Here is a 52,520-nt window from a genome sequence, read left to right on the forward strand (position 1 = left end):
ACTATCTCCCTCTATTGTGTAATAAGCTAAGGCGATTTATAAGGTAATAAAGGAGGTATAACGCCTCTATGCTATACGCTAGGTTAATAACGTACTAGAAATAAAAAATGGCCTAAATACCTTAACTGCGCTTAATCTGCTACTCTAGTCTAAAGTACGCGTATAGCGTAAAAGGGGAGGATAGTTAGGCCTATATTAACTTATTATAATTAATAGTTAAACTTATACTATTTAGATGCCTTACAGACCCACCCAATTCTATTTAACTATTATTAAGCCTTACTATAAAGATAATAATTCCGAGCCTTTATAGGATGCCCTAGAAGATGCCCTAAAAGAGAACTATAATTAATATGCTCTAAAAGGCGACTACGATCCCAATATAATTGTAGTAGATGCGCTATAACTATGACGCGGTAGAGGTCGCCTAAAGGGATTACAAAATCGCTAATACCTTATTAATTTTAAAGAACAATTTGTTGCCGCTATTAAGAATAAAGTTAAGTTATTAATAGCCTTTATAACAGCTAAAGAAAAGGCTGACTTTAAGCTCGCAAAACAGCTCCAAAAGAAAGGTCATATTATAACCCCAGGAGCTCCTTTCTAAGCATCCAATAAGTAGGAGATTAACGGTCTTATTGTAAGAGGAGTCTTTAAATTTAAGAAATATAACCCTACTAAGTTTAATGGAGTTCGCATCTTTAAGTTAAGAATGGTTAATAAGATTAAGGGTAAAGCTACTAACGCCCCATTTAAGAAATTAAGGCTTATTATTTAAGGTTATAACAATAATAGTAAAGAGATAATTCTTAAACAATCTCCTATAATTTAATAAGCTAGTTAGCAAGTTATTGTTGCATTAGCTTCCTCCTTAATAAAGAATAGAATAGTAGTTTATTTGCGAGATATCACTTAAGCCTATACCTAATTAGAGACGCACCTTTAGCGCTTAATATTAGCATACCTTCCGGAGCAAATTCGCCACTAGTATCCTAAAGACACGATTATAGTTATACTTAAACTATTATATAGAATTGTAGAGGCAGGAACTTACTAGTGGGCTACCTATAGCAAGCACTATAAAGAGAAGCTTTTAATAACTACTTTTATATTTAATTCCTACTTCCTTATTACAACTACGGGAACCCTATTTAAAATCGTTGGTATATAAACTAATAATATAATTATCTTAGGAGACGACTAATTTTTAGCTCTTAAAGAGGATAAGCTAGTAAAGGTAAATCTTATAGCAAAGCTAAAGGAAAAGCTTAACTTAATAACACTATTACTCTTTAATAGATGCATCCTCTCCCTAAATAAGGATTTTATTGCTTTACGCCAGAAGGGTTAAGGTAAGAAGATTGACGTTATTAATATTAATTCTCTAAAGCAAGGATATATGGAGCAACGTGCTCGCGGAGCTTATATTGCTTCTATCTATTAACCTAAGGTTTTATTTAATCTCTCTATTGCGGCTTAATACTAGGAACTAATTAAGAATAATATTCTTGCTCTAAATAAGCGTCTTTTCTGGTAAATAAACTATCTTAATTAGGGACTACTTTACGTACCTATTAATCTCCCTACCGCCAAGCTCTTTATATTTATTAATAAATCGTTTATAAATAATAAAGATTTTAGCTCCTAGTTGGGATATAAGATTATTATCGCAAACAAATTTACTAGAGAGAATAACTTTATAATCTATGGCAATCTTATTTATTAGAGCTTAACTAAGAGTAAGCGCGTTACCTAAAGTGTTTTAGCGTTAGAGATATATGGAATGGTTAGTGGAGTTAATATAGCAATTGCAATTGGAACTACCCTAAAGATAATTATAGATTAACTTAAACTTTCTATTATCCCTATAATTGTATATACTAATTTATTTTCCCTCTATAAGTGTTTAGTTAAGCTTGGTACCACAAAGGAGAAGCGCCTTATAATTAATATTATAGCACTTTAGCAATCCTATAAGCGTTAAGAACTCTTTAAGATTTAATAGATTAATAGCTAAGATAACCCGGTAGATGTAATAATAAAGGCGAACCTAAATAAGGCACTAGAGACGTTTGTTAACACGAATACTCTACGTATACGAGTTAAAGGTTAGGTTAAAAGGGAGTCCCTAGAAATTTCTTAGTTACATAAGGTCTTAAGATATTTAGGAACTTTAACCGGCGGTTAAAGTTGTCTAATTGGTTAGATTCTGTAGACCCTAACTTAAACTAGCTAATTAGGATTTTCCATCCCCGGGATAGAAAATCGCTATTAGCTCGCTTACCGCTAGCGCCTTGGCGGCCTTACTAATAAGATACCTACCTATAACTTATAAGTAAGAAAGCACTACGTGCTAAAAGGTAAATTTTAGGACAGCGAGACTTATATTGTAATGGCAATAGTAAGTAAAAAGTATTAATTTTTGTTCCGCTAGTTAAGCGGTATATATATAGATGGCAACTATAAAAGAAAAGTTGCCAGTGTTGGGAATAAAGGCAAATGGTCACTATATAAGGTATATTGCCATTATATATAGCAAGTTGCCGTTATATGCGGCAAGTTACCATCACGTGCCGCCGCGGCACTAGCGTAGTGAGGAACCTTAAGTTTCTTACCCCTTTCTTTAAGAAGAATAGAGAACAATTATTATACTATCTACGAACCGTAGCTACGTAATATCCCCTTATGTAACCAACAGGACTAGTACTTAGTTAAATTTAGCCTTAGCTAAGGCATTATTTAAGTACTTCCTTAGTACCTTTAGCTCCTTAACTAAGAGGTTATAAAGTAGTCTATATAGGATCTCCTATCCCTTTTTTAAGTCAATAGTATAATGGCCTAAATAGTATTAGGGTAGCATCCCTACTTCCTTATATAAGAAAATATTACTAACTTCCTTTAACTAATGTATTTCACCACTTAGTGGCCCACCCCACTTAGTGGCCCACTCTATTTCTCACCAAAAATCGTAAAAATCATAGTATAATATCTCAACAACCACTTAATAATAATTTCTAAAATTTTATATTTAAGCTTGCATATATACTTTACTTCTTTCCTTTTAATTTTAAATAAATCTATAAAGCAGTTATAGAGATATTAGAGATATATAGTTTTAAACAGCAAATTCTACTTTAATTTTTATATATCTATAACTACTAAATAAATTACTTTAAAATTAAAAGAGGAAAAATAATATATATATATAAGCTTAAATATAAATTTTTAGAAATTATTATTAAGTAATTGTTGAGATATTATACTGTAATTTTTACGATTTTTGGTAAGAAATAGAGTGGCCACTAAGTGGGGTAGGCTATTAAGTGGTGAAACACGTTATAGGAGAAGGATTAGTAAGCTACTATTGTTTTACTTACTAGGCATTAATCTAGTAATTACTAAGGTAAAGACCTTAGATTTTATTTAGAGAAACTCTATAAAACCCTTAGGGGTTTATAGTAATAGAGACGAGCTATCTAGCTTTTATCGCCACGCCTTTGCTTTATAGTTAATAAGAAGTTAGGCCTTTTTTAACCCCAGTATACCTAGAGTAATAGTAGTAGATGCGTTAGCTATTTTATAGTAGATAAGGGTTACTTCTCTAATTCTACCCTAGCTATTTTTTATTCTTAATAGTACCTTATAGGCTTTATAGTAATATACCTAAGTTTTATTTAACTAGAAGTAGGTAAGCAATTCTATATCTAGTATCTTAAAGTTATGCTCTATAGCGAATCGCTAGTTAATTATATTTACTTTAGCGCCGAGATTAAGTATTATTAAGGCCTCCCTCCAGGTCTGCTTAGATAGGACTTTACTTAAGATAGTAATAGCTTCCTTATAATCTAGTAGTAGCTTATCCCTATAGGTATAAGGGGCTCTAAGGGCGCTTACCTTTTCCTAGTATAGAGATAGCGTTTACGCTATTAGACCTATTACTATTACTACTCTAAGCACTGTTACTACTAATATCCTAGCTTACTACAATTTTTATAGTTCTTATTAAACTGGGTTAAACCCCTAATAGTATTACTTCGCCCTACTGTTAAGTTGCTAGCAGTAGTTTTAAAATTTACTTTCCCTAAGTTACTCGATGGAGTAGTTTTTATATTTAAGTTCGCGGCGTGTCTATTGCTCCTAGCCTATAGGGCGCTTACGCTTTTTTAGTTTTTCTTTAATAGGGCAGCTAGGGAAACTAGCTGCTTTTAAGTTTATAGTAATTTCTAATAGTTTATAATAGTAAGCCGTAGCTTTAGCCGCAGCTTTATAAATAGATGTATTATTAAATGGTTCGCATTATAAAAAGGGTTAATTTACGCTTTTAAAAAGGTTAGGTAACTTATTTATAGGTTAATTAGTTTGCTATATTACCCTTATATAGGTTAGGGCTATATAGAGTTCTTAACTAATAGGACTCTTAATCTAATTAAGTAGGAATTCTATAAGATCCTCTTAGGTAAACTATATACCTAGATAGTTATCTTTATAATATAGCTAAAGGGTTTTATTAGTCCCCTTTATATTATATATAGTAAACGCAACTCTAGTATTCTTATTCGCGAAGGCGTTAGGCTTTAAGTAGAACGCTAGCTTTAACCTATTACAAAAGTTTTAGTGCTTTTAAATAGTTTTACTATTATGTAGAGAAATATTCTCTTATTTAATGGCCCATTTTAATAAAGCGACTATTATATTAGTAGCCTTTCACTTAAGATTTAAATATATTAAGCTACTATCTAAGTACTTTAATAGAATGCTCTAAGGTAGCAGATCTGGGTTAAAAATAGAAGTTAATATCGCCTTACCGCGTTAACGCCGTCTTAGTATTTCCACCTCTTCCCTAAGCTACTATAGTTTTCTTTACTTTAGTAGTTATAGCTTTTTATTCTCTAGCCGTTATATTTCTTCCTATATAGTGTCCTCGTCTATAGCTTTTAGTTTTGTTTAGGATATTGGTCTACCTACGTTATTATAGAGCCGATTTCTAGACTTAGTACTATATACTACGCTAGTATTACGCCCACGCCTTACTATTAGGTTAATAGGCTATAATATAGTTAATAAATATAGGTTGTCTTTTTAACAGAGGGCTGCTAATATATAGTCGTGGCCTTAGCAGACCGCTGTATTGCCGGGCCGCTACCCCTAAAAAAGGGAGAATTTAGAACTGTTAGGGTGCTAAAGGCCTTAGGGTTTATAGCGGTGTGATAATAGTAACAAAATGCAATAAGTATCTTGGTTCTTAATAAAGTAGAACTATAGAACTAAATTCTGCTATTCTCTGGTGTGGGGCTACTATAGCACCTCGCCTACGCTTCGCCTGCGCTAAGCCGGTTATGGTAAGTACGTCTTTATAGCCTAATACTAACCCCCCCTCCCCCCTTCTTTCTATATAGTATATAATTACACTATATAGTACCTATATAGTATAGCAACTAAATAAATAAACTATATACGCCCCGGGAAGTCTATAATAAGCCTCTTATTCCCTATTCTATCTAATAGCCTAGACTTACCTATAGTATTTCGTCTTCCTCTATATCTTTAGCTAGGGATATATATAGGGAACCTAGGTTAGGGGTCTAGGGTAAGGCACCTAGTCTTATAATAGTTTAAATTTGTCCTACTAATCCTTTAGAGTAGAAATTATACTATAAGTAGGAAGACTATAGGCATATTTTTTTTAAATTTATATCCGTTATATTATACTACGTACAATACTACGCATGCAGCCTCTAGGCTATAGCGCTATAGTCCTATATATATNAATCCNTTAGGNCAGCTTAANATNTACTAGTAACTATNTCCTAGTNGTTTATAAGCCCCTAAACTAGGGGTTTATAGTTCCTTAGTAAAATACTAAGTTATAAGCAACTACTAGATAATGAGAAAACGGTAGAAAACTATAAGAAATAAGAAATCCTAACACCTATCCCTATCCTTTTGTAATTTAATTCTATCCTTTTGCTTACTAATATCTCTTTACTAGGAGCCTAGTAGGAGTTACCTCCTTCTATAGATCCTGCTGTTGTTAGCCACTTTCTAGTAGCTATCCCTGTCCTACTTAGAAATAGGAAAAGCGCTTCTCTTCCTTTTTATGTACAAAATAGCTTTTCTAGAGAGAGAGAAGAGCTTAGTTTCTTTTACATTTCTCTTCTTTCTTCTCTATATAGGTTGTAGTCTAGGAGTAAGTGCCTAGGGGTTTATAGTACTTTACATTCCCTAAAGCATCTACCGTCTTTATCCTCCCCCCCTATTACTTTAGAGAAGGATTTAAAATAGCCTTTTCCTAGCTTTAGCTAGAAGAAAGCTAATTGTAGCCTTTTAGGATATTTATCCTTAGGGGCTTTAAGAGAAAAGGAATAGCTTCCTTTACAGATCCTAGTATAGTGTTTTCCCTTATTCTTATTCTGCTGCTAGTTGTTTTTCCACTATTCTAGTATCTTTTCTCTTACTGCTCTCCCTATATAGGCTAGGGAGGTATAAGAAGATTGTAGTTTTCTTCTAGAAGGGCCCTTTTTAGCTAGCTTATCTGCTATTTCGTTCCTATAGATTCCTAGATAGCTAGGGACCCAGTAGAAGAACTATAGGCATATATATATAGGGCAAGATAGGTAATTTAGAGATTAAATCTTAGTTTAGGAGACTGTCTCTAAGCGGTAACCTATAGTACTTCTTCCTCCCGTTAATGTAGTATAGGTACTACCTAAAGGAGTATATACTATATTGCTACTTACATCTCCCTTAGAGGTTTTTTTATATCTAACTTAATAGTATTTATCTATATAGACCCAGATAGGGACTGTATTAGACATTAATTAAGAACAAATAATTTAAAGCTTTTATTTGAGATCTAGTCTAAAATATCCTTAATTATTCTATTAAAGTTTTTAAAGTTTTACTAATTTTAACATTATATTTTAAAAAAATTATCTAGTTAATACGTTTTTAATAAGTTAATAATTATATTTAATTATATATATAAACGTTTTTATTAATTTTTACTTTAATTTTTAATTATAAATTAAATTAGAGTTTTTTTATTATAGATTATTATAGATAAGAATAAATTTTTACCGGTCCACTTAATAGGCGACTTAATATTTGCAATTGCCTATACCTTATAAACATATATATAGAAGTGCGTTTAGCGCTAAAATATTATAGGATATCTTTCCTACAATAAGGAATCTTATATACGTTATTCAATTTAATAATAGCCTTAACTTTTATATAAGTAGGGGTAGAGTTTTTGGTACTAGGAGTATAACTTAAGCTATTTTTAGGCGTAGTTGGGCGCTATATTGTGGTGGTAGGGGTGGTAATACAGGTGGTAGAGAAAAAGTCCATTTTTTTATGTGGGCACGATTTTTGGCTCCGTGTGGTGGGTTGATCTGCCAGTCGACGGTTGATCACTGACGCTATTGATCCACGAGATTACATGCATCCTGGATGTAATGCGGAAGGACAATAGCCATGCCTTGTCCAACAGTCCTTAGGATTTAGTTTCCTGAAAGCAAGCTCAACAGTTTTTCGCGAGGTGGGCTAGGGTCGGCCTTGCTGCACGATAAGCGCCAGTCAAAAAGGCGTAGCAGGCATACAGCAAGGCCACAAATGACATTTGAAGCTTCTACGCGCATCAGATGATTGCCCTGTCGCCTTTTCGACACCGGATTTCTGCAGGAGTCTGAATTAAGATAAACGTACTTGGGTTTTTGCCTTACGCCAGAGATGCAAGCGTATATTTTAGCTTTCAAGTATATGAAATCTTTCTAATTTTTTAACTATAATCGAGGGTCTACCCCGAAGCCTGGTGCACCAAAATGGCAAATTCAGCAATACCACTAGCTAATCTTGTCACGGGCTATCCAAAATTGGCGGGTCAGATGGGATTACTTCCGGAAACGGCAATCTTTCGTCGCTTTGGAGCTTTAAATGCGCAGAATCTTCTCTATTTTCAAGCCGAACTTGTAACGCTTGAAAAGCAACTCCGGGAGCTTGAATTGTCCGACAATAAAGACCCACACGGAATGAAATCCCAGTATGCTCTTGACTGGTACTGGCTGAGTCAATCCGCAGACGATGGAGGCGATGAGCAATGGAAACTTGCTAAGAAAATTAGAGTGGCACTAAGAGAATATAGTAAATGCTAAACTAATTATTAATTCATCTGTCACTGACAAAAAGCTAACTCTAGGCGTAGATGAAGCATTGATACAACAGTCCATCGTTCTCAGCCTCCCAGAGCCAAGCAAATGGGATTTGAATGATATCCAACACTACCTTGAGACCAAGGACATGGGCCCCTTAGCCTTTATTGGAGACGACGCAGCCATCTGGGGCTCTACACAACATCCTAAGTCCTATTGTCCAGACTTGGTTACACTTCGTTCTCGCCGCAGGGAAGACTCCTTCTCGAACTGGGTGACAGAGAAGGTGGTCTTGAAACTATTTAGCTATGGATGTGCTCGGCTGAAGAAAGCATCAAGGGTCTACGGTGTGGTTGGATATAAAGATAGCAAAGTCCTTTGGGTGACTTTCTGGATTACCACGGTGTTGGCATCTTTGCTACCCATTGCATCAATCGCCGTGCTTTACTGTGTGCAATCTACTCTAGCACGGCTAACTGTCATCGCTATTTTCAATCTCCTCGTGTCGCTCTGTTTGACAGCTTTCACTACGGCAAAGCGAACAGACATATTTTCCGTTGCTGCTGCGTATGTACAAGGCCGCGCGAAGAATCATTTGAACCTTCATACATTATATCTAACCATTTAACAGATTTTCTGCTGTACAAGTTGTCTTTATTGGAGCGAGCAATAATAATTCAATCAACACCATCTCTAGTTGATTTATTGACAGATCTAATGACAAGGAAAGCACGACGGGCTTAGAACATTTGAATGTTATTGATGTTTTTTTTCTCTTCAATTTAGGGGCATGGCTTATCTCTACTTGGTGTTGTTAGCCCCTACAGTTGAGTAAAATCTTCGTTTCCACTTATTATACTTACTTGAGGGGTCTATGCGAGGACAAGTACTCTGCAATATTATACTCACGGGTATATATGATTCATATCATATTTAAAATCGTACTTTTGCCTACTAACTATAACTTGCAGTGTCTTAATTCTTTATGGGGCTTCTACACAACTATATCTCTTTGGATTTGTACCCGCGAAAAAAATACACATGAGAGGCTACTTAACCTTACCGAGCCACCTATGCAGAAACTAAGTTGCTTTAGTGTGATAGGTGCCATACGTATTGTCCGGATTGCATGCTTTGGCTAGTTTGCTTCAAAATACTACCATGAGGGATGAAAAGCCTTAGCAAAATGCGAGCCAACACGGTCGCTTGGCAAGACGTTCAGAGCAGCATGAGTTTCATAAATTCTTAGATCACGAAACTCCCACTACAAAGTATTCAAAACCTCCGGGCAGTGAAGCCAGAAGGACTGACTGACGGCATCAGGCAAAGAAGAGAAACACGAGAGTGGTTGGTCAGAAACTTGAGGCAATTTAGGATGTTTGAGTCGTTAATCATCGTGGCGGGAATTAGGTGATCAGGATTAATAAACCAGTTTCGTTTAGCATCTCGGGCTAGACGATTGGTGCAAGAATATGAGTTGAATCAAGGAAAGGGACTGTGTAGAAGAAATGTGGCATATTAGATGAGGGCGATTAAGGGATACAGATAAGGAGTGCAATATGAGACCTACCTACCCTGCCTATTGTGACATTATCTACTGCTATGGGAGGTGGACGCATCACAGCTAGTAAGTGCCTAGAACCCATAATCCTGTCTAAGCTTCTTAATCTATGACTCATAGATTTTAATTTTAGCTTCGGTTGACGAATTATATTTGCTGCCATGAGTTTCGCTGACTAACCATGAGGCAAAGGTTACGCAGCCGCCTAATGGAGTGTATTATTATAGCGTGAGATCTGCTAGTACAGTACATTCTCAATCATGTCTTTATGCTCAGGAATCCCCCAAATCTATAAAACCGAGGTCCGGCTGGTAAAGGACTAGGTGAGATGCGAGACCGTCTCCGCTTGCAGGTCATTTTCGTCTACAGTCATCTTCGCTGGTCTAGTGACAAAGGCTATTGGTGTGTCTAGAAGCATTCGTATGAGATCCCGAAGGAGATTGCTGTCGCTACAGGATCAGCTGTTGCTGCTTCTGTGATTCGACCGCAGTTATGTAAACTAAGACAGACGCACCAATTGCAGCAACTCCGAGGATTCTCAACTGGACCCACGTATACACAGCTAAAAGGAAAACCACTGCGAACGTTTCCGAAGCCATACCTACATATATGCTTCAGGGTAGTAATTCCTTTGGCAGCGAAATTTCGAAAGTAGTCAGATTATCCTGCTTCCGACCATGAGATTCAGAGTCTTGATATCATATGACTACTATTTACTCCCTTCTTAACAACTACGAGCCGAAAGATAACAATGTACAGTAACGCCACTCTAAATACCGTAAGAGATAGGACGGCTACTGGAAAGAGTATCTCAACCCATACCAAATTATAGTTCCATGCTGATGGAGCGAAAGAGCGCTCATTTGATCTGGGTTGTCACCGAAAATATGAGATGGCACCCCGAATGTAAGGAGGTTAATCCCAACCATCAATAACGGAAATCTGCGCTCTTTTCGTTGCGGGGAGGAAGGATTCGTCCTTATAAAAGGAGCTACCGTTGCCGGGCCACGATGTTGTTTGTCAACTGTATGTTTACATTCCACTCGGTTACCGGCATAGAGCTAATCTTCACCGCACACCGCTGTCGGTCATCACCAATACAGGCACATTCTCACGAATAGATCTGAAATTTGCGGCGCACTGCCACACCCGCTTTGAATCTGTCGTGCGCGATTTCCTCTTCGCCCGTGTTAACGCCAACCTCTGCAGCCTCGAAACCGAAAATATATCACTTGTCCAACAGCTCCTATATCCCACAAATACTCTCGAAAACCGTCTTATGGGCCCGACGTTCCCGCTACAAAACCATTTCGCTGCAACAGGATAACTTCAGTCAACAAGGAATCTGGACTAGATGTGCCAACCGCCAAGTAAGGATTCATCGTGATTCCAGAGTGGTTCTACAGTGACTGCACTGTACCAGCGAGTAGTCGGTACTCTGAAGCGAAATAGTACAGGTGAATGATTCGCGGAGACGAGAAAAATCAAGAGAGAATGCGCTCGGGTTATCGTGGCGGGAACGGGCTTTGTTTCTAAAGACTTTTCCTCTCGTCCAGGCTGAAACCTCGCTATATACTAGCGCCTAGCTACCGTAGAGGTGTGGCTTCATGGTATTCTCAAGAAATAAACGCCTTCCAGAAGTAGGTCAGGCATCATCTTCGTCTCTCACGATGAGGAATATCTGATCTCGGTTTCGATTATCCAAGTATAATTGAAAATTAGTGTGGATCGCAGAGAGTTGGAACGCAGGCCAACCCGATAATGAAACACGGATAGTAATGAAATGAAATTGATGCCAAAAAGGAAGAGACAAATCACAGGATCATTTTTCTGGCGCTATGCTAGGACTGAAAATTGAGGATATCGAACTTTCCCTCGCCAGAACTTCTTTCATTTTGGCAATTACTCTCCTACGCGCCTCGAGGCCCGGGTTGGAATTCTTTTTTGCGCAGCCAGGGCAAGAGTGCCACCGAAAATTTGAAGATTCTTGAATGATACAGCTGAGTGTACAGAATTACGTCAGCAGGTCCGCTGCAGGCCGCTTACAACCTAATACACAATCGCTGGCTATGTTCCGGACTGGCCGTTGGATCCCGGAAACTCGGATTTCGGCTCCGATTTGGCCTGAGATTGCTTAGCCAGGAACTGGTGTGCAACAATGGAAGGGCGTTACCTTTTTTTGCATATGCGCTCTCTTTGCCTCTTCATTCTTGGCCCGACTATCGGCTTGCTTCTTGGCTGCGAGTTTCACATCCTCAGCTTGTTGACCTTGTTAGCTAAGCTTGACTGCAGACAGAACTTTCTCACGTTTCTCAGAAACAGGATTTCTCCGGAAGCCATCAAATTCCTCGAAACCAGTGAATGCCACCGGGCTATATGTCAACAATCGCTCATTTGCAATTGTACGGGACCCGATGATAATGTCAAAACGCTCGTGTGCTTCCGAGACGAAGAACTCACCATCTAGGAACTTTGGGTCGAATGAATGACAATGGCTGGATGTATGCTTTCCAGTCCACCGTCCAACAATGGTACCAATGGCAGTGAAGCTGTTTCCACTTGGCAATTCAAGTATCTTTTTTGGCCCCTCAAGAAAGAAGTCAATCGGTATCCCGATTTTCTCGACGAAGTTGCGCGAGATGATGTCGTAAGGGTTTCCCGTGTCGAGCTTCGCACGCGCAAGGCGGATTATCTCTTCACCCCCAACCACACATGCAAACTCTATAGTTGCAATGTAATTGGCGTCAATAACAACACGAGGCCGCTAGAGAATTGTAAGTATACAGAACAAATGCTCTTTGCAAACACAGATCCTACCTTTTGGCGAGTGAGCTTGCCCTTGAAGCGATGGAATCCTTTCCTCACTTTTGTCTTTACCCAAGTGACGAGCGACCAGTCCTTGTGCTTGCCGTCGGGCTTAGCATCCGTGGTGGCTGACTTCATTAACTTGCCTCTCATGGGAGGATTGTATGTTACGAAATCGTTCGAGCCACGCTTGAAATCCCCTTTCGAAAAAGCCTGCGGAGTTCCTCGAGTAACATCACTGCTGCTACTGTTATCTTCACAGGCGGAAATCCTGTCGGGATCCTGTCCGAATCCGGTGCCGTAAGCCAATGGGTTGGCCTGGTCTGCGATACATTTAGTGACTCCGTTGGTACAGTGCGCCGAGTCGCCTCTAGCTTTGCACAGGCTGTTGTGAATAGGGACGAAGCGCACTTACTGGGTATGTATAGCTTTACATCTTTTCCTCTTTCGCCTTTACTCCTTAGTTCTTTACTTTCTTTATAGTCCTGATTCTGGTTTGGGAGAGATTTGATGTGATCAGGCGGTTTCGTGTGTCGTAAAGGCTGTGGCCGTCGTGCGTTCTCGTGAGGAGCGGCTTGTAGAAGGTTACGAGATCCTACTCTCGCACGTGTTGTGTCTGCGTCCGTACTAGATCCCTGATAGTCAGTGAGCATGGTGTGTGGCTCGTTTAAGCCTGTGTCGTATGAACGTTGCATTTACGAGATAGAGATAGGTGTACGGCGGACAGGCGGGGTGGTGGATGGCGGGACAACGGACAAATGGGATGATAATCAGAAGGGATAGCGGACAGCAGAGTTAGTGGTCTAAAGAGGTGGTAAACGGAAGAGGTGGTAAACGGAAGAGGTGGTAAACGGAAGAGGTGGTAAACGGAAGAAGTGGTGAACGGAAGAGGCGGTGGTCAGAAGAGGCGTGGCGGTGATGGGTGGTGTGGTCTAAGTTGCCAACAAGAGACGCGCGAGCAGCCCTCAAGTGGGCAAGGGCGGTGCCGAGCGGAGAGTATGGGTAGCGTGGAAGAGAGTGAATGCTCTGTGTTGTGACAAAGCCGCCCGTTGTCTTGCTATAGTGTGGGGTCGTATGTGTAGTGTGTATGCGACGGAGGAGATTAATGTTAGGACCGAACGGCTTTCTTGGACAAGAAAACATCTAGCAGCTGCAGTTATGGGCGGAGGTAAAGGCGGCTTTTCTGTAGCTGTGTCAAGAGACGTGTAGAAAAGATCTTGGTGGGAGGGGGGGTTTGACACGCAAAATAATGTGAGAGTTTGCGGTCGGTATCGGCCTGTGCTCTAAAGCGAAGGGCTCCTCCAGTGAATCGTGTGGACCCACAGGGCGCAGCTCGAAGTCACAGACCGGCAGTTTTTGAAGCTAGATTAACCACTGCTTATTCAAGAATTGGAGTTCATTACACCGCTTTAGATATCAGGTACGAGAAATTATAGATACTTGCCCAGTGATCGACTCGGCACTTGCTAAGCACATGACGGCTTACCTGACGAACAACTATCACCATGGGTGCTCAAACTTTATGTAAGTATCTTTATCCATTTAGAGACTCTTGGTTCTACTCTGTACGTGGTTTCGCTTTAGAACGCAATGAGAAAGTCTCGCGGGAATTGCTAATCTATGAACCTCAGAGGATTACTAGATCCTACAGGCCTCACATGATGACGCGGAAAGCAAACAGACGAAAGAAGCCAGAAGGGTAAGTCCACTTAGTAACAGGTAAGGCAGATTCGCGCTTCCGTTGTTAGCGCAGAAGAGAATAATAAATGTCTAGGTTGGTGCAACATATAAGTTAGCGTCGCATTTGAGAGCAGATGGAGGAAACATTTTCCAAAACCTTTCCACAACTGATTGGGTGTCTGCTTGGATGATCTAGTATTATTCAAGATAGATTCTCTTGAAGATTTAGGAGACGCAATCCGTCTAAGCTACCCAAGCTTCTAAATAGCTTTTTGTGAGCCCACAATCTACGCCGAGCCGTTGGGGTTGCAGAAGAGAGACAACCCTTGTCTGGGTCGGTGGGAATAGCAGGCTGTACAAAATTCTCCATCTCTTCTTTTCTTTGGGTTCCGGAAGCAATGGCCGGATCTGAGAAATTTTTAACCCGGTCCTGCGGTCTGCTCATAACGAATGGCCCAAAGTTCTGAAAAGTGAGGCTTACCAGTGCCTTGGGCAGATTGCCGTCGGTAGCTGCTGCTTACGGCCACCTTGCCGACGCAGCCAATGTATTTACCACGAGGAAGACTTACATGAGAGAATCGTCCCATTGAAAATTGACATAGAATAAATAAGATAGTATGGATGGAATCTTTTCTTTATATGGTCTATTTTCACGTCGCTCGATCTCTCATGCCTGCCAAACTAGGATCAGTCTTGCCATGGTACTGCCCTAGACCACTCGGCAATGCTGAAGTCGAATACCTTCTCAGGCTGTTCGCCTTGTTGTAAACCTTACAGTACCTATTGACAAAACGCAGTGCTGGCACCGATACGAACGAATACGAAACCGATAAAATATCGGTTATCGGAAATAATCGGCAATATGATATTGCCAATATTGGTTCCTTTTTGGGACTAGTGGCTACCTCCTATAAGGTCGCTAAAGTTGTAGGGGCTCTGTCTATGCCCCTAGACCCACTAAATGCCAAAACCTCAGCAACCTTATGGGCACCCTATGGGGAGAAGACCGCTAGCTCCGCCCTCCGTACGCCTACCCCCCCTCTACCCACAGTATTAAAAATAAGAGATAATTTAAAATCTTTAATTTCTTAAATTCTGGAAGATCTATTATACAATATTATATAGATAGAAGATAACCTTTAGGTGTAGTATAAAATTTTAATGTGCCAAAAAATATTGCAATATTATCGGAATATCGGCAATATTGGCGCATCCTAATCATGCACGGCCTCCCCGCTCTGCCGTCTTCGATTCTTTCGCCTCCACAAACACCGGTTGGACAATTTCACCTTTGCGTAGGCTAGGAGATAGCACAGCCTTGTAAAAGATCTACTAGATGGAGTCTGAAGTGGACGAATGGTTTCTTTCTGCGGTCATTTTAAACTGCACCAACTGTGGCTGTGTCTAAGGTTGTGACCCACAGGTAGACGGGAGCTTGCGTTTAGTGCCAGGGCTTGGACCTTCGCAATTTGATCTCCGCACAAGATCCTCAGTCCTTCCATAACCATACTCATTCTATCAAAACAAAAAACTACAATTCTTCAAGAATTCTTGGGTATTGAATAATGTGCTAACTCTAGCCTCCTTTGGGATTCAACCCGGCTGCGGTTATGACGGAGTCGCATACAATCTCACTCCTTGGCCACCCTCCTCCAGGCCTGATTTACGAAGCGATACCGTTCATTTTGGGTTACACGCCGATTGCCTTAGCGATATTAGGCGCCTGAAACAATAGTAATTACAATAGACTGCATCAACCGCCAGGATCCCTTTAATACCTAGATCAGCCGCGAGCTCTTTGGGTGGATGCTATCTCTATAAAGTTTGCTGATCTGGCTAAGCGTAGCTAGCAGGTCGAAGAGAGGTATCTGCAGCCAAGCGCACAGTCTTGATCCGAGGGAGCAGATCTGGTCATAGGGTTAAGGATTTGATGAAGGCGAGGATGTAATAGCACGGAAAGGGCCCCGCAGGCTGAAAGAAGGCGTCTGCCAGTACACATCGAGCATCACACTGGGGACGTTGGCTTGTTATTAGTCATGAATATGAGAAGACTGAAGTGGGCACATCCACCTGCACTTTGACACGGAGCGCATCTAGTCTGTTAGAAAACTTTTCTCTATCCTGGGCCCTGCGGTTATCGATAAGAGGTAACCAATCAAATTAACAGAACCAAGGACTCGTACTTAAAGCTTTTGATATTACTTAATTATATTCTATATAGATATACGCGTTGTTTTGATTCTTGTGTTGTGCACGGACCATCTACCCGCAGAGTCTCAACGTTGTTAGGGATAAGGTGTGGGGTTAAATCGGCGTCCGATCCTCAACATTTTCAATTCCGAATTACGTTTGAAGTATATCGAGGGATTGAGCATGTCGGATGTCTTAGATCCTTAAGATAGTAGTAACGCCTGTAGGGCATCAGTAGTCCCACCCCGGAAACGGCTTATGAGGTGAGCGAAGACCGCCGATCTCTGAACGCCGCTGGCAAATCTAACTTGTTCAATTTCGCCACATTGGAGGTAGTGAGGCTGCGTATATGGCCGAGAAACATAAATCTTGCAATATCCGTTACTGTGAAATTGCCGGACAGGCTCACCGTTGTAATATTCGTAAGTGGAAACTCGTTCACGGAAGGACACTGGAGCTTATCCTCTCCACGTCTCTCAATAAGCGTTGCGTGACACCTCATCCTCGGGTGGTAGTCGGAGGGAAATCGCAATGGTCGGCCGGTGCTCAGTTGGTGGAGATTTGGGTACCGGCGGAGGTCCCTGGCATTATGGTCGACCAACAGACCCCCTTCTAGATGTATGTTAGGGCCTAATCGGACCAAGAGAAGCACAACGGGATGCACGTTAAAGCTACACTCTAGCAAGTCATACTTCAGCAATGGTGCGTCGCCTGGATGTCGGAAGATTCAGCGGGGCGTTAAAGAGTTGAAGCGACAGCACCGAAGCGCAAGGTTACAAAGAGTAGCTTTGTCGTACTCAAAGTAGGCAAATATCTCATCGAGGACATCGCCAGGCAGGTCATCAAGAGACAGCATAGTGGTGCAATATATCAGTTACTGTTGGCGCAGAGGGTGAGAAGTAGAGGTTAGTTCGGCCAGCAGCCTACAGCAGCCCGAGTGTCTGGTGATCACGAACAGTGCACAAGCGAGTTTTACCCATGCCAAAGATTTATTGTGGTAGCATATTATTCAGTTTTCTATTGATTCAGTTATTTGTTTCTTGGGTATATGGATGATTATACATCCAAGCGACGCGATTATGGCAGACGGTCAAGCGGTCGCAAAGTGCAGAGCTAAGATACATGGCAGGAGATTTTCATATCCAGCAAGAGCAAAAGTCCATCGCCAAACGCCGACCCCACAATACCCACAATATGAGAAATAAGGTTCACAAACCCAGATGCATGTTAGATAGCAAAAGTAGAGAAGAGGTATGGATCGGATCCGGAATTTTGAAAATATGAGGATGGTCAAAGCACGCGAAGCGGGCAGCAGGGACCAATCAAGAAGCAAGAGGGACTGCATAATTTCATCCCTTAAAGTTGCATGACATCGTCTTCCGCCATCACAATGTCTTTGTGACCAAGCATCTCGACGTCTTGCAGTGGAGTAGCGACAGGTTCGGTTGAAGGAGTACGTGGACGAGATTCGATTCGCTCTCCCTCAACGACAGGGCCTGGTCGTGCCATAAGATTCTCTACGGTCTTCTGAAGCGACCAACCAACGAGTTGGCACCAACGAAGGCTGTCACCGAAGAGCCAATATTTCTCGACGCCATACTGTTTTGCGCGCACTAAGTAGGCCGACAGCGCCTCGCTTTCCAACATGATGAGCGGATCGGTGAGATCAAAGTGATTCTCGATCACACGAGCGTAGGCACGTGCGGCGTCGCGAAGCGTAGGATTGGTCATGATGTTCTTCCAGCCAACACCAAGCGACTTGATTAGCACGTCGATAGTGTTGCCTTTATCGTCGATGATGCTTTCGGTTGGTCGCTGCATTGATAGAGCAGAAACATCGCTCTTCGAGTCGAGGCGTTGTGATTTACGTGACACTGCGACGGGTCGGACGGCTGGAGCTTGCTTCTCGGTAGTCTCATGCTTCTCTTCGCACCATGTGCCAGTTTGCGATTCGGCAGAGATGTTTAGACCAGGCTCGTCGGGATAGATCAAAGTCATACCAGGGCCATAGATGGGTTCAGGTTTGGGCTTGGGAGGCAATTGGCAGACGACCGAGCCATCTGGAGAGTGGTCGTCTGGGTCGACGTCGGCGATGGATCTTTTACGCCCTGCTGTAGCATTGGAAGCAGCGGCTAGATAGTTGAGCGATGGTGGTGTAGGATATTTTGGTCTGAAGTTGCCCGCGGCTGGCGGTGGTAATGGCTGGTGATGGGATGGATTGCAGTTGGCGAAATAGTGGGATGGTTGTTGCGGAGGCAGGACGACAGTGGGCGAGGAGGCATAGTAGTTGAGACCCATGGTAACTGTATGTTTAGTAGATCAATAAAGGGGAAGTGAGTATGTGGTACGAGTGCCTATACGGCGAATGGGAGACGGGAGTATGAGACGGCAATGGGAACGCTGTCAGGGAGACAGGAAGGTTGATGAAGGAGATGGATGAAGGATGGTAGGATGGAGGGATGGAATGGATAACAGGTAGGTTTATAAAAGGGTGAAAGAGTGGGTGGGTACTGAATTGAAGTAACAAGTTATAGGGGAGAAAGGCTGCGGCAGTGAGCTGAAGTGTGGGAGTGAAATGAAAGAGAGACGGTTCAGAGGAGCGAGAGGCTGCGGTCTTGTAAGCGGTAGGTCCGAAGATCACGGGCGATGGCTGGAAGCGTAGTCTTGGCGTTGCGGGTAAATCGGAATTACACAACCTCCGGGGGTAGCCCGATGGAAGTTAGTGAATACCTAGCTTGATATGGACTAGTGCTAATCTCGCTTAACGGTATGATAAATACGCATGTCGTGCTCTGTTAAACACATTTCGCTAAAAATTAGGTATCGCGACGAGGGACGCGCTCGGAATTTGATGGAGCAAAGGTCCAACCTCGACAAGGCACCAGATTGCCGTATTGCTCCTCAGTAAATAAAACGCACGAGCCCTACTTGGAAGCGCTTTCTTATCTTCAGTCACTATGCAAGCTCCAGTGGTGGTGATGAGTACGCCGGCTCCATCCTTGACGAATAACTGTAGCTAATATAAACCAGATACCCAGACGGGGGAGAGGCAGTTTGGCCGGAAAGCGCAGCTCTCAAATATCACAGCGGCGAAGACGTGAGCTTGATATTACCCTCTGTTTACTTGTTCAGAGGCTTATTCGAACCCAGAGTAGCGGACATCATCCGGTCATGTCTAGGGCCCAAAGCAATGCTGAAGATGTTACTTGACCCTATGGGCGGCATCGTTCTCACCAATGACGGCCATGCTATCCTTCGAGAAATCGAGGTTGCGCATCCAGCTGCAAAAAGCATGATTGAGCTGAGCCGAACACAAGATGAGGAAGTGGGGGATGGCACAACAACGGTCATAATATTAGGTTTGCAATCCGCAAATTGCACATATAATTTCTTTGGAAACATCCTAATAATAGTTATAGCCGGCGAAATACTAGCTCAGGCTCTCCCTCAACTCGAACGGAATATCCACCCAGTTATCATCATTTCCGCCTTCAAACGCGCACTTGCAGACGCTCTCGCCATCATCGACGAAATCTCGGTTCCTGTTGACATTAATAACGATAAAGCAATGTACTCCCTTATCTCCGCCTCGATTGGTACAAAATTCGTTTCGCGGTGGTCGGAATTAATGTGCAACCTTGCCCTCAAAGCTGTCCGCACCGTCTCCCTCGACGTTGGTGGTGGTAAAAAAGAGGTAGATATCAAGCGCTACGCACGTGTGGAGAAGATACCCGGCGGGGAGATTGAGGACAGTGAAGTATTGGACGGTGTTATGTTGAACAAGGATATCACACATCCTAAGATGAGGAGGAGGATAGAGAACCCAAGAGTTATGCTTCTGGACTGCCCGCTAGAGTATAAGAAGGGCGAGAGCCAGACAAACATCGAAATCAGCAAAGAGGAGGATTGGAATCGGATATTGCAGATCGAAGAGGAGCAGGTTAAGGCTATGTGTGACGCTATCATCGCACTGAAGCCGGACCTGGTAATCACCGAGAAGGGCGTCAGTGGTGAGTGACCCCACCTAATATTCACATAGTCTCTTGAGACACCATCTAACACCACCCCTAGATCTCGCCCAACACTTCCTCGTCAAAGCAAACATCACCGCCCTCCGCCGCGTCCGCAAAACCGACAACAACCGCATCGCCCGTGCCACCGGCGCCACAATCGTGAACTCTATCTTCTCCGCCACAAGCTCCGACATCGGGACGCACTGCGGGCTCTTCGAGATCTCCAAAATCGGCGACGAATACTTTACCTTCCTGACTAAATGCAAGGACCCGAAGGCCTGCACGATCCTACTGCGTGGCCCCAGCAAAGACGTCCTCAACGAGATCGAGCGGAACCTGCAGGACGCGATGGGCGTCGCGCGGAACGTTATCTGGAACCCGCGACTGTGTCCCGGCGGCGGCGCGACTGAGATGGCGGTCGCGGTGGGGCTGGAACGCCGTGCAAAGAGCGTTGAGGGCGTGGCACAGTGGCCGTACCGTGCTGTGGCGGAGGCGATGGAGGTCATCCCACGCACCCTGATTCAGAACTCCGGAAACAGCCCCATTAGAGTGCTCACACAACTCCGCGCCAAACATGCCGAGGGTGCCGACGGCAGTGGCAGCTCTTGGGGAATTGATGGCGATAACGGGAAGGTTGTAGATATGAAGGAGTATGGCGTCTGGGAACCATTGGCAGTTAAGGCACAGAGCGTCAAGACAGCAGTGGAGAGCGCGTGCTTGTTGTTGAGGGTTGACGATATTGTTGCTGCGAAGGCAGCGAAACAGGCTTCTGGGCCAATTGGAGGTGGAGGCGGTGAGGAGTGATTACAAAATGTGTATTGAAGGCTGGTTTGTGTCTAGTACAGTTGTCTAGATTTCTACTGGTTGCGAAAAGTATGTAACAGTAGATCGCGAAATCAATGCATAGAAGATTAAGAATATGTACTAAGTCACATCAGTCGTCCAATCGGGGTGTGGAGAGAATTTGCTGAATAGTCGCATGAGCCCACGGAATTTATTTATGATGCGGAAGCATCCTCCATGAATGGCGAGATTAACGAAGAGCAGTTTCGCGAATATGAATAGGTTTGCATCATTCTCATATAATAGGAACCAATGTCTCCTTAAATGTAACTGTTGTGAAAGCCCAAAAGAATCGCAAACGCCTGCCGCTCTCTCCAAGAAATCTAACCTCCCGATCTGTCAATCTACCATGTGGTATCAACCCCGAAACACTTTCACGCCCCACTCCACTCGAAATGATCTCAGCAATCAATAAATTTCATCAAACCCCTTCTTCTCCGCCTCCTTCATCTTCTCAATCTCCGCCTCTCCAGTAATCCTCTCCATTACCTTAATATCGATCTCTTCATCCTCGCATCCTTCCTCAACCTCCATACACCCCTTCAGTGCCTCCTTCAAAATTGGCGTCCCCCCATCCCCCTCCACCCCCGCATCATCGCTAGTCCCGCCCCCATCACCCAACGCATCCGCCCGCGCCCCCAGCCCCATCCCACTCTCAGCAACCCACCCGGCCTCCGACATCTTGCGCGTAGCCGCCTTGCGCTCACGGGACTTCTCGCGCTCGCGCTCGCGCAGCCGCGACGTCGCGCGCGGCTTCAGCTTGCTGCCGCCGTTGACCGTCCCGGGTGCGCTCTTGCCGGGCGTCATGCTAAGCGTGTGCATGGCCGGGAAGTAGTCCGAGTCGTCCGAGAGGCCTTCGGCCGGCGTGCCCGTCCCACTCATGCTGCCGCCGAAGTCGCGGCCTGGGTGCAGGTGCCGCATGATGGATGCGGCGTGCGGGACTGGGTGCTGGTGCGCGCGCGGGATAGACGTGGAGGCTTCTCCGGCTTCGCTGCTGCGGTCGCCCTCGTCCTCGCCTGAGGATGCGTCGTTGGAGGCGTCGTTCGGTGAGGCGGGAGTGAGCGGCATCTCAGGTATGGGGGTTTTGGGCACGACGCTGGGCTTGCGTGGGGTGGGTTTGGAGGCGGACTGGCTTGGTTCGGCGATTATGGGTATCTTGTTGGCTTCTTGAGAGGTAACTGGATTGTCATCTTTCTCGTCGTCTGCGGTGGGTGGAGGGAGGCTGAAGTCGGCGGTGTTTTGGCGGCGGTTACGGCGAGGGAAGGACATTTTGTCGTGATTGCAGCCGTTTACGCAACCACCCCAGCGTTTGACGGGGATGGTTGGAGAAGAGTGAGGCTGCGGAGGGGGAGGCGGGCCCTTCGTTGTGGTTGACATTGATGTCGTGCTGCCGTTCTGCGAGGCTAGAGCTGAGGCTCGATGTTTCAACTCGGACCAAGTGCGGAGTTCGTTTTCAAGGATGTATTTGCCATTGGAGGGGCTTTGCTTCATAACAATGAACTCGCAGTGGTGGACGTTACGGAGATCTTCGAAATATTCTACGGACCAATGGTACCTGCTCTAGATGTTAGCATACCGCCTGCTCATAGAGCCTGCTTCCCCGACCAGCAATATTCTTTACTTACCACTTCATCAGAAACACTCTCGTCATTAATCCATGCGTAACGAGAACGCAGACGCTTGGAAAGTCCTCTTCTCCAAACAGCCGCCACATACTCTCATTAAATCCGCTTATTCTATCATACGCATCGGCGGCGCTCTCTCCGCTCGGTATGCGGTAGAAGAAATGTCCATAGTCCGCTCGCTCCTGCCACATTCTCTCCATTTCCGCCGAGCATGGCTGGAAATTTCCAAAATCTTGTTCACGCAGGCGGGGCTCCTCGAAGACTTTGACTTTATGGCGGGGAAATGGTGACGGTGTGGGGTCGTCTGAGGTCAGCGAACGTAGGATGCCTTCGGTGGTTTCACGAGTACGGCGGTAAGGAGACGTGAAGAACTGGAGGGTATCGTCGGGCTTAAGCATAGAACGGAGGCGGCGTCCTGCTTCTTCTGCCTGTACGGAAGGGACTTAGATATTGCTTTTGGTGGGCTGAACGAGGTAGGACGTGACACATACTTGATTCCAGCCATCTGGAGTAAGCTTGATTCTGTGGTCTGGTATAAATTGATGGACATCGCGATTTTTATTTCCTTCTGACTGTGCATGTCTAACAAGTATAATCATCTGCATGCAAGCATTAGCCGCTGCTGGATCAGATAGAAGAAGAGAAACTTGCACGAGGCTTTCCCATTTTGCCACAATACTACTTGAATTTTAACTTTTGGGTGAACAGAAGGTTAACAGCTCCTCGAGATATATAGGAGGCTTAGAAGCGTGGCGATTGTTGTCTGTCAGGAAGCTGTGCTTTATTATTCACGAAAGAATGACGACTTCGGCTGAGTTGTAGTTCGAGCTGCGACCTCCGCAAATCATCACGGGTCATCTACAGATACACATCTTTGACTCCACTACTGATCACAACACCACTTGAATTTTATTTCAAGCGCCAAACGACGTGTCACCGATTGATCTCGAGCGCTCCGGCTTACTATACGCGCCGAACTCTCCGCCTGCGCTGCGCCCCTCACCCGCTTCCCTCCGCACGAGGCAAGAAACTATTCACGAGCAATCACAGCCCCACCCAACTCTCGGAGAGCATCCAGTACTCCAGTCCGAAAGCCAACATGTCCGAGCCCATCCCCGAATCCATCCCCACATCAGCGGATCCTCGTTCCAAGCGGCCCACAAAGAAGCGCGCCCTCACCCCCATCTCGCAGCAATCTGCGCAAGTCGAAGCCCTCTTTGCTAAACCAGATCGAGAAATCAAGATTCCCTCTTCAAATCCCAAATCCAATTCTCTCGCCCCGCCTCCCGAAATTGTCGCCAATGTGCAAGGCAGCAGTGCTGGTGCGGGCAGTGGCGAGTTCCATGTCTACAAGGCTAGCAGGAGGCGGGAGTATGAGAGGCTGAGGCTGATGGATGAGGAGGTGAAGAAGGAGGAGGCAGAGAAGGAGTTCCTGAAGCAGAAGGAGGAGAGAGAAAAGAGAGATGCGGAGAAGACACTGAAGAATAAGGCTAAGCGGGAGAAGGCTAAGCAGCGGAAGGCAAAGAAAGGGAAAGGGGAGAAAATGGATATGGACGATGAGGGGAAGGATGCGAATGGCGGCACGGGGAAGATGAAGAAGCTGGGTCCGAATCTGGGCGCTGCGAAGGCGAGAGATACTGAGGGAGATGATGATTCTGCTGTGATGAATGGAGGTGGTGAAGTTAAGAATGCCGATGAGATTGGAATCGTAATTCACGATGAGGATTGAGAGCTGCGGAACCTGCAATAGAGAATTAATCGAAGTGGATCACAGATTGATAATGGAAAGGGGAAGAGCACTGGCTTGACAGTTCTGTTCCTTGGTCAACGTTGGCATGGAGAGCTAAATTCAAGCGCTGAAGTAGCTTCCTACTGTCCCTCAAGACTCCCCTTCACTTGAGTAAAGGTGATCCAAAGGTGTATAGGTACGTGTCGTTTTATAGGTTGAGGGCCTCTTAGTTCAGTTATTGCTGTCACAAGCCTCTGACGTGGTCTAAGGTAAAGCAGGATGTAACAGGGCTTGTTTGAGTACTCACAGGAGTTGAGGTTAACATTGTGATTAAATATTTTCAATAAAAGTGGCATTGTATTTGTCATGTTTGGCATTAGCTTCAAATGCTGGTAGCCATCGTGCCTAGAAAGCCTTCATCCTCTATAAAATATCCCTAAATGAACCACACACGAATTAATATGCGGAAAAGGCCGTGTATTATTTACATGAATTCTTCCCAACATCCTTACGCCGGCCTCTCGCAAAGATGGATAACTCTGTATCAACCTTAGTGTCATGATCTTCTCTAACCTATTAACTCCAACAAATAACCTTACTTTCTCTCATCACGAGTTTAGCTCATGTCTCATCATCGCTGAATCCCAAACTTGCCAAATCATCTCTTGATCGCTTCATAGACCTTAATCGGTGGTCATCATCATCATCGAAACTCCAACACGCACATTGTAAGTCGAAATTGTGATGTTTCTTGTACCAGCTTTTGAGGCGCGCACGACGAGCCTCCTTCCAGGCTCGGTGCTCTATCCTATCCTTTTCCATGAGCTTTAAAAGGTCAGAATCAATTCCAGGCATGCTACCCTGGTTGTTGGACCCCGTGGACTTATCGATTGGTTGCACCGCTTTGAGAGCTTCCATGCTACCCTGGTTGTTGGACCCCGTGGACTTATCGATTGGTTGCACCGCTTTGAGAGCTTCGTCCTTCTTCCGCCTGACATACTCTTCCTCACAGAAGAACAGATCATACATCGTCGTCCACTCGAACGAGATCTCGCGGGCTTCATATTTGATTTCCAGTCCAGGAATATCGGTATCATTGATCGATCTTCTCACTTTGATGGTATACGGCGGTGGTTGCTCACGTTTACCACCACAGGCATCACGACTTCCGAGATACCAAATCATGGAGCTACGCCAGTGAACTCTAATAGCGAGCATATACTGAGCGTCCATACCCTTTTCCGCGAAGTACTGAGGTGGCCTATTATCTTTAAAATAAGCGCGTTTTCGATCGTCTGAGAAGCGGTCAAAAACGGTGGGAATCTGGTAGTGGTGGAAGCTCTGAGGCGCAAATTCAATGCGTGTCTTCTTGATGTGCTTATCGGCAAACACTGTTTCGACGTATGAGCGGAAATCTGTCGAGACACGCCGGCAAGTTGACCAGAGGTGATTGCAGTCTTGCACATGCGACAAAACGCTGATCCAGAGTTCTGCTGGGAGATGAGGACATTTTGTACCAGGCAGAGTTTCTGCCATTTGTGTAAACTGCAAATATTACAGCCAAATTTTGTTTCGTGGGGATTTATGGTAGTGGTAGTGCGTGAGAGCCTACGGAGGACGACGCAAAAATGGATTTCCCTTTCCTTTTTGGGACTAGTATATACCCCCATAAGGTCGCCAATATTATGGGGGCTCTATCGCCTAAGCAACGAGATTTTAGGCGGTCTACGTCCCGAAGACCCCCTAAAGGCCCCCCAAAAGGCCCAAAACCTCAGCAACCTTATAGGCACCTTATGGGGGGGAAAACGCTAGTCCCAAAAAGGAAGGGGAAATTCAATTTTGCGTCGTCCTCCGTACTTACAGCATCTCTTCAATTCCGGTGGTTAGCGCAGCCACTTCCGCACGGCCTTTTTGTAGGGGAAATTTTGGTATTTTTGCTGTTTAGGGGAAAGTCGATAAAACACGCTAACCACAGGATGCGTCAGGATGCTGTACGGAGGACGACGCAAAATTGAATTTCCCCTTCCTATTTGGGAAAAGCGTCGTTTTGATGCCAAGACCCCACCAAAAATCAACTTAATCAACTTAATTGAAGCTTTTGATACTAATATATCATCTATATAGCTTCCAAAACGTGGTGTTTTACCGTTTAATATTTACGTGATTAACCTCATTCCATTGCACCTTATATTCTATAGGCTTTCGAGGCTTTTGAGGCCTCAATTGCCTCTGTTTTTGGCTTTCTGCTTGGCTCTCTACCTGTTTAACTACCCGTTTAACTACCCGTTCAACTACCTGGTTACAATTGTTCCTTTGGAGTCTTTAATTATAGAGCTGTTGATCTACAATTAAGCTAGGGCCCTAAGTATCTTGACGTTGATTTGGAACCACTAAATTAACTAATTTTTGCCACTTTTTTTTAGTAATCTCCTTAATTTCCTTACGGCTCTGCGTAGGGAGGAAGAATTACAGATAGGCGTTAGGTAAGCCATAGTAATTATATAACGTCTCGTAGCCCGTTTAAAGCACCTTAACGATTATAGAAAGCTTGCGATTGGCTTCCTTAGAGAGTTACTTTTAGCTTCGCTACTTTTCCTCCACTCCCTCTCTATAATCGTTGCCTCCTTTAAGTTCTATAAGCTTCTTAATATGGCAAGGTATCCTCTTAATCCACTGCTGAATTTGCTACTACTTAAGATCTTGCCAAGCTCTAAGCTAAGCCTTCTCTACAGCTGCACGGGAGGTAAGTAGGCCTCTTTTTATAGTCACCCGTTTTAGGTAGCTCCAATAAGGCTCAATTATATTTAGATCAGGCAAATTACCTGGCCAAAAAAAACGTTAAATCTCGCAGGCGTTAAAGTAGACCTGGTGAATCTTTGTAATATGAGAAGTAGCCTTATCTTCCTGCACGATTATATTAGAATTTAAGCATATAAGGCTCTGGGCGAACGGAAGAAGTTTTAGTATTAAAATATTCGTTAGATATTGCTACTAGTTAATTTTACCTCTATCTAATCGAGTAAAAGCTCTATATAATGCTGTAAACTTCTATTTAGCAGGAGCTCCGCCTATACGCCTTCCGTAACGTAGTTTGTGTAAGCTTTTTTTAGTGTTTTGTTTTTCTTTTCAAGCCTTATACGCCTCTAGCTCTAAAGCTTTATTCCAGATCTTAATAATAGATTTTAATTTATCTAATTTCTTTTTTATTTAAGGCTTCTAAATATAGCATGGGCCTTTAAAGTTATATAAAAAGCAACCCCAGAACATAAACTTGGAGTACCCCTTCCACCGTTCTTGTACGCAGCTATGTACGCAGGCCTTGTGCAGTCGTCGCTATACTTGGTAGCCCCCTTAACGGTAGCCTAAAACAATACTCGTCTTATCTAACTAAATTACAGCCTTCCAATCTTTTAGTGTCTAGTGGCGGTAGGCTAATGTAAATCTATATTATTCGCTCTTTATAGCTGCAGTTAATCTAGGCTTCCTTATTGGCTTTGTCTTATGGAAGCTGTATTTTTAGAGTATCTTTTAAACAGACGATATAGAGAGGCCTGTTTGGCGAGCAATTATTTTAGTGCTTTTTTTACGCCCGTAACAATCGCATGTGACGGCGTTAATGACTTTTTGCTTAAGATCAGGGGTAATAGTTTTCTTACGCCCTGGGCCAGGCTTATTCTTAAGGTAGTTATTAAGAAGAACCTAATCTGCATGCTAGCTATTCTCTACTGCCTTTTTTACTAGGTTGCCGATGTGCCTAGCGCTAATTCTAGTAACGTAAGCAATTACCTTTAGGGGTGTTCCTAGAGCCTTTATTACTATGGCCTGCGCCCTCGTTGCAAGGCCGTAGCGAGGCATTTTGGGCTCCAAAATTGATAGAAAAAATAGTAGAAGGTATGTAAAGGACGTTATAAGTGACTATAAGAATAGATTCTATTAAAAAGTTGGTGTAGAGTTGCTTTTTACAAGCTCAAAGTCAAAAAGTTGGTATTTTTGGTGGGGTCTTGGCATTAAAACGACGCTTTTCCCAAATAGGAAGGGGAAATTCAATTTTGCGTCGTCCTCCGTACAGCTCACGGCTGGGCCTGTGGCTGAGAGAAGCTTTTTGGCCCGCGAGTTACTGTTTTAGGATAAGACTCTTCCCTATTTGTCGCGCACGGACGCGCACGGACTCATGTTATAACGATACCATCGGTATAACAGTTGGCCGCACCAATCGTATCGTAATAAGGAGATTTTACTGTACCGCGAAGTCTCTGTCCCTGCCCCCTGCCTTCAAGGAATCGTGATTAGAGCGTCCGCTTTAGCAAAGAGATCTCTGGATTAGATTGCCTGATTGATTACATTTAGGATAAATCTGGTCAAGGATTAGTTCGTCTATGTAACATCTTGGCGTCCAAGCGGATACGACAACACCAAATATAACAACTATCCCATCTCCCCCGCATTTGTTATAGTCACTAACCATAGATGGATTCATAAAAATGACCAGAAGCTAAACAACGAGCTCTAAATAAAATCTGCTCGGCGTTTTGAGCAGAACCAGCGCAACCATGAGTGCGTCCGTCGATCTAGATACCCACGACATATGTGCTCACGTGTAGCAGCTGCAAATAGTACAACTCCAGCAACCATCTCTAATTCATCCCCACTCACATTCAACAAAACCAGAGAAATCGTCAATGAAGATATTCCATCTACCTTAACCGCACCAGAAAAGAAAAAATGGAAAAAGATGTTCCGATTTCTGAACAGTTCCAAAAAAGAGAAGGATAAAACGATCCCTCTCTCACCTCCACGGTCCTCACTCCCTCCCCCACTCTCGCAGGATCATGCATCTCACGACACTTTCCTTACCGGCGGTGCTGTAGTCCAACCGAAAACCCGGCCTCCTAAGGCTTCGCCCGTCTCTCAGACCTCATCTACCCCTGAGACTACATCTGTCTCTGAAACTACTCCCGTCTCCAAGGTCCTAACAGGTCCCAAAGCCGCACGAGCTCCTGAAGCCTCTCCAGCCCCTCAGGCTGCACTGAACCCCATAGACAAGACTCTCACACAGGAGGGAATAAATTTCCACATAGGCGGCACAGTCGTGCAGCGGAATCTCCGCCCCAAGATCACGCCAATCGCCCAAACCACGCCAGTCCCCCACATATCCCCAATCCACGAAGCCACACCAGCCCCCGCCACTTCGCCCGCCCCCGCAATCTCCCCAATCTCGTCCGCTGCGCTCACGAAACAGAAGACCGCATTCGCGCCTCCCCCTCCAAAACCAGTTTCAAAACCCCAACCCTATAGGGACCACAAAGCGATCGCTGAATCCATCGCCTCGCAAGCTGCGACCCCGGCCCAGCGCCGTGCTAGCTGGAAAACGCCTGCTTCGTCCACATCTACCTCCCAGTCTTATCCTCTTAATAAGTATGTGAATGGCAAGAAGGTGCTGGCTAGTTATCCCCACCATCAAGACAAGGGGAGTGTAGGATCGTCGTCTGGGTCGGGTTCTTCATATAGGCCGTATCCGATTAGACAGTACGTGAATGGGAAGAAGATCTTGGCATCGTATCCTCACCATCATTAGTAGGATGCGATGTATTGGGTAGGAAGTGTAGTGGGTGGGGTTGAGGGGGTGGGTTGTGTGGAGTTTTGGTCTGCGTTTGAGATACTCGTGATGAATTATGCCAGTATCTTCTATTTTATTTACTATTTGGGGACTGGGCTGGCAGAGGGGAGTATTTTAGTGATCTGGGGGTTCAGTACTATAATGATCTTCGAGGGTTTGGCTAGAGGATTATAATTTCGCTAGATTCGGGGGATTTGTCGATGTAACTGAACATTTCAGCAATATCCCAAAGTTCTTTGAGTGATATTTATTATACAGTAGCGCCGGGCAGGAGGACATGGGGTGCTCTAAATCCTTTTTCGCTGTTTCTCTTCCATCCCGCTGTAGTACTAACGCTTTCCACGACACGAGAAGTTTCTCAATGACCACACCCGAATCGAAGATAAATTCATCCCGCGGATAATGCGATATCCAGAAGTATCTCAAAACTCCCAAATTCTTAACATCTCTGAGCCTTCAATTACAGTCGGCTCCTAAACACTCCATGTTCCACTAACTTCTTATCACAAATCTACGCCCACACGCCCAGCGTCCAACTCCCTCTATCCCCAGCCTTCATCCCCGGCCCCACATTCTGCCTTTGCGGCACAACACTAACCTCTTTCTCCCGGCTCGCACCCTGCAACCCATGCTGAAGGAACTTCTCCCTCTCGATCTCCACGATCCCCCGAATCCGCAACTGCGCGACGAGCGAAGCACCAGCCCACGCACCGAGCGACTCAACACCCCGCACAACGCCTCCAACAACAGCAGCAGACGGCGCAGCCCTAGCGGCCTGGCTCGCCAATTTCAGCGTGATGGGGTCCGGCTCCGGATCCACAAGGCCAGCGGGGACGGACGCGGCAGCAGCGGCGGACCGGTCGGTCGACTCGGACACCTTGGCGGCGTCCGAGGCGCGGAACTGCTGGCCCTGCTGGCCCTGCCGTAGCGCCTGTTCGTGGCGCTCAGCGGCCGAGCCGTAGGACTTCACGGCGTCCCACCCGCGCTGCTGGACGAGGGCGGCGAGCTCGGCGAGGAGTCGGGATTTGAGACCTGGCAGGTTGGCCACGCCGCCTGTGATGATGATACGCGACATGCAGACGCGGCGGACGTCGATGGGGAGGGAGAGGAGGGCGCGGTAAGTGAGGAGGTGTAGGGGTTGGTCGTGGTCGTCTAGGTCGTGGGGGAGGATGTTGGAGGCGAAGAGGGCGGTTTCGGCGGGGGAGGCGAGGGAGGAGAAGGGGAGTGCGAGGGTCGTTGGGGGGTTGGCTGCCGGGAATGGGATTGAGATTTCGGGGTCGGAGAGTTCTTTAGAAGCGTCGGCGAATCCGTCGTTGCTGGATGCTCTGGTCGATATGGTGGTCTGGCGGGTGTTGGCGTGAGGTTCGCACCACCCTACTCGTGTGAGGACTTCTTCGGTTTCTTCGAAGCTGACCTCCTGTTGGGAGGTGGTTGAAGTTTGAGGATTGTTCTTGGCAAGTTCTGCGTTCAGCATCTTGCTCATCTCCTGGCTCAAAAGCTTTCCTGCCCGTACGCTCCTCCTCTGATGTACCTCGCGATACTCAAATATTCCGGTGACGATTGTTTCTGCCCACCCAATGTCAACCACCAACGCTGATCGTAGTCCGGCGGCAACGGTCGAAAGAACTGGTGATGAGAGAAGAGTGATGCTAGGAGCCTGAAAATTGCCGAAGAGTACCGTGAGGACTGTAGAAAGAAGCGGTCGCGGCATGAGAGGTGGTAATGCGAGGAGAACCCGTCGAGGTTTGGGATCCAGAAGAAAGTACTTGTTACACGCTTCTCGCATTGCTCGTTCGAACTTGTCCTCGACCAAGCCCAAGTCAAGGTCTCGCAGATCCATACGATATAGCTCATACTCTGCTCCCCATTCCTGCCCCCGCTTTCGCTTCCGACGCGTATTTGAGTACTCAGGATCCCATTGTCTGTAGTCTCCCACCCTTCGTTGTTCATTTGGCCCGAAGCCGAGCATGNATCTTGGAGCGCTCTCACCCGGAAATCCGCCGCGTAGGAATCGTGATCCTAGTTCGAGAACAATATATTCTTCTTCGGAGCGAAAACTACCTCCCGGAGACCCGTAAATGGACGATGTCGAACGAAGGAGAGGGGTACGAGGGGTTTCTAGTGTAGAAGCCAAATCTTGAAGACGCGCAGGCGCAGGCCTACTACGGCCTAAAGAGACCTTACGATCGGTTGCTGTTGTCATTATGAAGCTCTTGCAATTGTCAATTACATGTCATTAAACATAAAAAGCCAGGGAAATTTCGAATATCGTAGGGTAACCCGTAATTCGAGCGAGAGGATTCAAATATTTTCATAATAACATTACAACACGGTGAATTTTGTCCAGCAATGGCCTATAGAATAAAATTTAATAGGGCGCAGCCGGTATTCTTGTCAGAGCGTGAGTATCTTCACCAGCCACGAGAGTTCTCGCTAGCGACTAGCGCAATTTCGACCACTCTTGAGCCGCAACCTCCGAAATTTTTATCTCGACAAGACCAAACTCCACGGAAAGTGCCAACCACCACCCCACGTTGGACAGCACCACTCGAGACTGCCCAACATGACACTTTTTATCCTCACCGAGACAAGTGCTGGTTATGCGCTTCTTAAAGCTAAAGACAAGAAGCTGCTCAAGCGGGACGACATCGCTACTGATATTGAGACTGCAGAGGGTGCGTGCAGCCTGTAAGTAGCTTCCAATGCTCTCGAATTATCTCCTTGAAAATATTCAGGGGCTGTATGCAAGTTCAATTGCTTACTAGAATGTTTGGTATAGGTTGAAACTGAAGCAATTCGTCAAATACGAAAATGCAGCCACCGCTCTAAACGAAGCCGCAGCTATTACAGAAGGAAAAGTCACACCGATGCTATCATCTCTTCTGGATACCCTTAAAGATGAGAAGAAGGTCTCTCTTGCAGTAGCTGACCCGAAATTGGGAAATGCGATCAATAAGTTGCCAGGACTATCTCTCTCTCCAGTGTCAGATTCTTCAACAGCAGACCTCTACCGTGGCATTCGAACCCACCTTACCTCTCTCATCCCAGGCCTCCTTCCATCTGATGTCAACACCATGTCTCTCGGTCTCTCACACTCTCTATCCCGCCACAAGGTAAAATTCTCCCCAGATAAAGTCGACACAATGATCATCCACGCCATCGGTTTGCTCGACGACCTTGACAAAGAGCTCAACACCTACGCTATGCGCACTAAGGAATGGTACGGCTGGCACTTCCCGGAGATGGCTAAAATCATCAACGACAATCTTGCCTACGCACGCGTCATTCTCGAAATGGGCATGCGCATAAGCGCGCACTCAGCCGACCTCTCCGGAATCCTGCCCGAAGAGATCGAAACCGCCATCAAAGCCGCCGCCGAGGTATCCATGGGGACCGAAATCACGAGAGAGGACCTCGAAAACATCCGCGCTCTCGCCGAGCAAGTCGTCGACTTCACACTGTACCGGCAACAGCTATCCTCGTACCTCTCCGCCCGCATGCAGGCCATCGCGCCCAACCTGACCGCACTGGTCGGTGAGCTCGTCGGCGCCCGCCTAATCGCACACGCCGGCTCGCTCACGAACCTGGCCAAGAGCGCCAGCTCCACGATCCAGATCCTCGGCGCGGAAAAGGCGCTCTTCCGCGCGCTGAAGACGAAGCACGACACCCCAAAGTACGGCCTCATCTACCACGCCTCACTGATCGGCCAGGCGACCGGCCGCAACAAGGGCAAGGTCGCGCGCATGCTCGCGAACAGAGCCGCGCTCAGTCTGCGCGTCGACTCGCAGGCCGACTGGGGCGCGGGCCGCGAGGGCAGCGGCGACGCCGCTGAGCCCACGGACGAGGAGAGGGCCGCGTATGGCACGGCGGCGCGGGTCGGGATCGAGCGCAGGCTGCGCGTGCTTGAGGGCAAGCCGCTAAGGGCGATGGGCACGGGGGTGGGGCCCGCGGGGGCCGGGGCGGGGAAGTGGGAGGTCAAGGAAGCGCGGAAGTACAACCCCGACGCGGACGGGCTGGCGGGCGACGAGCCGGTGGCGGCGAAGAAGGCGGTTGCGGCGAAGACGAACGGGACCTTGAATGGGGATGTAAGGATGATTGAAGAGGTCGACAGCGAGGACGAGTCCGAGTCCGATGACGATGATGAGGCGGAGGCCGGCGCGGAGCAGGCGACGCCTAAGGCGGCGAAGAAAGCGGATGGCGAACTCAGCAAGGCGGAGCGCAAGGCGCTGAAGGCGGCGGAGAAGGAGGCTAAGCGCACGCGGAAGGCGGCGCGGGCTGCGAAGCGGGAGGCCAAGGCTACGAAGAAGGAGGCGAAGAAGCGGAAAGCCAAAGCCGCTTTAGAGCCCGCGGAGGGGAAGAAGAGGAAGCGGGATGATGAAGGGGAGAAAGGGGAGAAGAAGAAAAAGAAGAAGAGCAAGGATTAGAATGATGTTGGTCGCTGCTGTTGTTGTTGCTGCTGTTACTGTGGATTTTCGTGTTCGTGACCGGATCTATGTGTGGAAGGGTTTATATTTGTCTGTCAAAATGGGCACTGGCGTTTGCGGACGAAGGGCTCTGCTTGTATCATTCCCACGGCGCTTGTTTGGCTTGGGTTTCTGGGTTGGCGCATTTTATCGTCGCGGTCGCTATACACCATGTCCTTCTCGGAAACGCCGCCGTATGTAGAGCGCAATCGGTTGGAACCGTTCCGATCGATGATAGTCAGGTGGAAGGAGAAAATGACATGGAGATAATCTCGCCGGTCGTGCCATATAAACATCAATTACCGTGTCCTGTACGAGCAGCAGACTCTACACTCTGAATGATCTTATATCTCCAAATACTTCTCGCTCCCCTCTTCCCATCACCGTTGCCTCTCCACCGTTTTCTCCACCCCCTCCATCTCCTCCGCCTCTACCCCCGCCCCCGCCCCCGCCTGTCCCGAACCACCACCCGCATACCCTAGCACGTCCGCCACAGTCTCCAATATCTCCATCAGCTCCTCTTCGCCGAACCGCGTGCTCGCCTCCTCGATAATGACCTCCAGCTCCGCCAAGTTCTTCGGTCGCAGATTGAACAGCATCACGTATTCCGCCTTCGTGATGCGATATTTAGGCGCCAGCCGCGCGAAGAGCGAGGACGACGAGGTGAGGGCCGAGGCGTTGTAGGGGTCCGTCAGGGGGGCGTTGGGGCGGCGGAGGTAGGTCAGGGTCTGCGGGCGGGTTAGGCATCCTGCAACGCCAATGGTAGGGTCGGGATATGGCTGCGGAGAGATGGTGGGAGGGGAGTGGAGAGCTTGGAGAGGGAAGGGGGAAGGGGAAGGAAGGGGAAAAGGGAGGACGGCCTACGTCTTTCATGATGATCTTGAGATTGTCCGGTTTCTTCCGCGCGCGCCCTTCGCCGTCTGCACCGCTGTATTCGGCGTCTAGCTCTAGGAGGTGCGTGAGCACTTCGTAGTTTGTTAGGACGGCGGATTGGGATTCCAGGATCTGGGGTTAATGTTGATTAGCACAAGCTGAGGACTCGTCTGGGGTTAGGTGGCCTGACCTTCATTTTTTTAAATAAGATTTATCGAATTGCGCCTTTATGTGGGGCTTGAGAACGGAGAAGATCGATGAGGTTGTCCCCGATTCTGTAAAATAACATTAGGGTAAAGAATTTGACTATAGGAAGGCGAAGTGACATGAGTAGCTAAAGGAAGGGATTTTGGAGGCATAGAGGTTAGGGGGTTGACGGAAAGAATGGGTGTAGGGGGTAGGCGGAGAGTATTTTATATACTAATGAAAATGTTTTATTTCGGAAGTTGCTAATGGAAAGTTTTATTCGAATGAGACTTTAAAGCACCGAAAAAGACTTTGATATTTATTTGCTAGCAAGAATACATACGATACGGTCTACTACGAGGTTTCAAAACCGAGATAGGATAAAAACGAAGAATAAACTTGAAAAGTATTGAGACAAGGAGCCTTACCAGCATTCGCAGTTGGAGGTTATTGGTAACACCCACACAATGACGTTTAATGGCACTGGAACTAGTGCTGAAATGTGTACCCCTACAACTTATGCCTTCTAGAGACAAAAAGTTACTATAGAAGAGATTAAGAGCAGAAGTTGAAGAGGGCTAGGAACTATTTCATCCCAATTAGACTTAAGAATCAGTGTTCCTTGGCATTCCTTGGCATGTCGCTTGTCAAGCTAATCATTCAATTTCGAAGAAATATTAAGCGGTATGAGCTGTAGCTGTAGAGACAGTTTCAAGACTCATTTATAAAGTTGTTTATATTTGTCTTTGAAATTTATTTGCGTTCGATGTATATTCAAGAGTGTATGCGCCAATATTCTTACTTTGATCGAATTTAACTTATTCTGTCGTTTCTATAAATAAGAAGTACAAGAAGATAATTGAGGGTTTAGCATGCTCAAATAGGCAGCGTACACCAAAAAAACCCGTATAAATAACATATATACACAAACACAACACCAGGGTATCCCAAGCCGCGATGCCAAAACTCCCCCCTACACAAACTGTCATCATCCAATACTTCTACCCCCTTAACACACCACTAACCCACCCACCTCTCCAACCTCCTCTCTAACCCTCATCCAGCCCACCCACCTTCCACCTCCACCTCCACCTCCACCTCCCCAACCCCCTCTCACCTCCACTCCTCTCCTTTCCCCTCCTACCACAACCCCTCCCACACCTCCCCCCACGCCTCAAACCCAAACGCCCACGTACTCCGCATATTCACAACCTCATTTCCCCGGCTCGACACCAACCCCACATGCTGCAGCACCTGCGGCGCAACCGCAAACCGATCCCACCCATCCCGATCTGCAAACTCCTCAATCAGCGAGTCCGTCTGGCCATGGCCGCGCTCCTCCAGATACCCCAGCAACGGCGGCACGGCATCGCGCGGGAAAACCAGGCCCTGCGTGCAGCAGCCGTAGCGGTTCATCTTGACGACGCCGCGGAGGGGGCGGAGAGAGTAGGGCCCGATCATGTAGAGGAGGGCCGTGAAGGCTGGGAAGGTGAGAGCGGCGAGGACGGCGAGGGCGGGGGCGTTAAGGTGGGGGCGGGTTTGCGGGAGGAGGCGGCGGAGGGTGAGGAGGCTGGCGAGGCTGAGGGCGGAGGTGAGGAGGAGGGCGAGCGGGAGGTGGGCGTACCAGAAGTCGGTGGGCTGCCACATCAGGCTGGTTTCGGTGTAGAAGAGGCGCAGGTAGAGCCAGGAGAGCGGGGTGTGGGCGTCGGAGGGGAGGATGGAGCGGACGAGGGGCGGTGGGGTAGTCGAGAGCGTGGTGAGGGCGTGGAGCGTGCGGCGGAGCCAGTGGCGTGCGAAAATGATGTCGTCTTCGAAGATGGCGACGTAGGGCGCTGAGGTAGCCATGCAGCGCTGCAGGGTATACTTGTAGTCGCTGCGGAGAGGTGGTTAGTGAGGGGGCTAGGGAGACCACAGCCACGGTGTTGTACTGCGCGCCCGTATATCGCTGCTACCGAGATGCTAGGACCTAGGGCAGATGGAGGGTAGAGGTAGGTAGGTGGTAGGAAACTCACAAGACGCCCTTGACGTAGTAATTCCGCTTCTCCTCTGCCTCCCGCACGCGCGCAAGGTCCGCATCGCTGATCTTGTACGGCTCTGCAGCATCCACAACCCGTCGCAGCCACGGCTCCTGCCAGCTTGGGTGCTTGTCCGGCTGCGTGTCCGCGAACAGCACGAACAAGTACAGCTGCTCCCGCTCCTGGTCCGTCAGGCCTTCCAGCATCGAGCCCACCGCTTCGGCGAAGTAGTTCGTCTCGCGCGCTACGGTTACGAAGGCGGCACAGAGGACAGGTTCTGCTCCCGCTAGCTTGAATGTCCTCTTTCCTCCTGCTCCTCCGGCTCCTGTCGCATCCGCATCCTCAATTGTTGTGTTCGCGGCACCGAGATATTCTTGTGCCCGGCTCCGCTGTAATAGGCTGTAGTGCAGGTCGTAGACTCTTTCGCTGCGGAAGAATGCGGAGTGGGGATCTCGCCAGAAGGCGTGGGAGCAGTAGGAGAACGCGAGGAAGTAGGCGAGAAGGGAGGCGAGAAGTGCGCGGAGGGCAGGGGCGAGCGGGCCAGTTTGCAGGTGCCGAACCAAGAGGCGCTGGAGGAGCTTGAGGCGATGCAAGCGGCCAGGGAGGAGCATGGTTGGGGGGGTCGGTATGCACATGTGCTTGAGAGCTCCAAGTTCTGGGTTTTGAAGGTTAATAGATCAGCCGCGTGGATCGGCGCTAGCCATGCTTAATTGGTCTGTTAATTCTCCGATAGGCGTGCGGTGTGAAAGGTGTATAAGGTGTATTAGCCGTGTGTGAGGGGACTTTGTGGACAGGGGGCTATAAGGCACGATTGTAGGAACAGGATAGATTGTGGAGAAGACGAATCCTTGAGGAGGTGAGGCCTCTGGGATCGGAGAGACTATATACTACGGGAAAGTGCCGGGTGTCCAGGGGTTGTCCTGAGGGCAACCCGAGGTATACCGCAATAATATCCCTTATATTACCCCCCCTCTTATAGTCGGCCCCTAATCGCCATTACCTTATAGTAAAGGGAGATTATGTCACACGGGAATGCAGGTGTATGGTGGTGTGAGGACTCCATAAGGTGGAGTAGTCTCAAAGGATGAGAATATATACAACAGGCGAAAGCAATCACGTGATCTCAGGAAGCTCCTGTGGATGTCCACGTACCCCCCCCCCTACCAACAGATTATTAAGGGCTTATCCCAGAAGGGGTTTAGAAAGATATTAATATACTACTATATATAATCTAGCCACCCAACCCCTACTTTAAGCTTCTAAAAAACCTTAATAAGAAAAATATATAGCTAGAGAAAAGACGCGGCGACCGCTAAAAGACCTATTAGAAGCCTGCTAAAAGTATCCAGTGTCACGGGACACTCCCGTAACACCTTATACACGTCCACCTATTTCCACCGACTCAGCAACCAGAGACCGACCACGAGACAGCAATCTAATAGCAATCTGCGGCAATCTAACGGCAACCTGCCGCATTCTGCTATTGTTACAGTGCTGCAATAAAGTAGACTAAATAACTACGTTGTGGTATGAAGAGGGGAAGAAGGTGGAAAGGGGGTATTATATATAAATAGTAGGGCCGGCCGCCAAGTCGCTAGTGGTGGGCCAGCTAATAGTAGGAAATAGTACAAGACAGTATAAAACAGTATGCGCTAGGTTAGTGCCGTAATAGTACTCCTCTCCCCTAAATAGTTTAGTCCCTAAACCAAATAGATAACTTAAAAATAGGCAGTGTATGGGGTTGCCTATTTTTTACTGTAAAGATATTAGTTCCGCTTACCGCCCTTAACTAAGCTAATAGTGATTTTCTATACCGGGTATAGAAAATCCTAATTAGTTAGTCCAGTAAGTAAGGTTGGTAGAACTCTATACCGCCACCTAAATTAATCCGCGTGGCATTTCTTAGCGAGAATTTGGCTAATTAAATAACTTTAACCGCCGATCGAAGTTCTATAACATTTTAACCACTATAAATTTTAATACGGTGGTCGACCGCGACCTTAGCGTAACTTTTCCTTATCTTATACCTAGTTTAGGGGTCCTGGCTTCTTAGGGTATTACTTATAAAAGCGCTATATAGCTTATTTATAACCCTTTAGGTCTTCCTTTAGCTGCTAGGTTATATCCTTATAATATTTCTATTTAATCTTATAAGTTAGGCCCTAGGGGTCTTTATTATATATATTAAGGATTTTCTTAAACTCCTATTTGTCTTCTATATTGCCGTTATTATCTCTCTCTATTACTTATCCTTGTATATTATAACGCTTTATAGTATTAATATTTACTTAGCTAGGGATCTCTTTAGTAGCTTAAAGGCGGACCTTAGATATATAAAAGGATTTATTTACTTAGATATAGTCTGGGAGGTCTACTATAACTACCCCTTAGTATACTGCGAGTACGGGGTATAGGCCGTCCCATTTATCGTCCTATTTCTTCTTAGGTTTATTTATCTTTATATTTTTTAAGCTAATTATAACTATATTGCCTTTGTAGAATAATGCGCTCTTATCCCTATAGGTATTAGTATTATCTTTATAGCGTTACTATAAAATCCGGGCTAGGGCCTTAAGCTATATTAATATCCGCTTAAAGCGGTTGGCTATAAAGTCTACGCGGAAGAACTCCTTCTTTACTTATACTAATAGTGTTAATAGGTAGGGGCCAGTAGGCTTAATTCTAAGGCGAGGGTTAAAGCTATAGTTTATAAAAAATAGGGAGATACCTATACTCTTATTAACTTAGTTATTCATAGCAAACTTAGTAAGTAGTAGGTAGTTAACTTAGTTGTCCTATATAAAGCTAATAAAAGTATAGAGGTATTTATTTACGGCAGCGTTAATAATTTTAGTTTAACTATCTGTTTCTAGGTGCTAGGCTAAGCTTAGTTACAAGATTGTTTTAAGGCGTTTACTTAGTTATTGCCAAAAGTCGCTAATAAATTGTATGCTGTAATTGGAGATAATTGTGCTTAGTGCACCGTGGAGCTTATATACGTTATTAACAAAGCTATTAACTAGCTCCTTTATTAAGAGTCCTATTACTAGGATAAGGTATTATATTTTAGTTAGGCGGTCTATAATAATANGGATATATTTATATNCCTTNCNNTAGCGTNAGTATACNNGNAGCGTTATAATATAGTTAATTAAGATATCGGTCTACAGGCGGGNAGGNAATTTTAGTAGCTTTAGGAAACCGGGCGGGGCAGAATAGGGGGTTTTAGTATAAAAGTATAGGGCATAGTCTTTAATAAAGGTAGCCGTAAACTGGGAGATTCCTAGCTACTAGTATATTTGGTTTAAGAGGTTAAGAGTCTTAACCTAGCTAGGGTAATTAGCGGGGCCACTACTATAAGAGCGATAGGTAACTTTTAGGTGGAGGTCTAGGGCGTTAAGGATAAAGAGACGTTGGCGGAAGTAGATCTATCTATTAATAATACTATATTCTAACTTATCGCAATAAAGTAGTTTCCTAATTTTCTTTAGTTAATGGCGAGCTTTCTAATTATATAGGGCTGCTACTATATCTCTTATAAGTTCGTTCTCCTAGTATCCTAGCTAGATTAACTTATTTAGTGACTTTTTAGCTATTTTAGGGTCTAGAGCGGCTATAAACTCCGCGTTATTAGAGTTACGGGACTTATATAGTAATTTTTCTAAGATTATAGGGTTAACTTTCTAGGGCGGTATAACAACTTAGGCTTAGTAGCAGAGGCGTTTATTATTAGCGTCCTTAAGCCTTATTCCTAGTAGCCGGCTTAGGGCGTTAAGGAGCGTGGCTTTGCTACTAGGTCTATATATAATTATAAAGTTAAACTATAAAAGAAACTCTGCCTACTAGACTTAGCGCTAGTTTAGCTACTTAGTAGTTATAAACGTCTATAGGTTCTTATAGTTAGTAATAATTTTAAACAGCTCCTTAGTCCCTTATAGCTTAGGATACTATTCCTTTAAAGCCTTAATAATAGCTAAGAGTTCTTTATTATAGATTTTATAGTTATACTTTAGCGTAAAGTGCTTTACAGAGAAGAATACGACCAGTTTTAATTTTCTGTTATTATTATACTGGGAAAGGACTCCGCCAGAAGCCTAATTTAATACATCTATCTCTACCACTGTTTTTTTCGTATAGTTATAGTATATTAGTACTAGTGCTAAAGTAAAGGCTCCCTTAAGGGCCTTAAATAATTTAGCTTGTTCTAGTCCTTATAACTATCTAATATTCTTCTTTAGAAGTTTTATTATAGGTATAGCGATAGCAGAGTAGCCTTGAATAAATTATTAGTAGAAGTTCGCAAAGCCAAGAAATTATTATAGTTCTTTAATTAATGTCGGGTTCTTCTATTTCTATAAGGCCTATACCTTCTTAGGGTCTATAGTTATACTATTAGTTAAGATAATTAAGCCAAGGTATTTTATTTTAGTAGAGTAGAACTTAGACTTATTAATATTAATCTAAAGTCTAGCATTGCCGAGTCTTTAGATAACTTTATTTATATACTTAATATACTTAGCGCGTGTTTTAGAAAAGATAAGGACGTTATTAAGGTAGGCAGTGTAGTAGTCGTTAAGGGCGTTATATAGAATATAGTTAATATAGTTTTAAAATATAGCGGGTGCGTTATAGAGGCTAAATAGTATAACTAGTATTTTATAGAGTCTGAACCGGGTAATAAATACTATAAGCTATTTATAGCCCTCCGCAATCCGGATCTAGTTAAACGTAGCAATTATATTAAGTTTAGTAAAGTACTTAGCACTATAGAGTGCGTTAAGTGTCTCGCGGATTAGTAGCAGTAGGTATTAATTCTTAATAGTAACTATATTTAGGCCTCGGTAGTCGTAGTAGATTTATATACTACTACTAGGCTTAGTAGCGAGGAGGAGTAATACGGCAGCTAGTAAGGTCGATTCGCGGATAAAACCCTTATCTAGCATCTTATTAATCCACTTCTTTACACACCTAAGTTTAGTAGGTGAGAGTGGTCTATTTTTATAATACGGGGCCTAGTTTCTAGGGGTAATCTTAATTTTATGGTCCTATAGTTGGTAAGGGGGCAGCTTATCTACGTTTTTAGGGAGGAAGTGCTTAATATATTTACTAAACTCCTTTAGTAGGCGTTATAGAATNTCTTCNNNGGTTAATCCNGGTTTNCCTTTTAGNAATTTTTNAANATTAGTGTTAACTATCTTCTAACGTAAAAGCTCGGGTTTAGTTTTTAGATTTATCTTAAGGAAGTTATAGAAATAAAAGGGGAGCACTTTACAGGCTTCCTTTATCGTATAGTTGCCTTCTACTAGTTAGTAGAAAGACCTTTCTAATAGGTTCGGTACTTCTATTAGGCCTATAGGCAGCTCTTTAAGCAGCTATTAGTACTTATCTTATTTAACTAGTTCTACTAACTCCGCCATATAGATCCTTATTACCTTTACGTCTTTTTATTTATAGAACTGGGTGAAATTAATAGCATAAGTGCATTTAATATTATCTAGGTTAGGGCGTATCTAGTTCTTTAGTGCTATAGCTAGGCTAGCACAGCTTAGTTGGCCCAGGGGGGCGGAAATAAGGCGGCGGCCCTATACGGTACGCGCGGGAGATAGGTATAAGGTTAGGCGTTACGGTGGCGCGGTTTCTATTATCCGGGTTTTAGTAGTTCTATAGCCAGTCCTTACTATAACGCGAGCTATAGTATACGTATATAGTATATAGCTTAATTCCAGGTATTAGGCTAGGCGGCTAGGGTTTAAATAGTACCTAAGTTAGGGTTAGATTCTTTATAGTGGCAGCGTAAAGCGGACCTTCTTCCTTAGTCTCGGCAGGGCTAGCTAGCCTATTATTTTAGTCTTAAGTGCTAGGGTAGTCCAGTCTTCTACTATCTCGTTTCTTTACAGTTATATAGGCTCTCCTTTATTAGGAACGTCTTCTACTATTAGGGCTTTATATATAGTTCTAGGCACTAGGCTTAGTAGTGCTAAGTATCTATATAGGGCGTCCCTACTAACGTCGGCTATCCCCTACGGGAGGCAGTACTTAGAGTAGTAGTCTAAGTCAAAGTAGATCTTAAGTTTCCTAAAGCTAAGACAGGGCTTATGCTTCTAAAGCTAGGGCATACCTAAGATAATTAGGGTAGTGGGCGAGAGTTTAGTAACAAAAAAGAGCATAGCTTTAGTATGGAGGCCAATTAATATTTAGGTGGTAAAGTAGTCCGTAATAAGCGAAGTTAGGATACTATCTGCGAGGTATAGTAGCCTAGGTACTAGCAGCTTCTTAGTTATAACGTTATACTTTCTTATAATAGACTCTGCATTAGTAAATGCTATTATAGTACTACTGGAGTCCACTAGGCTTACTATATTAATATAAACTTAGGGGTATAGGTTACGTAATAAGGAGAGTTAGGTTTAAATAAAGATTAATTTCTTATTACTATTTACTAATCTAAGATTAAGTAGCAGTTTACTAATAGAAAGGACTAATTAATCTAGTAATAGGGACCTAATCTTTTTATCTTCCTCCTTATATAGTTTAGACCCTTAAACGCAACTTAGTTTAAGGGTTTACCTTTTAATAACTAGGGTATAGGGCTGTCTTAGTGGGGTGGTCTAGTGTCCATCTAACTAGCAGTATTAGTCTTAGTTTCAGTCGGGGTATAAGAAGATAATACCTCGCCGACAATATGGCTGTGTTTATATTCGCTAGCATAAAGTCGCTAATATTAGGCATTGTTAACGGGTTAAGCTCCTATATAGGGTATAGTTTAAAGTAACTAAGCTATAAGGTTAAAGGGGGGGGGTTATCTACCATGGCTATAATAGGCTCCGTAGTTGCCGCGTCTATAATAGACTTTATAGTTGCCGCGTCCGCGGTTATTAGTTTACGTTATTTAATAGGGTGGCATTAGGACTAGGTTTACTATCTTAGCGGGGTTATAGGCATTCTTTTAGTGGCTGGGCAGGCCATAGGCAAGGTATAGTCTATTATTAACGCGGCGCTTACGCTCTATATCTAAGATTTTATTAAGGTCTATAGGTTTTTTAGTTACTACTAGGGTCGGGGTTAATATAGGGGTAGGGGCTTAGGTAGGTAGGCAGTAGTTAGCGTTCTTCTTAAGGTTGGCTTAGTATATATAGTTTACAAGGTTCTTAGCGAATACGTCTATCTACTTACTCTAACCTATATAGTCGCTATTATTAATTTTATAGGCAAGTTTAAGTACCAGCTCTTTCATCTTTGGAGAGATAAACTTTTAGAGTAGGTCCACCTTTTATTTATTTGTCTTCTTAGCGCGGACTATTAGCTTATTAAGCTCTCCCTTCCANNACTAGTAATTACNCTCGCCNTAGGGGAAATNGTTAAGCTTATTCTTTANNACCTAGGTTATNTTAAGGACCTTATAGTAGGCAGTAAGGTCTTTAAGCATATCTTCCTTAGTAGGCCATTTCCACGCAGATATATTATTTGGGTTCTTATATATAAGCTCTAAGCCCTACTTAATAAACTTATAGGCCTTATCCTTTAGTATGTCCGAGATATAAAGGATCTGGGACTAAACTATATTAAAGTAGTCCTAGTCCCGGTTAAAGACTCCCTTAATCTTAATGTGCTAGGTCTTAAAATTAGCTTATCGTTCTAATAGGGTGCCTTTTCTACTAAATATTGGCGGGTCTTTAGATCTCTGTTTTTTCTACTAAGTTGCTACCGTTGTTATAGGGGTTAATTATTTTAGAACGGTGATAGTCTCTACCTAAGAGTTAATAGTTCCTATCTAGGAAGCGATAAGGGCACTAAGGTTTTTATTAGCTTTCTTATTGGTAGTATTTGTATTATATATACACTATAATCCTACTTTAATATTATTAAGGAACTCATTAGTATAGTTAATAAGGGTAAGGTAAGCTTTACTAGGCTTAAAGGTCTTAGGGTACGGTGGGGAGCGGCGGATTGTCTATGCGATATTAGGGTATATTTCTATAAAGAGGTCTATAAAGACATCGCGGGGGTTCTAGGTTTTAGTTATTTCGGCGTCGTTAGTATTGCCTATTTAGGCGCTAGGTAAAAACTAAGGATCGTTCTAGGACTATGCTAGGGACGTATTGGTTTCAGCAGAGGCATACGTAGGTCGCAATTGCTCTAGGGTAAAGGTTAATTAGCTAGGGTACAAGGAGTCAGTAATCGCGATAGGGCGCAAATTAAAGATACCACAAACTATTATAGTACTATAATAAAGTAGACTAAATAACTACGTTATAGTATAAAGAGGGGAAGAAGGTAGAAAGGGGGTATTATATATAAATAGTAGGGCCGGCCGCCAAGTCGCTAGTAGTAGGCCAGCTAACAGTAGGAAACAGTACAAGATAGTATAAAACAGTATGCGCCAGGTCAGTGCTGTAACAGCTATATTCTGCTATATTCCACTAAGTTCCACTAAGTTCTACTAAATCCTGCTAAGTTCTACTAGGATTACCACCTAAATCCTATTCTGCTCTGTGTACGTATTAACTAAGTAACTAAGTCTATAATATATACCCTTTCTTCCTATTTTCCTACCTTCTTTCCTTACGCAACGTCTTAACCTCCTTATATAGTTTATGTATATAGCTTAATAATATCTACCTTGCTATATATTATTGCCGCTTATACTTACTCCGTAACACTACGTTGCATTAACTAGCTATACTACCGTTAAAATGCAGAACGCACCTGAAGCTCCTATAACGGCAGCTAATATACTTGCCGTGCTTAAAGAGTAGATAGTAAGTTTATAGACATTCTTTACAGACGCCCTTATAGAATAAAAACCCTAACACTAATAATCAATTAAAGCCCTTTAAGAAGAAATCCGTATCCTTAAGATACCTACGCTAGGGTCCTAAGATTAAACGCTATCCCTAGAGGCCTATAAACGGGACGCGAGCCCTAAACTAGCAGTAGTTATTTACTCCAAACCAACTACTACACCGTAACGATCTAAAAAACTACTAGACCTTATAGTATTTACTAGTAAACGATAAGAGCTTTAGTTATTTTTAAGCCGGCTTAAGAATAAGCTAACTAGTAATATTAATTGCTACCTAACTAAAGCTAACTAACTCTACTACGCCCTAAGTTAACTAGGAGGAGAGGTAGCTAACCTTATTAAACCTCTTTAGCTAAACTTGGTATAAAGCCTAGTTAGACTTCTTAAAGCTATATACGGTAACCTAAACCGCTAAGCTACCGCTTAAAGAAAGATAAACTATATAGCTTAAGAAAAGAAAAGTTTTCTAGTATACTTCTCCAAATTTAACCGCTATATAAGGGAAATAGGCTAAAATAACTCCATACTAATTAATAGCTTTATTAAATCCCTAAGCCCTAAACTAAAAACCTCTCTAATAGGCGTAGACCTACTAAAAGCCCTTAACGCCTGGGTAAACGTTATTAATAAACGGTATAATAATATACTACGTCTGTTATTAAAGCCCACTTCTTAATATAATATAACAGCCTTATAAATCCCTACTAAGTTATCTTTTTAGTTTAAGCACCCTAATGCTATAGATATTAACTCTAAAACTCTAGAGTATGCCTTACTAGGGTCCCCTAAATAAGAACGACGTATTAAGCTAGGCTTTATTTTAAATGCGGAAGTAAGGCTTATATCTTAAAATACTGCTCTATTTCTATACCCTAATACAATTTATAAACAGCTAATACTAGCGGCTGTTTACCATATTAATCTTCTAGTTACCGCCTTTAATCCTTATCTAGTTCCAGCCCTATATCTAGTAAGTACCACTTATAAGGATAAAGCTATAACCGACGTTTTATAGGAACCCCTTCCCGCTTACTACTAAAAGATATATTCTAGAGTTAAGTCGCTTTTTAGAATAGCTTTATTATAAAATATCGTTAAATGCATTAAATGTTACAGACCCTAACTCTTAGGATTGTATTATAACCATTAATTACTATCTTTGGTAGAAAGGTTAATAGGCTAATACTTAAGTCCTAATTAATATAGGAGCTAGCAGTATAGGATATATTAATAAGATCTTCGCGTAAGATAATAGGTTTACCCTAATACGCCTTAACTGGCATATTAACGTATTTAGATTTAATGGTAAACGCACTATCTTAGGCCGTATTATTTATATAGTAGCCCTAAGACTCTAATACCTAAACTATAAAGAATTGATTAAGCTCTTTATAACTACCCTAAGTTACCTAGTAATCTTTAGATAACCCTAAATAAAGCTATATAAGATAACTATTAATTAAAACAACCTTAAACTTATATTTACCGCCTCCCATTATAAGTAGAATTGCCTTATAACTTACTACTTAGACTTTAAACTAAAATTTAAAAGATTTACTAAAATCCACCAGTCTAAAATTTCTACTAACGTCTACCTTATACCTAAGAAGTCTACCTAATTCTACTAACCTAGGAATTCTACCGAATTCTACCAATATAAGATTTCCGCTAATATTTACTAGGGATCTAGAAATCCTAGGGAAGTAATCTTTATTAACTTTAAGCTTATCCCGTAGTTAAAGCTTTCAATTATTAAATATAGGGTTAGTCCTATCTATAAGTAATGGGGGGTCCGCGACTTTTGCGGATCTTAATAATATAGTATATTAGGCTAGGGCCTTAAGGACTATAGCAAGTCTGTCTAATAGGTTATCTTAAGATATAGGGGTGTCTCTAGTTTTGAGTAGTTCTTATAGCCGTTTAATTTTAGTATTAGCTGCTATAAGCTCCGCCTAGGGGGTTAAAACATTAATTATTTCTTCGTCTAAGGTATTTACAAGTCCTACAGCTACTTTACCTACTACTGTATTTTATGGCATAATAGTAGGGGTATTAGGTAATTCTAGGTAATTTCTTTAAGGGTTCTGGTCTATGCGTATCTTATAGGTCCTTTCCTTAGGGTTCTATTCTTTTCCTATAGGTCCTGTCCTTATAGTCCTAGTAATATCCTTAGGGTCCTATTCTTTGTCCTTATTCTATTTATAATCTTATAGATATTTTTTAAGTTCCTTTTTAGGAAGAAAGGGTGGTTTAAGCTTTAGATAATATTAGTGACTTAGTTAATTAAGGCACGAACACAGTAAGAGGGACGCGTAAGCCTATACCATTAAATTGTCTATAAACGAGAATCTAAAGCTAGAGAAAGAAAATGAGAAGAAGAGTAGCGCCGCTTAATGTTTTATACGATCTTCGCGTTATATAACCGCAATCTACAGCAATTTGTAGCAATTTGCTAGTACCGTAACGACGGCTATATAAGGTTTTCTGTTATAATGCTAATTTTTTATATAAAGGAAGGTATTAGGGGTATGGTTTTAGGCCAGATAAGCCGTCTATTCTATATATTAAGCTATAAGCCTAGATAGGCTAGCTATTTTTTTTAAGATTATATTATAGTTTTTAAGATCTATAATAAGAAAGGGGATAATATATTACTGTTATTTATTAATATAGAGGTAGATCTATAAGATAGTTATAATAGGTAGTCTTACTTATCTATTATACCTATAAATAGAAATTAGCCTAGGCAGTTCTTCGAAAGATATATTAAAAAAGTTAGCTAGTTATATAGCATATTTTATATTAATTAGGGTAAAGATATTTGCTCCTAAGTGTTACGGACGCTTTCAGTACAATGTTATAACTACTTGGAGAGGAGTTAGAAGAAGCTAGTTGGTTAATATAGGCACGGTCTAGGATAGAACCCATAGAACCATATGACGAGGAATAGTAACCGAGGTTATATAATGTGCTACGTATTAAATAAGAGGAACAAGAGGAACTTACGTACCTTATATATAACACGTATATTACGTATAAGAAGGATTTTATAGAAGTATAGTTGTGTATTTAAGGACCCTTAGTCCCTACCTAAATAGTTCCTTCCTTATAGTGATTCTTAGAATATAATTAGAGTTAATCTATTAGGCAACTACTCCACCAGTTATTATTATATTATTAACTTACTTGCAATACCTATATACCTAGCCTATTAATATGTCTACCGTAGTTCCTACTATAAGGCTCCGTTATACAATCACTACTATAGTTATAGTTTTAATAAGTCAAATAATATGCTACCAAAAGCAGTCACCATGACGCCGTTAATAGTAGCGACCACTTTAAGGTTAAGTGGAGATATAAGTATGCAAGATATTAACTTATAACTAGTTACGGTTGGGCAGTTATAGGAAATTGTTAATAGGTTAAATAAGAACAACTAAACACTTAAAGAAAGACTTAATAGGATTAGAGTAGTAAAGGTTAAGTTACCTTTAATTAAACAATTCTTAGGGGAGAGATTAAAGCTTAAAGAATTCTTAACGTAAATGCATTTTAAAGTTATATAAGAAGGGGCTAAGTTAGCCATAATAATAGATTAGATAGCCTATATAGGACTATTCCTAATAGGTTGGGCACTTAAATAGTTTAAACCCTACTTAATAAAAATATAGACTAACGGAATAACTACTACTAATTAAGAGGTATAATTTGTATTTTCTAGCTAGGTAGGATTCGCGAAACGATTAATATAGATGTTTGGGGACCTAGAAGTAATAACTATAGTAAAGAAAAAGCTTTAGAACCTAATACAGCGAACTTTAGTAATTAAGTATACGATATAATTTTAAATACTTACTATATAGGTTAAATGGAATAATAAGGCGCTTATAGCATAGTATAAATAGGGACTTAAGGCTAAAGTCTAGGATATAATTATTCTAATAGAAGATATAGACACCCTAAGGGAATTAATAGATTAAGTGATTAAGATTAATAATAGGATCTTCTAAAGAGAATAGGCTAAGAGAGGCTAGGATAGAGTTCTATAGTTATATAAGGCGTAGAGCACGTAATAACTAAAGCTAAGTTAGAAACTATAGTATGGCGCAGAGCTAATAGACCTAAGTAGTACTAAAGAAACCCATAAGAGATGGAGTAAAAAACTATAGAAATTTAGAGGTTAAGGATTAAGTAATTATAGGACTAAGGAGTATAGGCTAAACTAAGGATCTTAATAGTAGAAGACGTTTGAGCGGACCCTATAATAAAAGTAATGGTTTAAAGATAGAGCTTATATAAATTATAGAAAATAGGGTTATTTCGCTAGAGACTATAGAAGTAGTTAAAGTTATTACGTAGTAAAGGGAACTAGACTAGTAGTATGTAATATATATATATAGAGGGATAATAGTATGCTGTAAGGAACAAAAGAATGTTTAATTAGAAGTTTTGCGTTTTGTTATAATAATATATACCAAATTTATAAAGACGCTAAGTATAGTGTAAGCTATTAGCCATAAGAGCTAAAGTTAAGAGGACTTAAAGGAACTAAAGAGTTAGATAAAGAATAAGATTAACTCTATAAGCTAGATTAAGATATTGCAGTAATATACAGATAATAATTAGCAATAATAACAATAGAGTTAGAGTACTTATTAATTAATAGCGATAAGGATAGTAAAGGAATTAACTAGGGGTATCTAAACCTTAATAATGTAATAGAAGTAGAGACTAAGACCGCTATAGAGCAAGGTTTAGTAACGGGTATTATAATACCGTTAGATACGGCATCTATTGCTTCGCGAGATAAAAGGAGTAATATCTAAAGACAATTAAGCAAGCAGATAACTGCTAGTGCTAGCTTACTACTTAATAAAGGTAAAAGGCTACAGGCTTAAGATTCTTAAGATAAGATAAGGTATGCTTAAGGACCTATAACGGACGAAAACCAATAGGATAGAGCAACGGCTTAGTTTAGTAATATATAAATAAGCTTAGGACGAAGTTTCCTAAAGGTATAAGACTCTTAAGACGAGATAAGTGAGATTTAAGACTCTTAAGATGAGATAAGAACACTAATAAAGCCTAGTTAGACTAAGGCTAGAGATAAGCTTAAGTTAGAAGCAAGCTTAGGGATAAAGAATCTAAGGGATTAAGAATTTGGAGTATAAATTAGAATACCTATAAGCAAGAGGCAAAGAGCTTCTTTATAAATTAGAGAATCTATAGTGTAAATAGTAATTAGACTAGGAGATAGATATATAGACTTAGAGGACCTACTAGTTAAACAAGATATTTAGACTAAAGATTAAGAGTTTAATACTAAGATTAAGAAGTAAGAAGACTTTAAGGATCTACTTATAAGACGCGAAAAGAAAGAAACCATGGAGGAATTTAGAGCGAGAATTACCTTATAGTAAGAACAGAAATTAGATAAGAGATTTAGTATATTAGGACGTATAAGGGATAGAGCACCTATATAAAGAATTACTAATAGACCTAAGACAGGTATATTAAGAGCTAAGTAGCTTACTAAACTGGAATAAGAAGAGGATCTAGGGATTCCTACTAGGTTTAAAGAACGACATATAAAAGGCTATTATAACGTAGTAATAAGAAGATACTTTCTTATAGACAGACCGTATATACTTTAATAGCTATACTAAAAGTAGTAGGTAGGATAGTAGCTTTATCCTTATTCTTGGAGGTATATATAAAATTTAATTTAGAATACGTACAATAGAAGTGCATTACGTATCTATTGCCGTTATACCCTGGTTCTCTAAGGGTAATAATATTAAATACTACCCGCTCGAATAGTTAAGTGGCTAAAAATTCATGTTCTTATCTTTAAGAGATCGGCTACGTATACTTTACTAATAAGTAAACTTTACATTTAATTTAAGCGGTGCTTATTTAGTAGTTAATTTAGTTAGCTCTATACCATTAACGTGCTTAGGAAGC

At 43.3% G+C, this 52,520-nt stretch overlaps 12 protein-coding genes across 12 annotated transcripts; 5 read left to right on the plus strand and 7 right to left on the minus strand.

Annotated features, from left to right (window-relative positions):
* Nucleotides 1-7,823: 7,823 nt before the first annotated feature.
* K441DRAFT_579282 (uncharacterized protein) lies at nt 7,824-8,778 on the plus strand (the record flags this gene model as incomplete). The annotated part of the gene is made up of 2 exons (XM_067644329.1): nt 7,824-8,142; nt 8,210-8,778. 2 exons carry the CDS (start codon nt 7,824-7,826, stop codon nt 8,776-8,778), a joined length of 888 nt encoding a protein of 295 aa, XP_067499949.1.
* Nucleotides 8,779-11,778: 3,000 nt separating this feature from the next.
* On the minus strand, nt 11,779-13,169 carry K441DRAFT_680339 (uncharacterized protein; the record flags this gene model as incomplete). The annotated part of the gene is made up of 5 exons (XM_067651360.1): nt 11,779-11,835; nt 11,885-11,970; nt 12,019-12,475; nt 12,529-12,839; nt 12,932-13,169. The coding sequence occupies 5 exons, from the start codon at nt 13,167-13,169 to the stop codon at nt 11,779-11,781; spliced, it is 1,149 nt and encodes a 382-aa protein (XP_067499950.1).
* A 4,248-nt stretch (nt 13,170-17,417) lies between these two features.
* Nucleotides 17,418-18,904, minus strand: K441DRAFT_666147 (uncharacterized protein). Its single transcript, XM_067649612.1, has one exon. The coding sequence runs from the start codon at nt 18,682-18,684 to the stop codon at nt 17,743-17,745; it is 942 nt and encodes a 313-aa protein (XP_067499951.1). The 5' UTR covers nt 18,685-18,904; the 3' UTR covers nt 17,418-17,742.
* Nucleotides 18,905-19,211: 307 nt separating this feature from the next.
* On the plus strand, nt 19,212-21,390 carry K441DRAFT_666148 (t-complex protein-like protein 1 gamma subunit). The gene is made up of 6 exons (XM_067649613.1): nt 19,212-19,368; nt 19,417-19,483; nt 19,537-19,745; nt 19,806-20,396; nt 20,458-21,272; nt 21,338-21,390. The coding sequence occupies exons 1-5, from the start codon at nt 19,344-19,346 to the stop codon at nt 21,201-21,203; spliced, it is 1,638 nt and encodes a 545-aa protein (XP_067499952.1). The 5' UTR covers nt 19,212-19,343; the 3' UTR covers nt 21,204-21,272; nt 21,338-21,390.
* A 57-nt stretch (nt 21,391-21,447) lies between these two features.
* On the minus strand, nt 21,448-23,659 carry K441DRAFT_666149 (phosphoglycerate mutase-like protein). The gene is made up of 4 exons (XM_067649614.1): nt 23,519-23,659; nt 23,359-23,466; nt 22,868-23,295; nt 21,448-22,797 (listed from the first exon to the last, which is right to left on the minus strand). Exons 1-4 carry the CDS (start codon nt 23,531-23,533, stop codon nt 21,651-21,653), a joined length of 1,698 nt encoding a protein of 565 aa, XP_067499953.1. The 5' UTR covers nt 23,534-23,659; the 3' UTR covers nt 21,448-21,650.
* A 65-nt stretch (nt 23,660-23,724) lies between these two features.
* On the plus strand, nt 23,725-25,017 carry K441DRAFT_666152 (DUF1168-domain-containing protein). Its single transcript, XM_067649615.1, has one exon. It carries the CDS (start codon nt 23,967-23,969, stop codon nt 24,594-24,596), a length of 630 nt encoding a protein of 209 aa, XP_067499954.1. The 5' UTR covers nt 23,725-23,966; the 3' UTR covers nt 24,597-25,017.
* K441DRAFT_666154 (uncharacterized protein) lies at nt 24,948-26,178 on the minus strand. The gene is made up of 2 exons (XM_067649616.1): nt 25,524-26,178; nt 24,948-25,460 (listed from the first exon to the last, which is right to left on the minus strand). The coding sequence occupies exons 1-2, from the start codon at nt 26,130-26,132 to the stop codon at nt 25,218-25,220; spliced, it is 852 nt and encodes a 283-aa protein (XP_067499955.1). The 5' UTR covers nt 26,133-26,178; the 3' UTR covers nt 24,948-25,217.
* A 2,968-nt stretch (nt 26,179-29,146) lies between these two features.
* On the plus strand, nt 29,147-30,171 carry K441DRAFT_680345 (uncharacterized protein; the record flags this gene model as incomplete). Its single annotated transcript, XM_067651361.1, has 2 exons — nt 29,147-29,150; nt 29,201-30,171. The coding sequence occupies 2 exons, from the start codon at nt 29,147-29,149 to the stop codon at nt 30,169-30,171; spliced, it is 975 nt and encodes a 324-aa protein (XP_067499956.1).
* A 197-nt stretch (nt 30,172-30,368) lies between these two features.
* On the minus strand, nt 30,369-32,600 carry K441DRAFT_666156 (actin-like ATPase domain-containing protein). Its single transcript, XM_067649617.1, has one exon. The coding sequence runs from the start codon at nt 32,414-32,416 to the stop codon at nt 30,725-30,727; it is 1,692 nt and encodes a 563-aa protein (XP_067499957.1). The 5' UTR covers nt 32,417-32,600; the 3' UTR covers nt 30,369-30,724.
* A 176-nt stretch (nt 32,601-32,776) lies between these two features.
* Nucleotides 32,777-34,637, plus strand: K441DRAFT_579372 (Nop domain-containing protein; the record flags this gene model as incomplete). The annotated part of the gene is made up of 2 exons (XM_067644334.1): nt 32,777-32,901; nt 32,993-34,637. The coding sequence occupies 2 exons, from the start codon at nt 32,777-32,779 to the stop codon at nt 34,635-34,637; spliced, it is 1,770 nt and encodes a 589-aa protein (XP_067499958.1).
* A 419-nt stretch (nt 34,638-35,056) lies between these two features.
* On the minus strand, nt 35,057-35,669 carry K441DRAFT_579269 (uncharacterized protein; the record flags this gene model as incomplete). Its single annotated transcript, XM_067644327.1, has 2 exons — nt 35,057-35,404; nt 35,541-35,669. Coding segments are annotated over 2 exons (477 nt in total), but the record flags the coding sequence as incomplete, so codon positions are not given.
* Nucleotides 35,670-37,564: 1,895 nt separating this feature from the next.
* K441DRAFT_666159 (uncharacterized protein) lies at nt 37,565-38,800 on the minus strand. The gene has a single exon (XM_067649618.1). The coding sequence runs from the start codon at nt 38,359-38,361 to the stop codon at nt 37,744-37,746; it is 618 nt and encodes a 205-aa protein (XP_067499960.1). The 5' UTR covers nt 38,362-38,800; the 3' UTR covers nt 37,565-37,743.
* Nucleotides 38,801-52,520: the final 13,720 nt, after the last annotated feature.

This window comes from Cenococcum geophilum (assembly GCF_001692895.1).
Source record: "Cenococcum geophilum 1.58 unplaced genomic scaffold K441scaffold_47, whole genome shotgun sequence".
Taxonomy (NCBI): Eukaryota; Fungi; Ascomycota; class Dothideomycetes; order Gloniales; family Gloniaceae; genus Cenococcum; species Cenococcum geophilum.

Bases quoted from the DNA above. Each gene is read 5' to 3' on its own strand.
- K441DRAFT_666147 (XM_067649612.1), bottom strand. From the start codon at position 18,684: ATGGGTCTCAACTACTATGCCTCCTCGCCCACTGTCGTCCTGCCTCCG.
- K441DRAFT_666148 (XM_067649613.1), top strand. From the start codon at position 19,344: ATGCAAGCTCCAGTGGTGGTGATGA. The intron at 19,746-19,805 runs GTTTGCAATCCG...TAATAGTTATAG, and splicing joins AACAACGGTCATAATATTAG to CCGGCGAAATACTAGCTCAG. The intron at 20,397-20,457 runs GTGAGTGACCCC...CACCACCCCTAG, and splicing joins CACCGAGAAGGGCGTCAGTG to ATCTCGCCCAACACTTCCTC.
- K441DRAFT_666149 (XM_067649614.1), bottom strand. The intron at 23,296-23,358 runs GTATGTGTCACG...CCTTCCGTACAG, and splicing joins CTCCAGATGGCTGGAATCAA to GCAGAAGAAGCAGGACGCCG. The intron at 22,798-22,867 runs GTAAGTAAAGAA...CATCTAGAGCAG, and splicing joins AGAGTGTTTCTGATGAAGTG to GTACCATTGGTCCGTAGAAT.
- K441DRAFT_666152 (XM_067649615.1), top strand. From the start codon at position 23,967: ATGTCCGAGCCCATCCCCGAATCCATCCCCACATCAGCGGATCCTCGT.
- K441DRAFT_666154 (XM_067649616.1), bottom strand. From the start codon at position 26,132: ATGGCAGAAACTCTGCCTGGTACAAAATGTCCTCATCTCCCAGCAGAA. The intron at 25,461-25,523 runs CAGGGTAGCATG...GGGTCCAACAAC, and splicing joins AGTCCACGGGGTCCAACAAC to CAGGGTAGCATGCCTGGAAT.
- K441DRAFT_666159 (XM_067649618.1), bottom strand. From the start codon at position 38,361: ATGCTCCTCCCTGGCCGCTTGCATCGCCTCAAGCTCCTCCAGCGCCTC.